General features: G+C 40.1%; 1 long non-coding RNA gene across 7 annotated transcripts; it reads right to left on the bottom strand.

Moving 5' to 3' along the window:
• Window positions 1-24,830: 24,830 nt before the first annotated feature.
• Window positions 24,831-65,382, bottom strand: LOC132395593 (uncharacterized). Of its 7 annotated transcripts, none has more exons than XR_009512686.1 (5): window positions 65,226-65,378; window positions 64,790-64,862; window positions 32,915-32,979; window positions 32,350-32,615; window positions 24,831-24,976 (listed from the first exon to the last, which is right to left on the bottom strand). It is a non-coding gene; the product is annotated as an uncharacterized LOC132395593 (long non-coding RNA). The 7 variants fall into 7 exon arrangements; XR_009512685.1 differs by lacking the exon at window positions 32,350-32,615 and adding an exon at window positions 34,642-34,808 and having other exon boundaries at window positions 24,831-29,290; window positions 65,226-65,355; XR_009512687.1 differs by lacking the exon at window positions 32,350-32,615 and adding an exon at window positions 27,864-29,290 and having other exon boundaries at window positions 65,226-65,355.
• Window positions 65,383-72,089: the final 6,707 nt, after the last annotated feature.

Here is a 72,089-nt window from a genome sequence, read left to right as displayed (position 1 = left end):
GGCCATGCAGGGTTCACGGGACACAGTAGATAATCCCAACACTCAGGTGAATTGTCGCCTCACCTGGAAGGAATGTTTGGGGTCCTGAATGGTAGTGAGGTGGGAGGTGTAGGGCCAGGTGCAGCACTTGTTCTGCTTGCAAGTTTCAGTATCAGGAGGGAGATCTGTGGGGGCGGGGGGGGGGGGCGAATGAATGACAAGGGAGTTGTGTAGGGAGCTATCCCTGTGGAAGTGGTAATGGGGGGGGGGGTGGGGAGAGAGGTGAAGGTGTCCTTGTGGGATCCCATTGGAAATGGTGGAGGTTAAGAACAACTATGTGCTAGACTCAGAGGCTGGCGGAGTGGTAGATGAGGGCAGGAGCACCCTATCCATGGTGGGGTGGCGAGTCGATGGGGTGAGATCAAACGTGTGTGAAATGGAAGTGATTTGTGTGAGGAAGTGATGTGGTGGAGGAAGAAAAGCCCCTTTCTTTGAAACAGGAGGGCATCCCATGAGTTCTGGAATGAAGTCCCAACCTGAGAGCAGATGTGGCAGAGGCGTAGGAATTGGGAGAAAGGTATAGACCAGGTAGATGTCAGACAGAATTAATGAGCTTATAAAGAATATAGTGGATGTGCTGGCTCCAGCGATAGAGACAGAGAGATTGAGAAAGAGAAGCAAGGTATCAGAAATGGACCAGTTAAATTTGAGGTCAGGGTGGAAGTTGGAGGCAAAGTTGATGATGTCAATGAGCTTGGCATGGGTGCAAGAAGCAGCACCAATCGATGATGTAGTGTAGGAAGAGTTGAGAGTGATACCGGTCCTTACTCTGACTTCTGACCCCTTTTTCCAGTCCTGATGAAGGGTCTCAGCCTGAAACATTGACTGTGTACTCTTTTCCATAGATGCTGCCTGGCCTGTTGAGCTCCTTCAGCTCAACAGCTGAATATCCAGTTAGGTAGTATAGTACTAATCATGATTTCTGAACTCTGCACTCTGAACGTCAATGCGCCTGCCACTTACAGTTGAAAATTGGCAAATGGGCAAACAGTCAAATCAGGAACTGCATTTCCTTGAGTTGCACATGGATATCAGTTCCTCGTTCACAATTGTTCTGGCTCAATTTGCCAGATAAAGATATGATTAAAGCTCTTTGTCTTGATTCATTGATCTCAGATCTGCTAGCTAATGAGCAGAAAGTCTCTGGCAATGTTTCTAAATTACTTGAATTATTAGGAACACTGGAATCACAGCTATTAACAAGATTAATGGGTATCCATTATATGAGACAATAACCTAGAAATTCTAGCAATTAGAGAGTGCCTGAGGAACTGAAGCTGATTTTATTCGATAATACAAGGTCACTTCATTTAAATAGAGACATGAAACATTCTGTAGATGCAGAAAATTTTGAGCAACACACAAAAATATACTGGTGGAATTCAGCAAATCAGGCAGCATCTATGAAGGGAATTGAATATTTGACATCTTAGGCCAAAACCCTTTGTAAGGACTAAGGGGTTTCAGACAGACAAGAGAACTAGCATTGTTCTTAGATTAGAGAAAGTTGAGAGGAGTACACAAAATTATGAGAGATTTTGATACATCAATAGGGCAAATGTTTGCCACTTGCTGAGGATTCATGGAGCAGAGGAAGCAGATTTACAGTGTTACAACAAATAACCAGGGTTTTGTCATGAAAACTTTTTTTTTGCAGTTAGAAGTTATATTTTGGAATGCACTGCTTTAAAATGTGATGTTTGTCAACTTTTATTGTGGTTTTCAAAATGTCATTGCATGCATTTGAAAGAAAAAAAATAGCAATGTCGGGAAACATTCAGGGACTGTGACTGTCAGGATAGCTCATGATAAATGAGCAATGACTCATTGGGCTAAATGGCCTTCTTCTGAGCTGTAATGTTGTTTTTTGAAATTAACTACATGATTATGATGTATGTTACTAGTTTGTAGTAGAAAAGAGACCATTACATTCTTTGTACTACTATATCCATGCTGCATGTGTTTTCAGTAGATGGAATCCACACTCTGATGAAGTGAGTTTGAAGAGATGACAGATGCTGCAACTCGGGAGCAACACAGACAGGAGCTGGAGAAAATGAGTGGATCAGGCACCTTCTACGGGGAAAATGAACAGTGAATGTTTAGGGTCGAGACCTACAATATACAAGTCACAGGTCAATTCTCTGGAAACACTAAGTACTAATTCCAAGCCATGATGAGAGTTTGTGCAGAAACTACTGTAGAATTAATTTAGTAAGACTGTACTGTATCTGTCACTTGAAAGAATACAGTACCCAGTTGCAATGTTTGTGATGCAAATCACAAACCACTGAACTGTCAGATTATAAAACTATTATTCTTCAACTGCTTTATACTTTCTTCATAAAAGAAACAAATTCTGTCTTAACCAGTACTAGCCAATGTCAACAAATGTAGTCTGGCTGAAGATTAAACTAAGCTCAATAAAGCAGGGAAGACAAGGTTTTACAGTGAAAGAGTTAAATGATATTACCATTAAATGTTTTTCTCTTGGAAAGTTTTTCACAGAAACATTTAATATATTCAAATGAAATTATATTTTGCTTTTTTCATTGTCATTAATCTGTTTTAAATTACTAACGTTTGATGTTTAAAAGCACTCCTCTAACAGCAGGACCCTCATGGATTAAAAAAAACTAAAATGTGCTTATGAAAATGCTGTTGTACAGGATATGGAAGTGCTGGTCTCCACCAGAAGGTTAATTCTGCAAAATCATCACTTGGAAGTTTTATATTAATCATAAAGCACTGCTTAATTTTAAGGCCTTTAACTGCTGCATCTTTGACTTCAGTTAGCTATCCAAGTAAGAGTTACGTTTGACTTGTCAAATACTAAATTAGCTTTTTATGTGTAAGACAATAATTCAATTAAAATATTCTGAGGAATCTTTATCATTTTTTCCATGTCTCTTCTATTTAAGCTTCACTGATTATTTTGGAAGTTTGCCATGCTGCTGGGAAGCATTGACCAAATGTGGCACAGATTTGAAATTCCTGTCCATGCTGCTTGCCATTCTGTAGACATTCTTGGTTAGAAATTTAACAATGGTTGGTAACCACATAGCCAAAATTGGGAGCACAGCACCTCACCGGCATTGTTCACTTCTAAACATGTCCTCAAAGTAATTTCAGCATATCTGCCATTGCACTTGCCTGATGCCAGTGTAGACTAGTTTATTAATTTAATTGCTTATTGACTCAAGCCACTTTAGAGAATATTTACTGACTTGCCATCGTATTTAGACTGGGGGAAATCTAAAAAGACATAGACCACCCAATTTTATTGATTTCTAGTCAGGGAATTATCTGCCAATGCTCTCTATAACTGTGTAGCACGTGGCCAGGTGGTTAAGGCATTGGACATTAAAGAGTACATTCAGCCAGAGACTCATTCCACCGAGATGCAACACTGAGCGTCAGAGGAAGTCATTCCTGCCTGAGGCCATCAAACTTTACAACTCCTCCCTCAGAGTGACAGACACCCTGAGCTAATATGCTGATCCTGGACTTATTTCCTCTTGGCATAATTTACTTATTATTATTATTATTATTATTATTTAATTATTTATGGTTTTATATTGCTATATTTCTACACTATTCTTGGTTGGTGCGACTGTAATGAAACCCAATTTCCCTCGGGATCAAGAAAGTATGTCTGTCTGTCTGTCTGGACTAGCAATCTGAAGGTTGTGAACCCAAGCTCCAGCTGAGGCACTGTGTTGTGTCCTCGAGCAGGGCACTTAACCATACATTGCTCCAGTCCACCCAGCTGAAAATGGGTATTGGCAAAATGCTGGGGGTTAACCTTGTGATAGACTGGCGTCCTATTGGGGGGGGGGGGGGTGCAGAGTCTTGTACTCTCAGTGGCTTCATACCATGGAAACCGGCATAAGCACCGGTCTGATGAGCCTATAAGGCTCAGGACAGACTTTAACTGTAACCAACTCTCTATGACCACATTGTCTTGATCTACTTATTCCTTCTATGATGATCCTCACGATAATAGAAATGTCTTTAATTAACAATATAAAACTGAAACGGATGTTGAAAGCAAATAATGCCTTTTGATCAATTTCAGTAGAGCCATCAATAAGCTGTGATAAGGTTTTTTCTAGAAACTACTGTGAAGTAAGATATGCATTGGCATATGTGGGATACTTAATTAAAACAAAACAAAACACTCAGGTCCTTTCCATCATTTTTATGCTGTTAGTAAGAGGTTCCACTGTTAAGCTTCCCATGACTGAATCATGTACCGGGAGCCTGGTCTTCAGAAATCATATTTTCTTGTGGCAAAGAAGGATGCCATTTGGCCCATCAAGTCTATGCAGACTCACAGAGCAATCTCACACTACTTAAATTTTCCCTGCAACCTATTCGCCTCACATTCCCATAAAGTACGTTCAGAGTCTAACACCTACCTCCATATGGATTACTTACAGTGGCGAGCACATCTTTGGAATGTGGAAGGACCAACTGATGAAAACCCACATGATCATAGGAAGAATGGATAAACTCCATATGGACAACGTGACCGACTAAGATTGAATCAGTCCTGATGAAGGGTCTCAGCCCAAAATGCTCCTTTCCATAGATGCTCCCTGACCTGCTGAGTTCCTCCAGCATTTTGTATGTGTTACTCTGAATTTCCAGTATTTACAGAATCTCATGGGTTTAAGAATGAATCTGATTAACTGGAACCGGGAGGTGGCAAGTTGATTAGATGTGCCTCTGCTAACCATTGATTCAAAGACAATCAAACACATATAACACAATCATACTCACGCACGTACACTCTGATCCATTGCAATTATTGAACTAAGTAGCATCGGAGGTCCACTGAATGCATTTCCAGTGAATAAAGCTTGACTATTGGAGTACTGTCTGGTTGTAAGCAGCAAATTCTTTCCCTTTTGAGTATTTGTGATAGAAATATTTTTTGTGTGTGGTACAATCTGTTGGCTAGTTTTTCTTTGCAGATTTATTTAAATAACTGAATGTGAAGTATGCCTCAAATATACCCACTAGATATTCAAAACTGATAATAATATGAAGAAATGATACAAGGAATATACACAAAATGCTGGAGGAAATCAGCAGGCCACACAGTAACTATGGAGGAAAACAAACAGCGTAATTTCATATACTGATATCCTTTCATAAGGATATGAAGATATTATACTGCAGACTTATTAGAAGGAGTGTTGTGATCCATGTGGACCATGGCCTCCTATACTGTCAAGATGAATCCACACTCAGGTTGGAGGAACAGCATCTTATATTCCATCTGGATACCCTCCAACCTGATGGTATGAATATTGATTTCTCTAACTTCCATTAATGCTCCTCCTCCCCTTCTTTCCCCACCCCTTATTTATTTATCTATCTATTTATTTATTTATTTATTTATTCACCCATCTATCTATTTATTTATTTATTTATTTATTTATCTATCTATCTATTTATTTATTTATCTATCCATCCATCTCTTTATCTCTCTATTTATCTATCTATCTATCTATCTATCTATCTATCTATCTATCTATCTATCTATTTATTTATTTATTTATTTACTCGTTCATTCATTCATTCATTCATTCCCCCCTCTTTTTCTCTCTCTCTGCCCCTCTCACAGTCACTCTTTGCCTGTTCTTCATCTCCCTCTTGTGCTCCCCTCCCCTTTCTTTCTCCCTAGACCTCCTGTCCCATGATCCTTTCCCTTCTCCAGCTCTGTATCACTTTCGCCAATCCCTTTCCAGCTCTCAGCTTCACCCCATCCTCTCCGGTCTTCTCCTATCATTTTCCATTTCCCCCTCCCCTTCCTACTTTCAAATCTCTTACTATCTTTTCTTTCAGTTAGTCCTGACGAAGGGTCTCGGCCCGAAACATCGACAGTGCTTCTTACTATAGATGCTGCCTGGCCTGCTGCGTTCCACCAGCATTTTGTGTGTTGTTTGAATTTCCAGCATCTGCAGATTTCCTCGTGTTTGCGTTCTTTTAGTGGATTTGTTTGCGTAGGCCAATTTGCAAAGTAAAGTCATGACTCACGGAAACACTGACCATTTTCCTCCGCTTGGGACTTTGCTTTACTTCTTGTTTCTTCAGAGATAAAGCATTAGAACATTAGGAAGTTTTTGACAAGAATGGGCCATTCAGTCCAACTAAGCTCGCCGAATTCCTATCTGCATAGTGTGTTGAAATATCAATCAAGTTTAGATATGAAAGTCTTTAAGGTACTACTCTGAACTACACAAATAGGTAGTTTGTTCCACATGTCCACAACTTGCTGTGTAAAGAAATGGTTACTGATTTTAGTCTGAAATCTCCCCTTAAACAGTCTCCACCTATGGCATGTCCTCGATGATGGATCAATTTTGAAGTAGTACTGGCATCCCCTTTACTAAACCCTTAATGATTTTGAACACTTCTCTCATTCTATGTCTACCTAAGCTAACAAAATTTAATTATTTCAATCTTTTTTCATAGCACATACCCTGCAGACCCGAATTGAGTCTTCTCACTTTTTTCCACTGTGCATATTATATAACCCAACATTCTATCCGCCTTCCTAATCAATTCTGTGCATTGATAGGTGTTGATAGTGATGAGTCTACCAGGATCACCAAATCTTTCTCATACAGTGCGCTTTCTAACACATACTCCCATTGTATATTTATATCTAATTCTACTTCCTAGATGTAATATTTTACATTTACTTACATTAAATTTCATCTGCCATTTATTTGCCCACATCTGGATTTTGCTTAGATTTAACTGTATTGATTCTGTTGCCTGAATGTTATTAGCCCATCCTCCTAATTTTGTGTCATCACCTAACTTTACTAACTTATTTCTTATGTGCTTATTCAATCATTAATGTAAATTTAAAACAGCAGCAGCCCCAAAACTGATATCTGCAGAACCCCACTTTTAACATTTTCTAGGTGTGAAATGATCCTCTCACCATGACTCGTCATTTTCTGGTTTTGAGCAAAGTTCTGCCGTCCTGCCGAATACTTTCAGTCCAAAATGTTGACTGTACTCTTCCTAGATGCTCCTTGGTCTGATATGGGTATTGCTTTTGTCCAGATGATCCAAGGCCAAGTGGAAAGCCAGTGTGATTGCATCCATTGTAAACCTATTGTGGCACTAGCCAAATTGGAGCACATCTTCAAGATGGACTGTTTGAAATCTCCAGCAATAAAATAAAATTTTAAAAAAATTGCTGAGCAAGCTGATCAGGATACAGAGCATCATGAACAGGGATGATCATTTAAGCATCATGAACAAATATTCTTCAATTTTGTTCAAGTTACATTGGATTGATTACGAGATTCTAGCAGTATATTTGGCAAACAATGAAGACTACTAAAAAGAATCAGGAGATACTTGCTAGTTCATGAAATGGGCAGATATAGTTTCATGTACAGTCACTAACTTTAATGCAATTTGTTTATGTGGCAAAAGCATGGACCTGAAATGTTAACCGTTTTTTTTTCCATAGATGTTTTTATTTCATTTTTGGTCCTGCTTAATGATTTCTGAAGACATAAACTTGGTGACGAGGAACACCAGCTCCCAGCCAAAAACATTTGGCAGCAGTCAGGGAAGGATGTAAAATATTCTGTCAAAACATGCCAGTTCACTGGAACAACTAAAAGTGAGGAATCTGATGGACATCTAGAGGCTGATGACAATGACAGGAGTTTAAGAATGTTTAGTGTACCATCATCAAACAGCAATTCTATCTCAGAAACCAGTGGCCAATTCTGACATTGGAGGTGTGGAGAGGAGAGGATTTTAATCAGGTCCACTGTTCAAGGATAAAAGGCAGGAGCAGGTCATGGTAGTGTAATAGAGCTTTCAGCAGTGACCACTTGGCGTTTGGGAATGATTAGTAAGAGCGAACTAAAGGAAGGCAGTGAATGTTTTGGGCCGAGACCCTTCGTCAGGACTGAAGAAGGAGGGGGCAGCAGCCCTATAAAGAAGGTGGGGGGCAGGGGGGAAAACCAATCAGAGGAAAGATCAAGGGGTGAGGGAGGGGAAGCAGGGTGGGGATAGGCAGGAGAGGTGAAGAAGGAATCTAAGGGGAAAGCACTATGGGTAATAGAAGAAGGCAGAATCACGAGAGAGGTGATAGGCAGCTAGAAGAGGAGGTAGAGTGAAAGTGTGTTAGGGGAAGGGAGAGGGAGGGAATTACCGGAAGTTGGAGAATTTGATGTTCATACCAAGGGGCTGGAGACTACCCAGATGGTATATGAGGTGTTGCTCCTCCAACCTGCTCCTTTCAACGGATGCTACACGACCTGCTGAGTTCATCCAGCTTGCTTGTATGTGTTGACTTGACTACAGCATCTGCAGTTTACTTTGTGTTTAGGAGGGCAGGGGCAAGCGCAGTGGCCAGCGTCGCTGTGTCCACCTGAGTGGACATAATATAAACATGGAAAAACATAGAAAACCTACAGCACAATACAGGCCCTTTGGCCCACAAAATTCTACCGAAGATGTCCTTAGCTTTAGGATTCAGCTCTTCGAGGCTTCCGCAAGGAGAGGCTTCACACAGAGAAAGCAAAGGAAAGAATAGCTCAAGTTTTTTGTTCTCTTCTTTATATCTGCTCAGCTAGGATGGCAGGGATGACAAGTAAGATAGTAGAATGCTTCTCTTGCGAGACGTGGGAAGGTGGGGAGACTTCCAGTGTCCCTGACGACTAAAACCGTGAGAAATGCATCCAGCTGCAGCTTCTAATAAACTGTATTAAGCATTTGGAGCTTGAATTGGATGAACTTCGGATCATTCGGGTGGCTGATTGGACCTATAAAGAGGTAGTTACACCCAAGGTGTAGGAAACAGGAAACTGTGACTGTCAGGAAGGGGAAAGGGGTTAAAGAGCCAGTGCCTTTGTGGTCATCCCCCTCAACAACAGGTATATCGCTTTGAATACTGTTGGGGGAGATGACCCAAAAGAGGAAATTTGCAGAGGGCATGTCTTTGACACTGAATCTACCTCTGTGACTCAGAAGGGAAGGGGGTAGAAGAGCCATGTCATGGTGATAGGAGATTCATTGATTAGGGGAATAGACAGGAGGTTCTATGAGCAGGAAAGAGATTTCCAAATTGTATGTTGCTTTCCAGGTGCCAGAACCAGATGGTCTACACCTTAGGGTTCTGAAAGAGGTGGCTGAAGAAATCATGGAGGCATTAGTAATGATCTTTCTGGAATCTTTAGGTTCTGGAATGGTTCTGGAAGACTGGAAAATTGCAAATTTAATTTCACCTTTCAAGCAGGGAGAGAGGGAGAAGAAAGGAAACTAGGCTGGATAGTTTGACCTCAGTGGTTGGGAAGATGTTGAAGTTGATTATTAAGGATGAGGTCTGAGGGTACTCAGAGCAAAATGATAAAGTAAGCTGTAGTCAGCATGGTCTCCTCAAGGGAAAATCTTGCCTGACAGATGTTTTGAAATTCTTTGAAGAAATAACAAGCAGAATATACAATGGAGAATCGGTTAATGTTGTGTACTTGGAATTTCAGAAGGCTTTTGACAAGGTGCCACACATGAGACTGCTTAATAAGAAACAGAAAATGGGATTACTGGAAAGATTCCAATGATATACCTGGATAAAGCAGTGGCTGATTGGTAGGAGACAAAGAGTGGGAATAAAGGAAACCTTTTCTGGTTGGCTGCCAGTGACTAGTGGTGTTCCATAGAGATCTGTGTTAGGACCAAATTTTTAATGTTATATGTCAATGATTTGGATGATGGAATTGATGGCTTAGTTGCAAAGTTTGCAGACGGTATGAAGATAGGTGGAGGGCCAGGTAGATTTGAGGAAGTAGAGAGGCTACTGAAGGACTTAGACAGATTAGGAGAAAGGGAAAAGAAATTGCTGATGGAATACCGTGTCAGAAAGTGTATGGTCATGCACTTCGGCAGAGGAAATGAAAGGGTTGACTATTTTCTAAATGGAGAGAAAATACAAAAATAAACTGAGGTAAAAAGGGACTTGGGAGTTATTGTGTAGGTTTCTCTAAAGGTTAATCTGTAGGTCGAGTCTGTAGTGAGGAAGGCAAATGCAATGTTAGCATCCATTTCAAGAGGACTGGAATATACAAGGATATAATGTTGAGACTTTATAAAGTACTAGTGAGGCCTCACTTGGAATATTGTGAGCAGGTTTGGACCCCTTATCTTAGAAAGATGTGCTGAAACAGGAGAGGGTTCGAAGGTGGCTCACAAAACATGATTCCAGAATTAAATGGGTTGTCATATGAAAAACATTTAATGGCTCTGTGTCTGTATTCACTGGAATTCAGAAGAATGAGGGGTGACCTCATTGAAATCAATCAAATGGTGAAAGGTCTTGATTGACTGGATGTGGAGAGGATGTCTTCTGTGGTGGGAGAGTTCAATGTCAAAAAACACAGCATCAGAATGCAAGGGAGTCCCTTAAGAATGAAGATGAAGATGAAGTTCTTTAGACAGAGAGAGGTGAATCTGTGGAATTCTTTGCCAGAGGCGAAGACTTCATATATATTTAAGGCAGAGGTTGATAGATTCTTGATTAGTTGAAAGCATGAAGGGATATGGAGAGAAGGCAGGAGTTGGGGCTGAGAGGAAAATTGGATTAGCCATATTAAAATGATGGGGCAGCCTAATACCACTCCTGTATCTTATGGTCTTATCTTATGTTAAGGTGAAGTTGAAAGTTAAGAGCAATGTGTTTACAATACATGTAGGCACTTTAGCTAACCACTTGGTCACACTTCAGGTTCCTAGAGCAAAACATTGGACAAGCAACCTTGCAGTCACATAATTCACATTTACAAATGTATTCAGGGACCATCTGGATCTACAAGAGAAAACAGGGAACACATTGAAGTATCAAGAAAAAGAGATTCCATCACCTACTTATTGTAACAAACAATCTGTCAGAAGATCTCTGTGGGTTTAGCAGCACCTGTGGGAGGGGTGGTCAGGGGGAATGAATTGTCGATGTTCATGATGAAATCCTGCATCAGGGTTCACTCATAAGGACTCTATTGCCAATCTGCTTGGATTGGCTGAAAACTTAAAAGGCTCAATGTGGGGGACACTCCAGTGTCTAAACTTTGACAGAAGTTGGATGCCATTTTTCATGATTCCTATTTAAGGATAAAAGGGTTTGAGGCCCATATCAGAAACAAACCAACAGATGGACATTGTATATTACAGAATCCACAAAGGACAAATTTTGTAAAACCATGGGTCGAATAATTGGCTAATCTTACAAAAAATGGATTGCCTACATTGAATAGGCTACCCTGCTGTGGTATTCCCAAAAGCGGACTTTATAGTCGATTTGAATGACAATTCTGAATTATGATCAGAATCCATTCACAGCATTGCAGGATGTGTTTGATGAGCTAGCTGTGACTGAATTTACTAAATTAGACCTCTTGTGTGCCCATACTAGTTGAATGTCAACATATAAAACCAGCACCCAAGAAATAGAGACAAAGTTATATTACAAAGTTGCACTAACAGATTAAACATACTTATTATGACATGCAATGTGGCTCTGGATAATTAAAACTTCGCTGGGTCCTTTTCTCTGTAGCACTTTTTGTCTCTCTCAAACACCAACCAATTTTCTCTTTTCATTCTATTCCCATTTAACTACACTAAAGGGTAATTTATTGTAGCTTGTCAATGCCTTTTTGGGATTTGAGTGGAATCTGGTACACGGTAGTACGTGGGGAGCCAGGGTAGTGTAGTGGTTAGTGCAATGCTTTGCCGTACCAGTGACCCAGGCTCAGTTCCTGCCGCTACATGTAAGGAGTTTGTATGTTCTCCCTGTGACTGCCTGTGTTTATTCCAGGCTTCCTCACTCGGTCCAAAGGTGCACCAGCTGGTAGGTTAATTGGTTATTGTATATTGTCTCGAGATTAGACGAGAGGTAAGACGGGGGTTTGCTAGATTGTGCAGCTTGAGGGGCTAGAAGGGCCTATCCCACACTGTATCTCAACAATAAATAAACCCAGAGGTAGCATAAGTTGCCATGAGGAAAAAATGTGAACTCTATATAGAGAGCACCAAAGGTCAGAACAGAACCTCAGTTATTGTGTGTGTGAGGCAGTTGAAGTAACAAATCTGCTGCCAAGATTTTTCAATCCATAATGGATCAGGTGTTGCAAGGGACAGAAAAATGTTATTGCAATCAGGTATATGTCTTAATTGCAGCTGTCAAAGAGCCGGTAAACCAAGATTCTAAACAAAATCCCACAGAATCTGAACAAGAGTAATGAGTGATTTATTTAGAAATGGGGGCGGGGGAGGGGGGCTGGCTTCAAGGTAGTTGAATATACAAGAAAAGATGAAGGCTGAGTTTGTTCTTTAAGAATTTATTCATTTTCTTCTATCCTGCTAAGTGTACATGTTTACAAACACAGATTTTATAGTGATCACTTAAAATGGCATCTGCTCGAGTACAAAGCAGTGACACAAGATAATAAAAATAATATTTTTATTACCATGTTTCACTAACTTTATTTCCCAAAAAATATGAACATCTGTAGGCTTAGAGAAGAACAACTATCAACCATTCAAGTCTCATGCAAATGTTTTTGAGTAGTTTAGTGCCATGCCATGTTCCTGCCTAATTTGGTGACAACACTAAAACCCCTTAATCATCTCTTGAAGGAAAATGTTAAACGGATGTGGACGAAAGACCTTTGAGGTCTGAAGAGAAAAATCCCAGTAATGACTCACTGTTTATACACTTCAACATCAATAGAACACTCAAATCGGCACATGATGCCTCAGATTAAGCAATTAGCCAAAAACAACCAAGCGGAAAATCTGTTGTCACTTATTACCGACACCAGCTATGGCCAGGGTAAGACGAGGAAAATCACACCAGTCCTCATAGAGGGGATCAGAAGTAGAAAGAGTGGGCAATTTCAGGTTCCTGGTTGTCAACATCTCTGAGGACCTATCCCGGACCCAACATATCAATGCAGCTAACAAAGAAGGCATGAGAGCAACTATATTTCATTAGGAGTTTGAGGAGATTTGATAAGTCACCAAGACACAATTTTCCACAAATGTATTGTGGAGAGTATTCTACATGGCTGCATCATCGTCTGGTATGGGCAGCGGGGGGGGGGGGGGGGGTGTGCTACTGCACAGGATTGAAATAAGCTGCATAAAGTTATAAATGTAGTCAGCTCCATAATGGGCACTACCCTCTATAGTACCCAGGACATTTTTAAGGCGGCATCTATTATTAAGGACCCCCATCACCCAGGTCATGCCCTGTTATCAATGCTACCATCGGAAAGAAGGTAGAGAAGCCTGAAGGCACCCATGCAATGATTCAGGAACAACTGCTTCCCCTCTGCCATCTGATTACTGAAGGGACATTGAACCCATGAACACTACCTCACTTTATCTCAATTGTTATACTACTTATTTATTTTAACTATATAACCTCTATACTTACTGTAAGTCATATTTTTTCTATTATTATGTATTGCATTGTATTGCTGCTGCAAAGACAACAAAGTTCATGACATATGCCAATCGAATTAAACCTAATTCTGATTAAAATATATGTTCTGATCATAATCATCAGAATTAAAATACGTAACAGTTTCACAAATTGCAAAGTATTTGTGAGCATTTTAGGATTGAACTTAGCCATGCCTGAATAGCTGGCTTCATACGCAATGTTGGGCAAATTTATTTACCTGATATAGTTCTATAATTGAGAATAGATTTTCAAAACAGAATAGCTGGGTAGATGTATAATTGTGATTGTTGTATGAGGAATTAGACAGAGGCTTGGAACACTCTGTATTCAACATTCACTCCATTGTTGAAGATTTTCCAGTAATTAATTAGTGACATTGCCTTTATTGCACAGAAAGACAACAATACTGAAGCAAGTGAAAAAACTCTCATTACAGAAATGAGTAGCAAGCGACTTGCAGCTATTTTTGACAAGTAATTTCTGTTTCCAACGAATTAAAATCACATGTCTTGGGGGTCATCATTCCATTGTCCACGCTACCAGATGACAAAGAAATATAATGAATTTCCACTCTGTCTATGGGGGGACAGCAGGAGAATGGAGTCGAGGGGGGAAAATCAGCTATGATTAATTGACAGGGCTGACTCAGTGGGTCAAATGGCCTAATTCAGCTCCTATGTCTTTTGGTACTATGGCCTTAAGGTCTATATTGAAATCATGGCCAAAGGCTTTCTGTACAGGCCTCTCATAAACAGTGATTTGGAAGTACATACAGCTGGCTGCACTGACAGTCAACAGTGTTCACACCAGACTGTATCAATCCAGTCCTGGAAATGTCCCACCAGGGCATTTCAATGGGTTGATTATTGCCAAAAGACTGGAATGAAATTTCTCAAGATTAAAAAATGTCCCGTAGTCCTTTTGGGTGTGGCTAACACTCAGTAGAGCCAGCTGCATATTCTTCCAAATCTCTCTTTATGGAAGGCCGATACAGAAATCCTCTGGCCTTGACTTCAGTGCAGTCCAGCTGTATTTCTTTGCAAGAAGCAGTGTGATACTTCAGAAAATCATAGATTAAGTGAAAGTCACGTTGACTATATAAGACATGCAGGAACACTTGGTGTCTAATTACACATCCCAGTTTAATCACATGAGTTTAGATACTTTCTTAAGTGTATTGGCATTCAGCATACACTCTTCCCTCTATAGCATCCAGCATTTAACGAAGCAACTGTAAGAAAAGTGACAATAATTTTACATATTTTATAACCCATGCAATCAGTTACGTTTCAGGAATGCAAATTCCTTGCTCACAAGTACAGAACAATTCCACATTTGATGGCTGACCTCACACTAATTGAGGAGTGAACACTCAGAACACTTTGAATTGGATCCCATTTAATTTGCCAAGCTTTAGAAGAAATGGTCGAAAGAAAACAATCTAGTCAAATACAGATTCAAACATTGCCTTAAATTTAACAAAGACAGTTACACTTTGAGGGAGTATCTCTGGAAATAGCCCAAAATGGGAAGAACAGAAACAATAAGGATAGATTAGTGAGAGTGAAGTTGAGAGAGAGATTGCCTATTTTAATTCACAGGCAGTGCAACCAATGCTGGAAATTCTTAGGCTTGATAGAATTTGTAGTGCCAGTAGTTACATTGTGGAATTCAAAGATGGTGAAATTGCAGATACTGGAATCTGGAGCAATACACAAAAAGCTGGAGGAACTCAACATTTGAGAGGGAAATGGACAGGTCACATTGCAAGTTGAAACCCTTCAGGGAATGAATTTAACATTAGCTCTGTGGAACCTGATGCAGCTATTGTGCAGGAAGTTAAGCTGTAATGGGAATGAGCACAATCAATAAGATACATCAGGTAAACAATCGATGTCTTCAATCATCGGTGCTTTAAAGAATGTCCCATTGGCTTCGGACTATTCCAAAGGTATAACCTCGAAGTGCAAGTACAACATTTAAATCGCACCTGAGAACAGATTGTTGCTTAAAGTTCAGTCTTTTTCGTTCAACAGAGAGCAGTGTTATATTGGCAAGGACACTTCTTCAAGAATGCCACAAAGTATAGCTTCACAGCTAGTACACAGTGTACCACCTTTATTTAGCAAACAGACCAGGTAAAGCTCAGAAAACGGTAAAAAAGATTGAATTATTTGTTAACAGTCTTTACTATAGTCAACATTCCATGACAACAATGTCTTTCCACTACAAGGGAGAAATTTATGTCAGTCAGCAGGGTGAATATTTGAAAGCAGGATGCTCGTGAATATCAGTATACAGCTGCAACTTGCTCCTTTCAGGTAACAGAGGACAACAGCCTTTATGTTGATTGTGGCGTGGATCTAACCATTCCAGCATCTGTGTCTGCCTGCTGGCACAAGCTATTTCTAACTATTATTTTTAATTTACTGTCAGTTAAAAATGGTTGATAACATTTATTAAAATGGGAAATTCCTGAGCATGAACCAAGCTCCCTCTGTCTCTCCACCAACATTACAGCGCAGCTTATTATTTTCCCTGGCTCACTGACTTTATTGCTAGGGGCTTTGTGGCTATGCATGTCCCTTTATAATGTATTTTTACTGTGAGCTATATTATTTTTGGGAACATTTAAAACATAATTATTTTATTTCTGCAGTATTTCCCAATGCCAGAGGAATTTTAATATGGGCAATAGTGCTTCTTTTGCCAGAGAGTTTATGTGCCCATATTAAAGTTCTAAATGAAAAGATAGTTACGTTTACAAAAGTCTGGTCTTCTTATGACTACCCTTATTGCCAAGTTGAGTTTTCTGCCACTGAGATTACAAATTTAATTCACCATTGCCCAATCTATCTGAATAGGAATGAGTGATAAATGGAACATTGCAAAGTAGAAAAATCTTGCACTTAAACAACACCTAACACGAGCTCAAGATGTCCTTATTCTTTACAATAAATTAACTACTTTCAAAGAATGACATGGGAAATTTAGCAACCTCCCAGGTAAGAGGTGGTATAAGACCATTTCACATAGGAATAGAATTAGGCCATTCAGCTGACTGAGTCTGTTCTGCCATTCCATCATGGCTGATCCTTAATCCCACTGAACCCCATACACCCGTCTTCTCACCATATCCTTTGATGCCCTGACCAATCAGGAAACCCATCAATTTTCACCTTCAAGATATCCCTGACTGTCTGTGGAAGTCATCTTTTCACAAATGGGTATCTCTTTGTCTCCTGCCCTGATATTCCTGACTTACCCTGTGTTTCCAGTCCTTGATATACTGAACAGACAATCCTGTAGAATTTGGAAGGTGTTTGTGTAGACAGCTGTCAGTTCAGAAGTTCAGCTTAACTTTTCATATGTGCATCAAAACGTATAGTTAAATGCATTCTTTGTGTTAAAAGCAAATGCATTCAAGGATGTGCTGGGAGCAACCCATAAGAGTTGCCACATTTTCCAATGCCAACAATGTTCAACACAACAACACAAACCTCAACAAAAACAACAAAATAAGCTCCTTTTCCACCTCCTCATGCACACAGACAGGCCTCCAACTCCAGGACAGGCCATCTCCAGGCATCCAGTCCTTGGATCCAGACTCTGAAACTCACAAACGTTAGGCCTCCAAACTCCAGTCTCTGGCTTGGACTCACAGACTTGACCTTCAGGTCTTTATTTCCAGGTTTGCCAACTTGGTCTTCAACTTTACAGGCTCTCTACCTCTGGACTCACTGATTTAGATCTCCAACCTTTCATGCTTTCTACCTCTGGACTCGCTGAGATCTGGAATTTTACCTTTGGTTTTGCTCTCTGGACTTTGCTGACTCCAAGACTTGCTGATCATAGTTTTAACCTTCAGGTCTCCACTGACCATACTTCCAGGAAGTTTGACCTTCATGCACAGAATACTTTGGGCCTCAATGTCTGGACTCTCATGTACCTCAAATCCCAGTGGCGTGGGAGGTTCACCAGCCCTCAGGACTTACACCCATACTGACCTCTGACTTGGGGCTCGCTGACTGGGGGATCGTTGGCATTCTCAGTGACTGTAGGCCCGAGCTGACCCAACCTCTGTACTGCTGACCTTTGACCACAGAGCATTCCAACCTGGACTCCAAACAGAGGTTCTTCTTATGCCCCGGAGCCTTCTTTCTACCTCCTCCGTGTCCCTAAACCCTAACCTGACTTCTAACTCCCCATGTTAAACCCCAGATGATCACTACACTAATAAAAAAAAACAAGATCGATGGAAATGCAGCTCAATGCTATCTTGACCAGAAGTCAAATCTCTCAGCGTTAGCAGATGATTAATTTTAAATACAAGAAGATTGTGTGATAGGCCCTGAACTGTGACTGCTCAGAGATATTACAGTTTGGCTATAAGTTGCTGGTGAAAGTGATGGAGTTTTTACACGGGTATTGTCACCAAAAAGAACCAGTAGAATCCCAGTACATGTGGTGAGCACTGAGAATTGTGGGTTGTAGAGTGGTGCAGCTGGTAGTGCTGTTGTCTCAGAATGCCAGAGACCTGAGCTAAATACTGACCTGCTGATGCTTGTATGGAGTTTGCACATTCTCATTGTATCTGTGTGCATTTACTTCTGCTAATGTGCAGGTTCCTCCTACTACATTTCAGTGGTTCTCCCAAACTATTTCTTATCTGAGTTTGGAAAAAACCAGAAGCACTATCTTTGATTCTTCAATTAAATTTGAAGAAACCTGGGGACCATTTATTCGACACTTTCATATGAATTAATTTGGCCTATTTCAGATCCTTTTCTCTACATACTTGTTCAGGTATGGAGTTCCGGAGTTCTTTTCTTGACACCTTTATATATTTATAAAGTGCTATTATTGCCCATGTTAGTTTTAGTTTAGTATTTTTTTTCAATATATATTTTTTCTCATATATAATTTCAATTTTTTTTTTCTTGTTTCGATGATTATTTTTGTTTTTTTTTCATATATATTTATATAGACTTGATTGATTTATGTACCTTTTGTTGATGGATGTTTTAATAGGATATTATTATCCTATTACTAATGTAATCTCAAGTTTATTGAATCTGTAATCTATTCATTATTATGTGTTGTTTTTTTTATATATGAAATTTAATAAAAAGATTGAAAAAGAAAAGAAAAGAAATGTGCAGGTGAGTGGTCAAATCTGAGAGGAGTTGAAGTATATTGTGACTTGGCATTCTCTTACATATCTTACAAATCTTTTAATGTGGGGAAAACAGAAGTTATGGGGCTTATATATTAGGGACTACGCAATGGCAGAAAAGCCTCTACAGAAGACATGGCTTACTGCTCTTAAATTTATCACATCAATACCTACCTACTATGGCAAGGGAACAGAAATCATTGAAATCTTTATCACACACTACAATCACCAGTTAAATTATGAAACAAAACATTTAAAATAATTCCTAGAACAATAAATAGGGTACTTTAATGGAACTTAATGGGTCAGGCAACATCTGTGAGAAATGGACAGTCACTGTTTGTGTAGAGAGCCTTCTATGGGAGTCTATTTAGAAAGTGAAGTTCTAATATATTTAAGAGAAAAAAACTTGTCAAATTTGATTTTAAATAGTTAAAATGAGTTTAGTGCACAGTGGACTATTTTCAGTCAGTCACAACCCAACATAAGTGTTTATTGGATTGGTTTTGAGGTTGATATAAAAAACAAGGAGATTTAAAGGGGATCCTGAGGGATTTTTTACACAGAATATGGTTGATATCAGGAATGCATGGCCAGAGGTGGAGATAGAATCAGATACAATAATTATATTTATGTGGCAAAATGACACTTGGGTTTGCGGAGGCGAAAAAGTCTACCTGGGCGTGGTGGGTCTATGGATCTATTTCCTGCTGTAGAACACAACTGCGCTAATATATTGATACAGACTAGAACTAGGGGACATAGCTTCAAGATTCAGGGGATGAGGAGGAACTGCTTTTCCCAGAGAGTGGTAAATCTGTGGAATTCTCTGCCCAATGAAACAGTGGAAACTACCTCAGGAAATATATTTAAGGGAAGGGTGGATAGATAGAAATATAGAAACATAGGAAACCTACAGCATAGTAAAGGCCCTTTGGCCCACAGAGTTGTGTCAAACATATCCCTACCTTAGAAATTACTAGGCTTACCTATAGCCCTCTATTTTACTAAGCTCCATGTATCTGTCTAAAAGCCTCTTAAAAGACCCTATCGTATCCGCCTCCACCACCATTGCCAGCAGCCCATTCCATGCACTCACCACTCTCGTACCTCTGACATCTCTTCTGTACCTACTCCCCAGCACCTTAAACCTGTGTCCTCTTGTGGCAACCATTTCAGCCCTGGGAAAAAGCCTCTGACTATCCACATGATCAATGTCTCTCATCATCTTGTTACCCTCTATCAGATCACCTCTGATCCTCCTTCACTTCAAGGAGAAAAGGCCGAGTTCACTCAACCTATTTTCATAAAGCATGCTCCCCAAACCAGGCAACATCCTTGTAAATCTCCTCTGCACCCTTTCTATGGCTTCCACATCCTTCCTGTAGTGAGGTGACCAAAACTGAGCACAGAATTCAAAGTGGGGTCTGACAAGGGTCCTATATAGCTGCAACATTACCTCTCTGCTCCTAAATTCAATTCCATGATTGATGAAGGACAATACACCATACACCTTCTTAACCACAGAGTCAACCTGTGCAGCTGCTTTGAGCATCCTATGGACTCGGACACCAAGATCCCTCTGACCCTTCACACTGCCAAGAGTCTTACCATTAATACTTTGACCTACAAAAATGAACCACCTCACACTTATCTGGGTTGAACTCCATCTGCCACTTCTCAGCCCAGTTTGCATCCCATCAATGTCCCACTGTAACCTCTGACAGCCCTCCACAATATCCACAACACCTCCATCCTTTGTGTCATCAGCAAACTTACTAACTCATCCCTCCACTTCCTCATCCAGGTCATGTATAAAAATCACAAAGAGGAAGGGAACAGATCCCTGGGGTATTCCACTGGTGACTGACCTCCATGCAGTATATGACCAGTCTACAACCGCTCTTTGCCTTCTGTGGGCAAGCCAGTTCTGGATCCACAAAGCAATGTTCCCTTGGATCCCATGTCTCCTTACTTTCTCAATAAGCCTTGCATGGGGTACCTTATCAAACACCTAGCTGAAATCCATATACGCTATATCTATGATGCTTCCTTTGTCAATGTGTTTAGTGATATCCTCAAAAAATTCAATCAAGCTCATAAGGCACGACTTGCCCTTGCCAAAGCCATGCTGGCTATTCCTAATCATATTACACCTCTCCAAATGTTCATAAATCCTACCTTTCAGGATCTTCTCCATCAACTTACCAACCACTGAAGTAAGACTCACTGGTCTATAATTTCCTGGGCTATATCTACTCCCTTTCTTGAATAAAGGAACAACATCTGCAACCCTCCAATACTTCGGAACCTCTCCCGTCCCCATTGATGATGCAAAGATAATTGCCAGAGACTCAGCAGAGTGGTGATCTTAAGGCTTTAGCTCTTCAAGGATTCCGCAAGGAGAGGCTTCACACAGAGAAAGTGAAGGAAAGAATAGCTCAAGTCTTTTGTTCTTTCTTTATATCTGCTCAGCTAGGATGGTAGGGATGATCCCTTAGTTTGGTGTTTAGGAAAATAAGAGAAGCATAACATTTTGTTAGCAACTGCCAGAATGGAAGTGAGAGGATACTTTCTATACTGGAGCTATCTAGAATTAGGTGGCATATTTTTCAGGAATGAAGAGTCACTCATTTACGATGAAGATGAGGAGAATGTCTTCTCTGAGAGGGTCTTTCCTCTTTGGAGTTCTCTCCACTGAGGGTTGTGGAGATGGAATCATTGTATCAATGTATGGAGGAGCTAGATAGATGAACTAGAAGGAAATCAAAGGGTATGGGGAGGAGTGCTTTTGAGGCCAAGAATGGATCAGCTGTGATCATATCAGATGGAACCGTTGGCTTCTCCTGCTTCTCATGTTCACTGAATTACATTATTTACTTCCACTTGAAGGTTAACTTGCAACTTCAGCTGGTAGTAAGGAAGGCAAATGTAATGTTAGCATTCATTTTGAGAAGACTAGAACATAAAAGCAAGGATATAGTACTGAGACTTTAAAAGGCATTAGTCAAATTGCACTTGGAGTATTTTGAGCAGTTTGGGTCTCTATCTAAGAAAGGATGTGCTGGCTTTGGAGAGGATCCAGAGGAGAATCACAAGAATGATTCCAGGAACGAAAGGGTTAATGTGTGAGGAGAGTTTGACAGCTCACGGTCTGTACTTGCAGGAGTTTAGAAGAATATGAGGTTATCTTATTGAAACCTGTTGGATGTGGAGAGGATATTTCATACAACAGGTGAGTCTAGGACCAGAGGGCAAATCCTCACAATAGAAGGACAGAGGTGAGGAGGAATTTTTTTAGCTAGAGGGTAGTGAATCTTTGGAAGTCATTGCTACAGATGAATGTGGAGGCCAAGTCATTGGGTGTATTTAAAGTGGAAGCTGATATGTTCTTGAGTAGTCAGGGCTTCAAAGATTGCAGCGAGAAGGCAGTAGAATGGGATTCCGGGGGAAAATAATTCAGCCATGATGGAATGGTGGAGCAGATTTCACAGGCCTAATGGCCTAATTCTGTTCCTTTGTCTTATGGTTTTAAAATATATGTAGCACCTCTCCATTTGTATTGAATAATATCTGTTAGTTTCTTGATAAAACAAAAGTTAATTTTATATCCTTTTAATATACACACTTTAAAACCATTGTGTGAAATGAATTCTATTAACTGTAATCTTGCGTATAGCAACAACACTGTAATTGGACAGAAAAGTAAAGATTAGCTAATCTTCACAATCTCAATGGCCATCTTGTTTTAATATGCCTGAAATGACTTCATGCTTATAATTTATACATAACCAGTCTTCACAATTTTTGTTTGGAAAATTAGCCTGACTTTATTGGGAGACAGTGTTACAGATAGATGTTGCTTTACTGCTTTTGAATACACTCTGTCATCAGAGTACAGACTTCATTGTTTGTTCTGAGTTACACATGCTGTACAGGTAACACTTCCAATCTGTTTGCTGATGTGTTTTGACAATGAGTGTAGTAATTTTTAATCATGAAGGGCGGCAAATAAGCACAATTAGCAGGAAATGATTTACTTTCAGGAGCAAGGCCAGTTTTATGGGTAAGTTGTCTCTGAAGTAGACCACGGAGAATCTTGTTAGCTAAAATTGAAATTGTGCCTTAAATTTTATAATCCTATTTATTGGTTACCAGGCAAATCAACTCAGGAATCTAAGTCTTAATTAGATAATCACAATCTTTGTTCAGATTCCTCAGAAGTTGGAGCCACAAGTGATGTCAGACGCTGAAATCAGGAGCTAAGAGAAAACTGCTGGTGAAACTCAATGGGTGAAATAGCATCTGCAGCGACAAGTGAAGGTGTACCTCAAATCACAGTGAAGGTGTTGCTCAATCACAATGGAAGTCTGGCTAGATCAGCTTAAATGAAATAATAACTTGGCTGTACAGACGGGATTGTTTACATGCCCTCAAACACAATTTACTCAATCATTCCATTATGTTAAACAATTTATTCTCTGCATTCCCTTTATGAGTATGAAGTTCCTGGGTAGTCAATCATTCTCTGGGGGTTTATGACTATGCTTGTGCTCAGTCTCTGTGTTTTGTCCAGTAATGATACTAAATTGGTGTAGCACCAGATGGAGTCGCACCAAGGCTGAAGCAGCTCCAAAAATTTTTTAGAGTTTTGTTTTAAGCTACTTGCTCTGCAATTCAGTATTCCATTTATTTTCATTATAGCCTTATAAACACACTGTTGATGTTTTTAGTGACCAGTCAACTGAAACTCTGCTTATTTTTTCTGTTATATTATTTTAAGTATTCCCATTTATCACATAATTAACAACGAATTTCTTCTAAACATAAGCTGAAATATATTCATGGCTTTGAATTCTGAGAAGTTACATAACTTGCCTTAATCTTGTGCTTCTAGTACTGATAATATCCAATAGGAGCAAAAAAACACTTTAGGATATGAGGACTTCCAGGCTGAAAACTACTGTCTATAGTAAAATACTGAATTAAGTGCTATCATTAGGATTTTATATCAGTGTAGTAATAATTAAGAAAATAATAAAAATAAATGGTGTACTTTGAAACTTTGATGAAAAGGAATTCCAAGAACTTGCATTTTTGCAGGATAACTGGTAATTACTGACCATTAGATTTTCCATGAAGTTGCCATTTAAGAGACTAAATTGTTCCAATTATCCATTTAAATACTAAACCATGCGAGTTGTCCATTGAAATAATTATGCTTCTTATAGTTTAGTTATCTTACTTAAGAAAAGCTGAGGAATATATGTACATCATCATCTAAAAGTCAGCTTGCATAATTTAAATAATATTTTACTTCAGGCAAAACCAAGTAAGCACTTTCAGTTCAGAACCTGCTTAAAGAGCATTTAATATCTTCGGAAGCTTATGAGATCCAAATGTGGTATTAATTATGTGCTATCCTCATAGATTATAGGGTCTCTGATGCACTTATGAAGAAAATGACTGAGCGCTTTCATTTTTTTCACTTCTGTTTTCTGTTTTCCATTTGTGAATAAATCAAAAATATTTGCAGTTCCTTTCAGAAGGTGTGCAAAGGGAAAATGTTTATCCTCTTGCACTTTTACTCCAAATTTTATTTAAAAAAACCTGAAATGCAACATAGTTCATGCATTTAAATTTTTAATTAAGTAAATACAATGTAATTAAAATAATATTAGAGGAGACTCTGTTCTGTAATCTATTTTCTTGGATAATAAGGGAATTCTGTCTCACAAATACGCTAAGTGCCAAATAATGCATAACAGAAATGAAAATCACATGAGGAACAGGGTTGTTTAACATTGGTTGTCTTATATTCTTGTGTTCCAATGAATGGTGATTTAGATGAGGTAGATTTTCCACAGGCAAATCAGACTCAAGACCACAGGCGCCATTTTTCCTCTCGGCATATAATTATCACTAGTTCCTTAACCCACTTAAAAATGATGGACCACACAATTCCAGAGAAGGCCACTTCCTGTAATATTGTAAAGAACCTTCAACTATTCTCAGGGAGACACTGGCGAGGTTATGGATATTTTATTTTACAGACAGGCTTTGGCATCAGATGTGGTTGTATCCATGTTTACCAACCCTCAGTCATTCAAAGTTCAAAGGAAATTTATTATCAAAATATAGATACAACTCTGAGACTTGTTTTCTAGCAGGCGTGCTCAGAAAGTCCAATAACCATAATAGACTCAATGGAAGACCACACCCAAAAGGGTGTTCAGCCAGTCAACAACAAACTGTGCAAAAACAAAAGAAAAAAAAAGAAATAATAATATTAAGAAATAAGTAAGCAACAAATATCAAGATTATGAGATGAAGAGTCATATTCATATTTTTATATGTGGTATGGATGGCCAGTGGTTGAAAATTGCTGATAATGTTCCAAGCTCATTTGGCAATTAAAAAAAGTAGTTTAAATTTGCATTTTGATTGTATGATAGTAAGCTTATCAAACAAATTCCCTGCCTATGATAGAAGTTGTATGATTTTCATTCCTTATTCCTTAGATGTTCGTTTATAGAGTCTTGGAGTTTTACCCTATAGAAACAGGCCCTTCTGCCCACTATTTTCATGCCAACCATCAAATATTCATCTATACAAATCATATTTATCAGCACTTAGCAATTATTCTATAACTACTAAAAGAGATGTTCTTATCATATCCCATCTCATAAGTATATCCTTAACCTTCTTGTGTGTCAAAAGAATAGGTATTAACAAATGTAGTATTTCAAATTCATGGATACAAACAGGAAGAAACTTAAGAGGTCAGTTTGAGCTGACAGACAGTTGATAGTTCATATCATAGAGTCATAGAGCACTACAACACAGAATCAGACCCTTTGGCTTGTCTAGTTCATGCTGAACTGTTCCTCTGCCTAGTCACATCGAACTGCACCTGGACCATAAACCTTCATATCCCTCCCACCCATGCACTTATCCAACAATGTCAGCTCATCTCTAACTTCTAGCATAAGGTATGGATGTTGCAAGTCAGGCTGGGCACACTGGCCCCATCAGGGAGAACTCTGACTCCATTCAATTCATTGATGTTGCTCCCACAATAGAAAGATAAAAGTGCAGGTAAGTATTTTAATTAATTTACTGCTATTAATATCTTCAGTTTTGAAAGTACATTGTTTTTGTTTTCTTTTGAAATTTAGTTGTTAAAAATTTCTATCTTCCGGAATATTTAAACAGGAGCTCAAAGAGTACAGTGATAACATTGTGTTGGAATACTAGATATACTCCAGCAGGCTGGATTAACAATGAGACCCAAGTTCAATCACAAATGGCAGCTACAGAATTTATCTTCAGTTAATTAGCTGGAATTTTTGTAAGGTTGAGAAGGAACCATCCTATCTAAAGTTATTATAGGTAGAAACCTATCTGACTCTTTAATGCTCTCCCAACTCATCAATGTAGTTGCTTTTTAAATGCCATCTGCCATTTAGTAAAGGACAGGACTTTACCAGAACTTGAGAAATGAATATAGGGTTAACAAAAAGGGCTTGGGGGACTGGCAAGGTTGCACCTGGAGTGCTGTGTAAAGTTACTTCTGTATTCTGTTTTTGTATGAATATTTAAGAAAGGTATTTTAGGGTATTCCAAGGGACTGGATTTATGAGTGTTTGGATAGACATGGACAGATCAGGGGTAGCCAGCATGGCTTTATGCATAGTAGGTCATGTCTAACCAATTTTTTAGATTTTTTCAAGGAAGTTAGAAGGAAAGTGGATGAAGGCATAGCAGTGAATGGTGTCTACATGGATTTTAGCAAAACACTTGACAAGGTCGGGCATGGTTGGTCAAGAAGGTTCATTTGCTCGGCATTCAAAATGAGGTAGTAAAATCTAACATTGGCTTTGTGGGAGAAGAGTGGTTGTCTCTCTGACTGTAGGCCTGTGTCTATTGAATTGCTGCAGGGATTGGTGCTGGGTCCTTTGTTGTTTATCATCTATAACAATGATCTAGACGATAATATGGTTAATTGGATCAACAAATTTGTGGAAGACACCAAGATTGGTGGTGTAGTGGCTAGTAATAAAGACTATCATGGCTTGCAGTAGGATCTGGAGCAACTGGAAAAAATAGGCTGAAAAATAGCAATGGAATTTAATGCAGACAACTGTGAGATGTTGCACTTTGGTAGAACCAACCAAGGTAGGTTTTACACATTGAATGGTAGGACACTGAGAAGTGTAGTAGAACAAAGATATCTGGGAATACAGGTCCATGATTCATTCAAAGGGATGTCACAGATAGATAGGATCGTAAAGTTTTCTTTATATTGGCCTTCATAAATCCAAGTATTGAGTGCAGGAGGTGGGATGTTATGTTGAAATTGTATAAGTCGTTGATGAGGCTTAATCTGGAATATTGTGTGCAGTTTTGGTCACCTATCTATAGAAAAGATGTAAATAAGGTTGAAAGTGTATAGAGAAAATTTACAAGGATGTTTCTGGCTCTGGAGGACCTGAGTTATAAGGAAAGATTGTATGGATTAGGACTTTATTCCTTCGAACGTAAAAGATTGAGAGGAGATTTGATAGAGGCATACAAAATTATGATGAGTATAGATAGGGTAAATGCAAGCAGGCTTTTTCCACTGAGGTTGGGTGGGACTACAACTAGAGGTCATGGGTTAAGGGTGAAAGATGAAAAGTTTAAGGGGAACATGAGGGGAAGCTTCTTCACTCAGAGGGTCTTGAGAGTGTGGAATGAACTGCCAGTGCAAGTGGTGCATAGAAGCTCGATTTCAACATTAATGAGAAGTTTGGATTGGTACATGAATGGATGTGGAGGGCTTTGGTCCTGGTGTAGGTCGATGGGAGTAGGCAGTTAAAATTGTTTGGCATGGACCAGACAGGCTGAAGAGCCTGTTTCTGTGCTGTACTTTTCTATGACTCCATATACTTACATTGGAAGCAGTCCAGAAAGGCTGTTATTTTAATAGGAGATGGTTGTCTTATCACAAGCATAAAAAGTTATATCTTTGTTCTTTGGATATTTAAGGAATGAGGAGTGATTTTCCTGAAGCTTATGAGATCCAAAGGGGACATGTCAGATCGGTATAGGGATATCTGCATTAGTTGGAAAGTCACTACAAAATGATATACTTACAAGATCAGGGTGGTTATTTAACACTAGGGTGTTAAGTAATACCTTCTTGCAGAGGATGTTGACTATTGGGAATTCCCCACCACAGAGGTCTAGAGAGGAAGATATCTGATGTTTTTTAAAGAAGAGGCAGATATATTTGTGGAATATGGAACTGGCACAGAGAAAAAAATTGAAGACAGGAGCAGATCAGCCATGATTACATTGAGGGGCCAGGAAGTCTACCCTTGCTCCTGTATCTTGGTTCTTATGTTTTGTTCTTTGATGGTGGTAGATTGTTAGGATGTTCATGATACAATGTCTGAGGCTATCTTTCAGTTCAGAGACTCACTTGATACCTTAAGTGCAGCAAGTCATCTCATTTAATTTCTTCGGAAAATTAAGTCTGCATGAGTGGGCACAGGGACAAGTGCGAATGGGCTTTAGTTTAGGTCCATTGTGATTTTCAGGTTTTTATCGTGTGAGGACATTTAGGATATATGGCTAATAAGTCTATGAATGACATGAAAATCAATGGTTTTCTAAATAAGGAGGAAAGTTACCTTCAGCAGAGTTTAGCTCAATTGGAAAATCAGGCTGTGCACTGATGTTTGAAACTTAATCTCAATAAAATAGGGCAGTAAACAGCAGTGTGCCCAGGAATGTTATACTCAGAGAGACCATGCAGTTCAAATCCTTATTTCCTGGAAAGCAGCAATGCAGGTAGATGGGCCAAATGTCATGGAGACATTGCAGATGTTAGAATCTGGAGCAGCATACAAAATGCTGGAGGATATATAATGGGAAACTTTGTTTAGCATGCCATCCACACAGATTACTTCATCACATCAGTGCATTGAGGCACAATAAAGAAAACAGAATGCTGGATCAATGGTTGAAGTATGTAAATTGCTACAGTGAAGTTAACTTCAAAGTATACAGATTATGGAATGGATAGTAAGAAACACTTTACTCACCGAAGTAGTGAATAATACGAAGTACATCACATATATTTATCATGACAGGAGGGACATTTTCAAGTGATTTGAGGAAGAATATTCTTACTAGCAGCTAGTTGGAATCTGCAACATACTGCCACTTGTGATGGTGGAGGCAGAATCCCTCACGATATTTTAAAGGTAAAGTCAAAGTTAAATTTATTATCGAAGTACATATATGTTACTATATTGTTGTTGTTGTTCGTTTTCATGCCTTGTGGTGTATCAGGCAGCATTTTTGCAGTTTCTGTATCATTTGACTGCTTTTTACAAGACCAAGCTGTCAGCTCGGCGCTCATCGCAGCACAATGGAAAGTGTGCAAAGTTCCAGACAGATTTGAGCTTGGGACCATTCGCTTCAAAGGCTGGTGCTGATGCCAGTCCACCAATGGCCAGCATATGTTACCATACACAGTCCTGAGATTCATTTTCTTGTGGGAATTCTCAGCAAATCTATAGAATAGCAATTATAATAGGATCAATGAAAGATTAGCCAGAGTGCAGAAGACTTCAAACCGTGCAAATGCAAATATAAATAAATAGCAATAAATGATGAGAGCATGAGATAATGAGATTCAGAGTCCTTAAAGTGAGAACATTGGTTGTAAGAACATTTCAATGATGGGGCAAGTGAGTGTCATCATTCCTTTCTATTCAAGAGTCTGATGGATGAGGGGTAGTAGTTGTTCTTGAAGCTGGTGTGTGAGTCATGAGGGTCTTGTACCTATCTAATGGTAGCAGTGAGAAGAGGGCATGACCTGGATGATGGGGATCTCTGATAATCGATGCTGCTTTCCATTGACAGTGCTTCATGTAGGTGTGCTCAGTGGTTGGGAGATCTTTACCTGTGATGTAATGGGCCAAATCTACTAACTTTTGTAGGATTTTCTGTTCAAAGACATTGGTGTTTCCATATCAGGCTATGATACAGCCAGTATATATACTCTCTACTACACATCTATGTAAGTTTGTCAAAGTTTAAGATGTCATGCCATATTTCTGTAGACTCCTAAGGACGTAGAGGCACAGCCATGCTTTCTTCGCATTTGCACTTACGTGCTGGGTCAGGGCAGGTCCTCTGAAGTAGAAACATCCTGAACTTTAAAATTGCTAACCCTCTCCACCTCTGATCCTACGATGAGGACTGGGTCATGAACCTCTAGTTTCCCTCTCCTGAAGTCCATAATCAGTTCCTTGGTTTTGCTGACATTGAGTTGTAGATGTGTCTCCACTCAGCCAAGTTTACAATCTCCCTTCTGTGTGCTGATTCGTCATCACCTTTGATACGGCCCACAACAGTGATGTCATCAGCAAACTCGAATATAGCATTGGAGCACTGTTTAGCCACACAGTCATAGGTATAAAGCAAATAGAGCAGAGGGCTAAATACACAGCTGTGTGGATGGAGCACGTGGAGGAGATGCTGTTGCCGATCAAAATTGACTGAAGTTTACAAGTAAGGAAATCCAGGATCCGATTGCACAAGAGGCATTGAGGCCATGCTCTTGAAGCTTATTGATTATTTTGAAGGGTTGATCATATTGAATGCTGAGCTGTAGGTGATAAAGAACCTCCTGATGTATGCATCTTTGCTGTCCAGACGTTCTGGCATTGAGTAAAGAGCCAATGAGGTGGCATCTGCAATGGACCTGTGGCTTTATTAGACAAGTGAATGGATCCAAATCATTTTTCAGACAGGAGCTGATACGTTTTATCACCAGCTTGAGGCAGGAACCCATGCTCTTTTTGGGCACTGGTATAATTGAAGCCTGCTGGAAGCTGGTGGGTACCACACACAGCCAAAGTGAGAGATCTCATTGAACACACTGGCCAGTTGGTCAGCATGGCACAGTACTTGGCCAGATACCCCATCCAGTCCAGATTCTTTCCAGGGATTCACCCTCGTGAAGGCAGCCTGCCCAACACCTTCAGAGACTAAGATAGTTGTATCATTGGGGGATGTTGGGGTTCGTGATTGTTTCTCCATGGTCTGATGGTCAAAGTGAGTGTAGAAGGCATTGAGTTCATCTGGAAGTGAAGCCCTGCTGTCTCCCATGTCCCTTGATTTAACTTTGTAGGAGACAATATCATTCATCCCTTGATGATTCAAATCTGGTCTGCAATTTCCACTTCACTCATGACATGGCTTTTCAGAGATCATATTGCACCTCTTGTAGCTTTCTTGATCTCCAGACTTGAATGCCTGTTTAAGGAAATGAATCGCGAAGACATGGTAGGTTATGGACCAAATGCTGGGGAAAGGGGAATGCCGAAATGAGTGCCTGATGGTCAGTGTGAACATGAATGCCAAAAGACCTATTTATGTGAGGCCTCACTCTAGTGCAATGGCTAGATGTTCTTTCTTGATCTTGTGTAAGCTTTGTTCAAACCGAACAAGAGACTAAAGAGACAGAGTTGTTGCAATGGATGTTTTTGTGAAATTACTGTGATATATTATTGACGCTCCTTTGGAGTCTGAGCAGAAGAGTGAAGGCTGATGGGGTAATCTGATAAAGTTACAAGAAGGATAGATAGTGTAGAGAGTTAGAATACTTTTCCCATTGTAGGGGTATCAAAAATAAGGGAGATTAAGGTGAGAGGAAAGAATTTTATAGGGGTTTTGAAGTGTAAGTTGGTATTTGTGGCTCACTGCAATAAAAGTCAGTGGAATCAGATACAATCCAGTGATATTGATCCAAAGGTTATTTGGAAATCAAGAATGAAGCATAAATCTTGGAGTTATAGCTGTTTTATTAGCTGTTCATAAGAATAAAACTAAATGGTAACCATCTCACTCTACTGTAAGGTAGAAAGAGGAAGCAAAGAATGAAAACAAGAAAAAGTGAAAGACACAATGCAGCTGTGATCATCTTAACCTAAAAACTAGTTCACTAGAGAGATAAAACACATTTCATTGATGAGGAAGCCTATGAAATACTCAAGTTCAAGTGGTTTGATATCTGCTGCAGAAAAACTTTGAAGCTTTTGGGAAAATAGAGAATCAGCTATACAGTTACTGGAAAACTCACTGGACAACATACCACAATACACGCATATAGGTAATATCATAAAAATATAAGCAAGCATAGGAAAGGTTAAACTGAGAAAAATTAAACATTCAGACTCTAATCCAACAATCATTATGATGAAGAGCTATTTAGACAAGCATGTAAATAGACAATTTATTCTCACAGTAAACATTCTAGACACCATCAATCTTCAGGCCATGCCTCGCAGGGACTTGTGTTAATACAGGTTCAGTACCCCTTATCCAAAATGCTTGTGACCGGAAGTGTTTTAGATTTTGGATTTTTTTTCAGATTTTCAAATATATAATGAGGTAGCTTTGGATTGCCACCATTTCTAACTCTGAATTTAGGTGCTACCAGTAAGTAGTCTTTGCTTCCATTTGTTCTGGTGTTAGATTTTCATGATCAGCAGACGCTTTAAAAATTTAATACTGTGTCACTTCTCAAATTTCTGCCACCCGCCTGCTGAGCATCCACAATTACCTTCAATTTTCAGTTCGTCATGAGCTTTGCTTGTTTCATGATCAGCATGCCAGTAAGCAGCGTGTGTTCACTCCGAGGCTGCCGATACACTATCGAAATCTTCATTTTTCGCTTTATTTTGTGTTTTTCTATTTTTCATTAACTTCTGTTCATTCCATATGTGAGGTCACTTCCAGGAGCTGTCTGCGGTGTGCAGAGACCTGCAGATCGCCTGAGAACCTCCCCAGCGTCTTGTGGAATTTTCCATTTGTGATTTCATGTCAGCACTCAAAGAAAAAATAAACCACAGTTTTTTGGATTTTGGAATTTCGGATGAGTACCCAACCTGTATTATTTTTGTGACTGTACATGCTATTGTCTCTATATGTACTGTTTATTGTGTGTGACTGCATGTACTGTGATTTGCACCTTGGCCCTGGAGGAGTACTGTTCTCTCTCTCACTCTCGCTCTCTCTCTCTTTTTTATATATATACATGTATATATATATATATATATATATATGTACAGGCATGATTAAAACAACAATTAAACTTGAACTCAAACAAGGTATAGAAAGATACACACCTATTACGGGCAGATGACATCAGTGTAGGTGGGACTTCTCACTGCACAATTCTATGACACAATGCCTAAAGGATACAAAATGTAACATTATGACATGTCCTTTCAAATGTGTTCTAGATATTGTATTGATTCAGTGACTATTAGTCACCCAGGACTCCTCCTTGAAATAAGGCTTTATACCACAGGTATGAAAATTGGTGCTGTATGTCGGCTGTGCCAGAATGATTGACACATTGTTATGTGGGCTGGTACTGTACATGCACTGAGTAGGTCCACCAAGAGCTGACCAGACTAATCAGTGATTTCCTGAGTATGAGGAGGCATTTAGATTTACACTTGCTGGCCCATTTCATACTCCTTGGCTGCAGGAATAATATTGAGCCACTGACCGTGTCTTCAGTTCTTTCTGTGCATGGCCTGGATGGCAAAAGACCTGCCCACATTCTTACCATCCTCATCCCACCCTGCCACAGCAGCTTCTGCCTCCAGCATCCCACTTTCATTTAGGTAATGTCTGAAATCAAATTCAGTCCTGGCATACCATGCTGTGTGAAACCACAGCTCCATTGGAATTGTGCCCATCTAGATCATAAGACATTATTTTTAAGCATAGATTTCCATCCCTAAAAGATATGCACTCCTGTGTGTGATTATGTAAAAAAAAGACATAGAAAATTTGAGTAACAAATTGCTGGAGGAACTCAGCAGACCAGGCAGCATCTATGGAAAAGAATAAAGAAACAATGTTTTGGGCTGAGATTCTTCATTAGGACTGGTGAAAAAGTTGAGAATTCAGATGAGAAGATGGAGGAGGCGAGGAGGAAGTGCAAGGTGGCAGGTGATAGATGAAACTGGGAAAGGGGGAGGGGTGAAGTAAAGAGCTGGGAGGTCGATTGGAGAAAGAGATACAGGCTGGAGAAGGGGGTATCTGATAGGAGAGGACAGAAGGCCATGGAAGAAAGGGAAGGCAGAGCAACATCAGAGGGTGGTGATGGGCAGATAAGGAGATGATGTGAGAGAGGGAAAAGAGAATGGGGAATAGTTTGGTTGGACATTACCGGAAGTTTGAGAGATCAATGTTCATGCCATCAGTTTGGAGGATACCCATGCAGAGTATAAGTTGTTGTTCCTCTACAAGAGTGCTCATTATCACTCAAGTGAGAAATGATTGAATCATGCTTTACAACAGTAAATGAATCCACAAGATGGATTCAGTCAATAGACCCCATGATAAAGCAGAGAGTATGATTATGTAATTTCACCTGATGGGAGCAGCAAGAATGATCAGTGGTAAAGGTCTATTGAAATTAAAATGCTTGACATGGTTATAATTGTCCAATGCGAATTTCACTGTCATGTCACAAAATCGTCATTGCACTAAACAGTTAATTCACTGCAAAATCCAAAAGCCTTAACATCTGCAGTTTCATCAGGAGCCCAGACAAGAAAGAGTAGAGTTTCAACCACAAGAAGAATAAAGATACAGGCAACCAACGTACGGTAGAAAGAAATGACCAGCTGTAAATATTAAGTATGACATTTGAGGAATAATGAGATTTCTTGCTTGAATTATATTCACACACTTTGACCATCAGACAACAATTCTTAATTCATGACATAATGATGATGAAGAGGAAGGATCACCAGCCACAATACTGATCGAAATATCTTCGTCATTGTTATTGAGCTGAGTAATAGTGATTTTCAACATTCAATCTCATTTATACCTTTGAGGAATGGAACCATGCTCCAAACCGTGTCACAACAAAAGATCACCTGGAGGGCTCGGAAACTGCCTTAATGACATCCATAGAGCCTTCATGAAAAATATTGTGGATTCTTCTGGCTTGAGAGAAGAGAGTGATTTTATGGGAACTCTGAGATTTTACTGCCTCTGCAGAGGAAGCACAAAGAAAGTGGATGAGGATCTTATCAGTTTCTATAATACCCACTAAAAGACATACCAAACAGCTGTGCTAGAGCTTGTGGGTCTTTCATTGTCCTCATGAACAGCTTGAGAACCTATAGAAATGGAATTTGAGCAAGTCTTCACCAATACCAAGAAACTTGCAAAGAAGAAAAAAAGAAGATACTTTCAAATGATGTGGATGTGGGGCACATACTCAAAGTACAGCACAAAGGATAGGCTATGTGGAGGGGACTATTTTAACCTTTTCTACCAAGTAAGACAATTTAAATAGACCCAGAGACCTTTCTGAATCAAGTTTCAAACTGCTACCTTTCATTAAAAGTAGAGTTACATTTTTGTGTGATTTGCTGAGGGAAATTTCATTTGCTGGGTTTTGAAACAGGTGGTGGTGTTTATACACTCTGTGATGCATCCAGCAGGCAAGGCATTTGCAATATACACATTAATGTGGAGACTATGCAGGCATCCTTTTGAGTTTAGAGTTTTGTGTTTGTTTCAAATGGGGTTAAACAAAATTAAATCATTTAATTGGGTAGAGAGAGGCTACCTCTTTTCAAAATTTAAAGTAAATTTATTATCAAAATGCAAATGTGTCACCATATACTACCCAGAGATTCATTTCCTTGTGGGCATTCATGGTAAGTGAAAAGAAATACAATAGATCCACTGAACAACTGCATACAGCAAAAATAGACAAACAACCAATTGCCAAAGACAAATTTTAGTGAGTGAAGTTATCCTCTCTGGTTGAAGGGCAATAACAGTTCTTGAACCTGGTGGTTTGGCACTTGAAGCTCCTGTACCTCCTTCCTGAATGTAGCAATGAGAAGAGAGCATGGCCTGGATGGTGGCATCCTTTTATCAAGAAAGGCACAGAACAATTATAAGGTAAAATCAGGAGACACTTCTTCACAGCTACGCTCCAGATCCAAAAGATTTTGAGATGATGTCAATGCGTAATTTCATTTGATAGATGATTATCCAGAAAAAGATATTGAAGACTATTGAACCAAAAAGTCAAGTCAAATCAAGTCAAGTTTATTATTGTTTCGACCATAAACTGCTGGTACAGTACACAGTAAAAGCGAAACAACGTTCCTCCCGGACCCTGGTGCTACATGAAACTACACTAGACTATGTGAGACAGCACAAGGCTACACTAGACTACATAAAACAACTAAAAACTGCACTAGACTACAGACCTGCACAGGACTACATGAAGTGCACAAAACAGTGCAGGACAGTACAATAATTAATAAACAAGACAATAGGCACAGTAGAGGACAAATCACAATATAATAATAAATTATGTAGATGTCAGTCTAGACTTTGTGTATTGAGGAGTCTGATGGCTTGGGGGAAGAAACTGTTGCACAGTCTGGCCGTGAAAGCCCAAATGCTTTAGTACTTTTTGCCAGATCGCAAGAGGGAGAAGAGTTTGTGTGAGGGGTGCGTGGGATCCTTTACAATACTGTTAACTTTGAGGGTGCAGTCTGTGGTGCAAATGTCTGTAATAGCTGGAAGAGAGACCCCAATGATCTTCTCAGCTGACCTCACTATCTACTGCAGGGTCTTGCGATCCAAGACGGTGCAATTCCCGAACCAGGCAGTGAAGCAGCTACTCTGGATGCTCTCGATACAGCCTCTGTAGAATGTGGTAAGGATGGGGGGTGGGAGATGGACTTTTCTCAGCCTTTGCAGAAAGCAGAGATGCTGCTTGGCTTTCTTGACTATGGAGCTGGTGTTGAGGGACCAGGTGAGATTCTCCACCAGAAGATTCTCCACCAGTGAACACCGAGAAATTTGTTGCTCTTAACAATCTCAACAGAGGAGCTGTCAATCTTCAGTGGAGAGTGGTCGCTCCATGCTCTCCTGAAGTCAACAACCATCTCTTTTGTTTTGCTCACATTCAGAGACAGGTTGTTGGCTCTGCACCAGTCTGTTAACCACTGCACCTCCTCTCTCTATACTGACTTGTCGTTCTTGCTGATGAGAACCACCATGTTCGTGTCATCGGTGAACTTGATGATGTGGTTCGAGCTGTATGTTGCAACACAGTCGTAGGTCAGCAGAGTGAACAGCAGTGGACTGAGCACACAGCACTGGGTGGCCCCTGTGCTCAGTGTGATGGTGTTGGAGATGCTGCTCCCAATCTAGACTGATTGAGGTCTCCCAGTCAGGAAGTCTAGGATCCAGGTGAAGAGGGAGGTGTTCAGGCCCAGCAGTTTCAGCTTTCCAATCAGGTGCTGAGGAATGATGAAACCAATACGATGTTGAGATAAAAGGCACTCACGTTAAAAAAAGAATAGTGGATCAGGTGTTAGAAGCATTCTCCTGCTCGTGTGCTCTTCCAGTTCTGGTAAATACTGATCTGCCAGTGGAGACCACATTCTGAAAATGAATTCAAAGTAACTCAGTATCATTTGCTGAACTTCCTGATGTGTGGATGAGATGCCTTTGCTACTGGTGCATATTTTTCACTGGATCCTTTTGTCAGAAGGAAAATGTATATGTTTTAACATTCCTAAGGTTGATCTTTGACATAGAAGTAACAAAACTGAAGTGGAACTGGGCTCCATGTCAAGGTGGATCAAATTGCTGGTATTTCATGACCACAGTTTTATATCCAATAATTTTAGACTGCTATGAAATGAGGTTAAATCCAATAAAAACACTTTGAGACCATGTACAGTTAAACTTACATAGAATTGAAAGGTTTAAAGTCTTAACCTTCGTATAGTTATTATAAAAAATGTGTCAGATTAATACATACACTAAACTCAAAGACAACTCATTGCAACTTTCTCCTCATCCTTATGTAACTTTAGAACACTGTCAGCTTTCTTAGATAAGGGGAATCTTAAAACTAGAGGACCTAGGTTTATGGTGAGATGAGAAGCCTTTAAAAGGGACTTGAGGGAAACCCTTTTCATATGGGGGGGGGGGCAGGTAAATGGAACAAGCTGCCAGGTGAAGTGGTATAGGCAGATAATATTAAATTTAAACCTTGCAGATCGTTTCTGGAAAGAAAAGTAATTGATATATGGAAAAGTATATCTGTCTTCATCTGAACATTCATTAAGTGTCATGCAACACACACGAAATGCTGGCAGAATGCAACGGGGCAGGCAGCATCTACAGGAAGGTGTACAGTCGACATTTCGGGCCGAGACCCTTCGTCAGGACTAACTGAAAGAAAAGATAGGAAGATAATTAAAAGTGGGAGGGGGAGGGGGATATCCGAAATGATAGGAGAAGACAGGAGGGGGTGGGGTGAAGCTATGAGCTGGAAAGGTGATTGGCAAGAGGGATATGGAGCTGGAGAAGGGAAAGGATCATGGGACGGGAGGCCTAGGGAGAAAGAATGGGGGAGGGGAGCACCAGAGGGAGATGGAGAGCAGGCAAGGAGTGATTGTGAGAGGGGCAGGGAGAGAAACATGAGAGGGGATAAAAGGGGGGGGGGGATGATAAACAAACAAACAAATAAATATAGATAAATAGATAAATAAATGAATAAGGGATGGGGTAAGAAGGGGAGGATTTTGAGAAATCAATGTTCACGTCATCAGGTTGGAGACTACCCAGCTGGTATATAAGGTGTTGTTCCTTCAACCTGAGTGTGGCTTCATTTTGACAGTAGAGGAGGCCATGGATAGACATATCAGAATGGGAATGGGACGTGGAATGAAAATGTGTGGCCACTGGGAGATCCTGCTTTCTCTGGCGGACAGAGCGTAGACTTTCAGCGAAACGGTCTCCCAGTCTGCGTCGGGTCTCATCAATATATAAAAGGCCGCACCGGGAGCACCGGACGCAGTATACCACACCAGCTGACTCACAGGTGAAGTGTCGCCTCACCTGGAAGGACTGTCTGGGGCCCTGAATGGTGGTGAGGGAGGAAGTGTAAGGGCAGGTGTAGCCCTTATTCCGCTTACAAGGATAAGTGCCAGGAGGGAGATCGGTGGGCTGGGATGGGGGAGACAAATGAGTCGCGTAGGGAACAATCCCTGCAGAAAGCAGAAAGCGGGGGAGGGAAAGATGTTTTTGGTGGTGGGATCCTGTTGGAGGTGGCTAATCCAGTATTAAATCCAGTTTGATGAAATATGCTATATGTTGATATGAGGAGCTTTGATAATCACATGCCTGCCACCTGAAAAGTCTCGAAGGTGTGTGCTTTCTCTGCTTGATTCCACTATGCTTCAAGGAACATAAAAGATGTTATGCCTAGCAGATGTACAAATTAGTATTTGCTTGATAGATGTGCAGACATTAAGCTGCATAATATGGCAGATGCCCCCCCCACCCCCACCTTCATGGGTCGCAAGGCTCCAGTAGCAAAAGTTCTCGTAACATGGTAAGTTCTCTTCCATCAGATGAACGTGCCTCATTTCAGATGTTAGCTACAGGTCATTCCAAAATGACATGATGCTCTAGTTTGTGGATCAGCGAAAATGACAATAGGTCTTTGACATTTCCAAATAGGATTTGGACACACATCAAAATCTGATTAATGAAACCCTAAATGAATTTAGGTAACCCCTAAACTCTGCTGTGCTCTGCTGTGCAGACACTGAAGGAAAAGGTTGGATCGTCTATACTTGGTAAACTGTATTTCCCAATATCATACTCATGCAACATTTTCAAATACATGCAGAATTACTTAATCTCCCCAGTTTGTCTGATCTATTAACCAGGATTAATACTGGGATGACAAATCACAGGAAAATTAATCAAGCATTTATTTATTGACATACTCCGAGCAATTGAATTAGTGACATCTTGATGAGTTCAGATTTTGCTGGCTTGACTCTCATTTCAAACTTGCAAACCATGGTCTCTCCAAGTCCACTCTTATTTAGTGTATGCATAGACAGCATTATGGAAGGCCCAAATGTATCCAGTACTCCCATGGAATGGTCTGAAAGGCATTTCATCTTCAATGGATCATCGAGGGTGCTTTGCTTCAAAAACACTCCTGAAGAATTTTATAAGCATTGTTCCATTTTCCAGTTTTGCTGACAGTACTTGTTGAAGTTAACAGTTTTAAGATGTCTTGGAGTATTTTATAAAAATACAAATTGAAGAATTAAATTAAATGCAAGTAATTTTTAAAAGGAAAAATGTAGCATTTCTGGTGCTTCACACCTGCAGCTTCCATCGGAGTTAATGAGAGGCTGGATCATGTATCAGTCCAATTTTGTAAGGTCTGAGAAGCATAAAAGTTGAGAAATTTCAGCCTGTCTGTGCCCCATCACTGGATTCCATTGTAAGTAATTCAGTAGAGTGAACTGACAGAGTTGAGGCTTTAAAACTTTAAGTCTGGGATTTGCATGTTTTAACAACACTTGTGTGCAAGTCCCTGGCTTGTTTCCATTTCAATGAGTAAATGCCAACACTTCATTCAAAATGATTTTTTTCTTGAGATACATACCTAAATATCTTATCGGATAAAACCAGTGGTGATAAACTCAGTACATTTTGCTAAAGATTGTTCTTAATATTGAAAACCAGCATAAATTAACCAAGGCAATTCTAGTTCAAGCTCAATGTTTAGCAATCCATCAGGAACATTAAAAATTTTGTTCAAGTTTCTGACAATAATATTGCCACTTTAATAAATATTTCCAAATCTTGTTGAGTTATCTTTCTAAATTGATGCAGTAGTTTGTGTCTTGTCACATCCCTCTGTCATCTCATTAAGTTTGATGAGTTCCCCAGCTGTAACCAATAGGAGACAGAAGAGATAAAATATACACAGCTTCCCTAAAAAGGAAATATACTGATAGCATAACAATAACTTGTTAATAACTACATTCTTTGCCATTAAGGAAACACTCTGATCCTTTTGGTCTGAATTAGTCTGAAACTGGGGCCTGACCAGGTGTATCACAGACCACTGAGGGAATGCAGGGAAGAAATTGATGGGGCCCTGACAGAGGTATTTGTATCATTGATACCTGCGGGTGAGAAATTGCAAGACTGAAAGGACTAACTTCAGTGGTGGAAAAGTAACTGGAAAGGATTCTAAGAGACAGGATTTACCTGAATTTGGAAAGGCAAGGACTGATTAGGGATAGTCAGCATGGGTTTAAGTGTGAGAAATTGAACCGGATGAGATACTATCAGTTTTTTGGAGAGGGAACAAAAGAACTGATGAGGGCAGGGTAGTGGATGTTGTCAAAGTGGATGTCAGCAAGACCTTTTGCAAGTTGCTGCAGCTAGATTGATTCAGAGGGTTAGGAAATATGGAAATCAGGGTGAGCTTTTGTGAAAATAACAGAGAGACATAAGAATACAAGTCCGTAGTTTCATGAGAGTGGCAACGTAGACAGAGTGGTGAAGAAGACATTTGGCATACTTGCTTTCATCGGGCAGGACAATGAGTACAAGAGTTGGGACATCATCTTACAACAATGCAAGACATTACTGAGACCACCTTTGAAGTGTGTACATTTCTGTTCGTCTAGATATAGGAAGAATGTCATTAAGCTGCAAAGGATTTACAAAGATGCTATTAGGACTGGAGGGTCCAAATTGTAATGAAGGACTGATAGTCTGGGGCATTTTTTCCTTGGAGTGAATGGTCAATAGTCTTTTTCCAAGGTTAAGAGAACCTAAAATTAGAAGGCTTAGATTTAAGGTGAGAGGGAAAAACTTTAAAAGGGATTTGAGGGCAACTTCTTTATACAGAGGGGTTGGGTATGTGAAGTGATATGCCCGAGGAAGTTGTAGAGGTGGGTACAATTACAATGTTTAAAAGAGTTTTGGGCAGGCATTTGGATAGGAAAGGGGTTGATGGATATGAGTCTAACACAAGTAAATTGTATTCTTTCAGGTGGGTAATTTGCTCAGTATGGACAAGGAGCGCAGAAGGGCTTGTTTGCATGCTATATAACTCCATAACTCTCGAAACATTAGCCCCTTATATATAAAAGAGGTTTCCATATACCCAAAGGTAAATTCCTCATATATCTGATTTAAAGGCACTGGCCATTGAATCAACTGAAGGTCAGCTCTGGGTTATCCAAGGTAGACGGAGCCTTGAAGAATGACACATTATTATAACTGGGAATAATCAACATGGAGTCCAGAACTGTAGATGTTAAAAGTCTTTGTTTAGCACTAGCAGACATTCATGAGGAAACCCTGTGGAAGACCCTCTTTTGGGAGAAACTTGCTGTAGAAATCTCCAAACTCAAAAGTACAGGGAGATTTTATGCTCTTGAAGCACAACAACAACAGCATAATTAAATATAGTTTTATTGGTCACATTTTTAGATTATTTCAAAAATCTGGATGTAAATGTAAAACTCCATAGAATAGAATATTTATGAAAGGAGTGCATCTGACTTGACAAGAACATTTCTGCATATTCAAATACCATTGATAGTAATCCAGGCACCTGAAATAGTTTCCTTTTACCATCACATTAAGAGAGGACCCTCTGCAGACAATGATGTGCATTCATGCATTACAGGTATTCTTGCTTTAGATTGCAGATTGGTTCATGTTGGGAGCAAATGGCTGCTATACCAATCACATAGTCCCTGAAAGGTGTCCCATGTTTAACAATCCCGAACATACATTTCTGCTTTGAAAAAATTCACTCCTCCTCTCCTCTTCCTGCGGTCCCCACACTCTGGCCTTTTACCTCTTCTCACCTGCCTATCATTTTCCCCTGGGTCCCCCTACTTCTTCCCTTTCTCCTATGGTCCACTTTCCTCTCCAATCAGATTCCTTCCTTTCCAGCCCTTTACCTTTCCCACCCACCTGGGTTCACTATCACCTTCCAGCTAGCCGCCTCCCCCTCCCCCCACCTTTTTATTCTGGCAGTTTACTTCTTCTGTTCCAGTCCTGAAGAAGGGTCTTGGCCCCAAACGTTGACTGTTTATTCATTTCCACAGATGCTGCCTGACCTGCTGAGTTTCTCCAGCATTTTGTGTGTGTTGCTCTAGATTTCCAGAATCTGCAGAATTTCTTGTGTGTATGACACATTTCCCTTGATGTTTTATCAACTGTGCATTGCTGATGTTATGTAAAGTTCTGTGCTGATAACACCAAGTACCTGCATGTCTTATGAAGTAATTTACTTTGTTTGAATCTGAAACATATTGCACAAGGTTGCAAAGGTGTAGATCTGAATTTCACGTGTTTGTGTTCATGTTCACTGTCATGATGTTCTTCTCAGCTTTGTCAGTTTTGTGTAGATGTTGATAATAGAGTACCTCAAGAAGAGGTGCCACACCAAGATTCCTGTTGACGATTCACTCTGTCATGCTTGGGTTCACAGAGTTTATCATCTCCTGTTACCTTCTTTGGCTCTGTCCTAGGGATGTCAGTACCTTGAATCTATAACTCCTTTTTCAACTATGAATAGGGAATATACAGTGATTCATGAGAAATATAATTCCAGGCTCTATCAGTGTACCCAGACTCAGGTAAGGCTGAGAAGCACCTCTCTAATACGTACTCTCTGGGATCTATTTGTTTTACCTGTCATTGCGATCAAAAAACTAACTTTATGCTTGGTAATTGATAACTGTAGGTCAGATTTCATTGCATTGCAAACACTCTGTTGACAAGAAAGTGTAGTCTTCCCGAGTGTTTGATCGTTGTCATCCCTGAGCTTCGAGATGTCAGGGCTATCAATAAACAATTCATTCATTGATAGCCTTGAGATCTAGTGGCAGAAACCTGACCCTTGAAAAGGTTAATTCTCTTAATCTTCCTTTCAGCATTTTGAAGTGTGTTCACAGGTCAATGGATAAATACTGAAACCATAGAGCAAGGCAAACATTGAGTTCAATTCCAAATGGCAGAATATCCTGATTACTAAATTACTCCACATAACTCAAATATACTCTATAAGTAATCACTGAAGAATACTTCCATTACTTTTCTTGGCATAGACAATATATGTCTCGCCAAAAGGACCTACCAGTGTTATTAAGAGATCCTAGAAAAAATTGGTATAAGACCAACCTGTTGGAATAAAAATCAGATATGTAAATCACTGTTGCTCTTTTCAAGGGTTTTTCTGTACTGGGAGACACAGTATATATCAATGCAGGCTCTGAAGAATCTGCCCACTGAAGCAAGGTGCAAAGCACAGAAGTATTTGCTGGATTAATAAGGCTTCAGTCTCCTTGATAGAAAGAAAAGAGATTTATTTATTTATTTATTTATTTATTTAGCAATACTTTGTGAATAGGTCCTTCCAGCCCTTTGAGCCACGCCACCCCAGCAACACCCGACAACCCTGATGTAACACTAACCCAATCATGGAGTGATTTACAGTGGCCAATTAACCTACCCGGGGTGTCTTTGGACTCTGGGAGGATATGGAGCAACTGGGGAAAATCCATGCATTCCACGGGAGGACATACCAAAACACCTTCCAGAGGGTTTTGGAGCTGAACTCTGAACTCCAATGCCCCGGGCTGTAATAGCGTCGCGTTTAACCGCGAGGCTGCCATAATGCCCATGTTTACACACGTGCATCATGTTGATTACATTCTTATTGGACGGACTCATAAAAAGCATATTTGTCATTTGATTGTTTGGTGCCATCCATTTTAATTCTGCTGGACAGTGAAGAAGACGTGTTTGTTGGAATTACATGCCTACATCCCTGTTTTTAGTCTTATGACTGTCAGACAGCGGACCTTGGTGGCAATGGTGGGCTCCACTCTGACCTCACAATTGCAGGCACAAGTGTATTTTATAGTCATCTGCTCCTTTTATCTTAAATAATTTAAAATATTCTCTTTGTATAATTAGCATTCTCTGAGAATAAAAAAATTCTCTGTTGAAATGGGTAGGCCCAGGTAATTAGCACACATAGAGACAAAGTGACTTCCCCACATTCTGCAAGGTTAATGAACAAATGGTAATCTAATTTATGCAATTCCAACTCCAGATACAAATAACACAGAATTAATATTGAGATAAAGATTCCAATGCATTATCAATGACTGCATTGTCAATGATATGGCTGGAAAGAATTTACATAAAAGCACAGCATCATGCACAAAATACTGGAGGAACTCAGCAGGCCAGGCAGTATCTATGGAAATGAATAAACAGTCGATGTTTTGGATCAAGACCCTTTTTCAGGACTGAGAAGGAAGGGAGAAGATGCCAGAATAAAAATGTGGGGGCAGAAGAAAGAAACTAGCTGGAAGGTAAGAAGTGAAGCGAGGTGTGTGGAAAAGGTCAGGGGCTGCAGAAAAAGAATCTGATAGGAGAGGAGAGTGGACCACAGGCGAAAGGAAGGAGGAATGGACCTGGGGAAGTAATAATCAGGTGAGAAGAGATAAAAGGTCAGAGTGGAGAATGGGGGGTGGGGGTTGAAATTTGTTTACTGGAAGGAGAAATCAATATTCATGCCTTTTATTCATACATAAAAGAAGGGCTGTGGGAAAATTAAGATGTAACAACTTCCTTCAACTGAAAACAGCTTACAAAGATGCAGCCAGAACCAGAAGGCCAGTTAAAGGAAGAGGTTGAGCAGATCAGGACTTTATTCCTTGGAATGTAGGAGATTGAGAGGTGCTCTTACACGTGTATAAAATCATGATGGGTGAATGCAGGAGAAGGGAACTAAAAACTAGAGGACATTGGTTTAAGGTGAGAGGTGACAGATTTAACATGGATCTGAGGGGAAACTTCCCATACAGAGGGTGGAGCATCTATGAAATGAAGTTGAGACAGGTACACTAACAATATTTAAAAGACATCTCGATAAGTACATGGGTAGGAGGGGTTTAATGGTATATGGGCCAAAATGGACAAATGGGACTAGCTTAGGTGAGAAATGTGGTTTGCATGGATGAATTGGGCCAAGGGGCTTGTTGCTATGCTCTATCAGTCTAAGACTCCAACAAGTTATCGTATGTATGCTAATGAAAATGGCTTGTACGTTCTTTTAGACTTAATGTCTTTTTGATAAAGCAGAGCAGCTTTGGGAGAAAAAGAATAACATAAGTAAGATGGCAATGAAATATATAAACTGTCAGCAATTTTGTCTCTGAGAGAAAATTTGTTGTGGCTACAACTTTAGATATGTTTTTATTATCTTACATGTCTCCCAGTGTAGCAAGCTGCTGTGGAGTACTATGCCTTGTAATCCAAACTCCATACTTTCAGAAAATCATTGACTTTCAAAGTAAGTTTATCATCAAAATACATATATGTCACCACACACTACCCTAAGACTGAAAGTATCCATGTTGGTTCAGGAGCCTGATAGTTGAAGGGTAACTAAACACAAGGAAAAGAAATTGATGTGAAGTCGATGGCTCTTGCATTAGGAAGTTGCTGAAAGCATTGGATATGAAGAATTCATCGCTTTGGAAAATTCTGGGCCAAATACTGTGGCTATAAATTATTAATTGGCATTATGAAATGTCTGAAATCTAACTAAGATAAGCTCACTGCTTTTACCTTTGTTTCTCTACACAGCCCAACTCTACGTTTTGAATTACGGTAATGAAACCCATATTTTCTGTGTTTTTATATAAATTTAAATTTGACCATTGCTCAGATGTTTCTTGAAACCATTAGCTATTTAAACATAAATTACTTCCAAAGAAATTAAAGAGGGAAAAAAAAACTGGCTTGTTCAGTTGCAAGCTGAAATTTCAGCCACTTTGGTAATCAACTGCATTTTTCAAATAAGGACATTAAATATCAATCTAAGCAATAAACAACTGCTCTGACCAAAAAGCACAATAAAATTCTCTGTATTTACAATGTTTATTTTGAAATAAACATTAGGAGTTGAGTTATGCTCTTGCTGAGGACTGTTGGAATTTGAGTCACTGGAGGTCATAGAGATGGGTTAAAGTTTTCTTTTCTGATAGATACCAGGGCACCAGTAGAAACTAAATATTTCATGTATAAAAAGTGAAGTGATGATGATAATAAACATAGTGAAACAGTGCTAAATGTACATAAAGCCTATATTAGACGTTGCTCATTGAACTGACTCTGGTCTTAGTACTGCTTTCCACAATGGTGAAAATGTAAACAAAGCTGACAAGAAGATGAACAACACTGAGAGCATGCAACTTTCAGGAAGAATCGAGTAGTCTGGAGTTTTATTTATCCTTTGGAAAGAAGACTAAAAGGGAGCAAAGTTGAGGACACTAAAATTATTACTATATGTGGTAGAATGGGTTTGGGTTGGAGTGGGTTTGCTTCCAATATTAGATGAGTCTGCATCAAGAGTTGATAAATATGAGAGTCATTTTAAATCAAATAAAGATGTCAGAGCAATTTCTCTAGGCAAGGAGTGGTGACAAATTGGGACTTAGTACCATATGGGGAAGATGAAGCAAACAGTTGCATTACTATAAAAGGAGGTTTGATGCATGCCTACGTGAAGGAGAGGAATTACTGAGAAACAGCAACATACGTAATTGAAAGACTCATGTCACATGTAAACCCTAGTTGTTCCATAAAACCTAGTATGGAATACTTTGGACAATTTGGTTGCTTTCCAAGCTACTAACTTTTCTAGGGAACTATGTAAACAATTCATAATTGCTGGATAATGATGCTAATACTCTCAAATGCAGAGAACATGACGTTAAGGGAAATATGTAGGTCACGAAGAGAAAGGCACAAGTGGCACAAGATGTCTCTACAAAACACTTCAATCTTGGAAATAAAGGCCAAGATATTTAGATGCACTCAGTCATTTCACTTCAGTGCTATACATCTTAAAACATTGTTTTTCACAAAAATTGAACTTGGTTACGACAATTTCCACAATGAATCGTGCCTTCCCAAAAAATTATCCAGGAATTTATCAGATGCGACCATTTTTGCAGAAAGCCTGAATAACCATGTTTTCACACAGCTATCCCACTCAGTTAAGTCCCATTACTTCTATCCTCTCATTTGGGGCAAACAAGATACAGCACTTTCATCCAGTGATCTCACTTCCATCAGACCTAGACCCTCCAACCCTTGCTGCCAACTTTTCAATGAGTTGAAGTAAAAGTGAAAATGCCTAGCCTTTCATTTTCAAAAGAGATGATTTCCTCATATAGATCATAGGACAATGTTACATGTCCAACATGAAACAGAACAAAATGCCATTAGCCTGTTTTGAAGCCATTTACTTCCCTTTGCTCCGCCCCCTCTATTGCTTACTAAGTTAGAAAACAATTATTAAGGAAAAACTGTAGATAAATTTCCTCAGGCCCCTTTCATCTGCTTTAAGATCTAACAACATCATTAGAGCTTTCCAAGGAGGTAGGAACAGAATTTCACCTATCTCCAGTGTGGGCATTGAGGTTAAATTAATCCACATGTGAGTAAAGGTGCAGGCTCTTCACCCAAACAGCCCATGCGCTTGGCATTCTGAATGGCTTTAGGGGTTTAAAACAAAGAGAATATTGTTAGAAGTGTGACTTCAGGATGACTCCTTAGGTTGCAGGGTCTGCAGAGACCCCCAGAAATATCGAAACAGGCTAAACTTCCTTGGCAATGGTAAATAGTTTAAGTTTTCTTCCTCAGGGTTTCTTTGAGTCAATCATGCCTTTCACCACCTGTTCCCTGTCAGAAAACTCTCGTCAAGCCTGGTGCATAGCCACGGGCTTCTTAGAATTACAGCTCAGCCTTTGCTTGCCATCTGATTTATTGACAGAAGAGTCCGTGTGGGAGCAGGTCTGTGTCTGAATCATCAGAGAACATAAGACAGCTCTGCTTTGTGCATTGCTAATGTTTATTATTGGGTCAATTTGTTAATATTTTCATTGTTTGCCCAACGTAAGGCTTTATTCCAAATTTTTCTTCTAATATGCTGAGTTAAAAAGAAACACAAAATAGGTTGGTTTAACAGATTTTTTAGAAATCTTGTTTATAGATTATTTACAAACTGTTGAGTCATGGAGTCATATAACACAGAAACAGGCCTTTCTGCCCAATGAATCCATTCCAAGCAAGAGCTATTCCAATTTGCTTGTATTTGACCCATAATCCTCTGAACATCTTCTATCCATTTTTTTGTTTTTCTTTCTTTTCCAGAGGTCTCAGTCATTAAGATCCAGGCATTGTAGCTGCTTTCATTTTGGTCTATATAACTAGCACCAAGTATGCTACAGTGGCCCAGCTGGAGCTTTATAAGCCTTCAGCATAAATGTTAAATTTGTGCCTCTTGCCATAGTTTCTGCTAGGCCTAATGTATTTTTTTTTCCTGCACCTTTCTGTTTTTATTTCAGATCTCAGCATCTGTAGAATTTTTTTCTTATTCAGAATAAGTTTCCTCTATTTGTAGACCCCAAGATTCCACACTTATAGCCAACCTCTCTTAACTCTGTTCATTGACATGTCCATGAACCTCTCCCAAGTTTCTCTGTACGTGAACACCCCACTTAGAACTGAGCTATTAAGTCTCTATGACCTCTCTCCATTCTTCTTCTAAAAATGCATTACCTCTCTATTAAATGTCTCACTGTCCTGTTGCAGTTGAATGGTATCATCTGCTCTTTTTAATAAAGTCAGAACCAAAGCTGCATACAGTGAGGAAACAGACTCTTCACCTCATCATCGCCATGCTGCCAATACTAATCATAATTACCCACATCATTTCTGCTTCACCCTGCTGGCTCTGCTCCCTCTTCACACCCAAGTTACCAGATGCACTTCAGGTCATTGGCCTATGTAGTTCACACTTGCCTCATTTTGCTTTCTCAACCTATTGATGCTTCACCTCACCGAGTGTGCTGGCACAACATGGCCACCTCTTTCCATTCCCTGGATCACTTTTAGTTGCCCCCTCTTCACTGTCCATGTCTGCTCCTCATTCACTCTATGCATTCCGCTAGGCCATTACACCCTTTCAGGTGGACATGGGCTCCAGTCACTACTTACTTTCAGGTTTGCTCAAACTCACTATGCCCAGCCTGGCAGATACACACTGAGTCATTCTGCCATCAGTGCCTTTCTCTCCACAGATAAACTGTCAACCCTTCCTAAATTCTGCAATGAGGTACCTAATATGAGGGTGGTAAGCTAAATTTTCATCACACCTGGCCTTCAGTGTGTGGAGCTCAGTCCCTTCTTTACAAGCCAAAGGGTGTGAACTTTTGGCAAAGGGATTCCCTATCTTCTGACTCCATCCCCTTAGTGGTAGATGCGTCTTGAGTGCAGTCATCGCGCAACAAATAGATTTTGGTCCTTTGTAAGTTTAACTCCACCTTCATAAGAAGGTGAGAAAGCTCAATAAAAATTTCTGGCCAATGACAGCCATGCTTGGCACCCATCTTCACTGACCGAGATTCTGTTTTAGAGTCGTAGGTTTATACAGCATAGAAACAAGCCCTTTGCCCTAACTTGCCCATACTGATTGGATTGTCTACTTGAACTAATCCCATTTCCATGTGTTTGACCCATATCCCTTTAATCATTTCATGTTCCTGTCTAAATGCCTTTAAAAATTGTATCTGCTTTTACCATTTCTCAAGTAACTAGTTCCACTTACTCAGCATCGTTTGTGTGAAGAAGTTGCTCCTCAGATCCCTTTTAAATCTCTTACTTCTCACCTCATATTTACACCTTCTAGTTTTAGACTTCCTACCCTGGGAAAGAGGCTAACCATTTTCATCTATGCCCCTCATGATTTTATATACTGTAAGGTTGCAGGCTGTGACCTATCCCTACGTACTTTAAATGCTCGTCTAGACACATCTTGAATGATGTCAGTGACTCTGCTTCCACCATTCCCTTAGGCAGTACATTCCAGATATTCATCACTCTTTGGGTGAAAATAGTCCCACCCTGCCACAATAGATCCCCACTAAATCTTATCTTCTACTCAATATCTGATCTCTTGTATTATCTACCTCTAGTATGGGAAAAGGTTTCTGAAGTCTATCTATCAAAGCTACTCACAATTTTATATACCTCAATTATGTTTCTTCTTAACCTCCACTTCTTCAGGGAATATGAACCCAGCCTCTCGTCGCTATCTGCAATGTTTTGTTCCAGGCAAAATCCTTGTGAAACTCCTTTTATTCCTCTCCAGTACTATCACATTTTTCACATAGTGTGGTGAACAGAGTGACATGCAGTACTCCAGCGAGTACTGACCAATGTGCTGACCAAGGAGAGGCTCTAAGGTTGGCATAGATAGTTCATGAAGCTAATTCTGTTGGATTTTAAGGTAGTAGTGTGATGACTTGGATCGAGTATGGATTCTCCTAATTGGCTGTCTATAGGTGGGTCTTCAGCTGGCTGTAGGGGTCGATCCAGGATCTACATTTCTGGTGATGGGCTTCCAGACTGCATATCCCTGCCCCTTTGCCAGCATGATCAGCATGGGACTTAATCCAGAATGTTAGAGTGGATTCCCTTAATAGAGAAGGCCTGTGACTGACTTTGTTTAACGAGGGGAGGCTGATGCACAAGTAGTCACTACTCGGTCCTTGACACATTGAGGTCAAGGTCAAGTGGCATGGAGTTCCAAAGTAGCCTACAGTGTGAACAACGTCTGGGGCCACTCTCCAAAACCCAGCTCATTCTAAGTCAGTCGTCAAGCTGCAGTAAGCAGATCTCAGTTGTGTTTACTTGTGAGGTTAACCTCCAAGCCATTGTTGATTCATTTGCAAAAACAAATGAGGACGGACCTTACAATATACACCCACAAGATTATCAATCTCTATCTATGCATAACCCTGCCCTCCAATTACGAAGGTTGATGGCTATACCTGGGAAAATGTGGATGAACTCCCTTTTCTCTTAATAATGGCAGGCTTTAATGATAAAATTCATCATTACTTTCAATGCCAAACAAGAGAAAATCTGCAGATGCTGGAAATCCAGGCAACTCACAGAAGTGCTGGAGGAACTCAGCAGGCCAGGCAGCATCTATGGAAAAGAATAAACAGTCGACTGAGACCCTTCATCAGGACTGGAGAAAAAAGATAAGAAGTCAGAGTAAGAGGGAAGGAAGAAATACAAGGTAGTCAGTGATCCGCGGAATGGCGGGACTGTCATATGTTGAAAGATTGGAGCAACTGGGCTTGTATACACTGGAATTTAGAAGGATGAGAGAGGATCTGATTGAAACATATAAGATTATTAAGGGATTGGACACGCTGGAGGCAGGAAGCATGTTCCCTCTGATGGGTGAGTCCAGAACTAGACGCCACAGTTCAGAATAAGGGGTAGGCCATTTAGAACAGAGATGCTGAAAAACTTGTTCACCCAGAGAGTGGTGGATATGTGGAATGCTCTGCCCCAGGAGGCAGTGGAGGCCGTCTCTGGATGCATTCAAGAGAGAGTTAGATAGAGCTCTTATAGATAGTGGGGTCAAGGGATATGGGGAGAGGGCAGGAACGGGGTACTGATTGTGTATGATCAGCCATGATCACAGTGAATGGCGGTGCTGGCTAGAAGGGCCGAATGGCCTACTCCTGCACCTATTGTCTATTGTGTATGTATAGGTGAAACTGGGGGGTGGGGTTTGGGGTGAAGTAAAGAGTTGAGAACTCAATTGGAGATATAAAGAACAGGAGAAGGGGGAATCTGATAGGAGAGGACAGAGGGCCATGGAACAAAGAGAAGGAGGAGGAGCAGCAGAGGGAGATAAGGAGATAAGGTGAAAGAGGGAAATGGGAATGGGGAATGGTGAAGGAGGCAAGGGGCCATTACTGGAAGTGTAAGAAATTGATTTTCAGGCCATCAGGTTGGAGGCTACCTAGACGGAATATAAGGTGTTGCTCCTCCAACCTGAGTGTGGCCTCAACACGACAGTAGAGGAGGCCGTGGACTGACATGTAGGAAAGGGAATGGGAAGTGGAATGAAAATTGGTGGCCACTGGGAGATCCGGCTTTTTCTGACGAATGGAGCGTAGGTGCTCGGCGAAGCAGACTCGCAATCTGCGTTGGGTCTCACCAATATACAGAAGGCTATACCAGGAGCACCGGATAAAGTAGGTCACCCCAACAGACTCACAGGTGAAGTGTCAGCTCACTTGGAAGGATTCCTTGAACCCTGAATGGTAGTGAGGGAGGAGATGCAGTGGCAGGTGTAACACTTGTTCCGCTTACAAGGGTAAGTGCCAGGTGGGAGATAACTGGAGAGGAACGAATGAACAAGGATGGCATGGAGGGAGTGATTCCTGCTGAAAGCAGGAAGCTGGGGGGAGAGAAAGATGTGTTCAGTTGTGGAATCCAGTTGGAGACGGCGGAAGCTACAGAGAATTATGCGTTGGGAACAGAGGCTAGTCAAGTGGTAGGTGAGGACAGGAGGAGCCCTATTACTGGTGAGACAGCGGGAGGATGAGCTGAGGGCAGACTTGCGCAAAATGGAAGAGACGAGGTTGAGGGCAACATTGATGATGGAGGAAGTTAAGCCCCTTTCTTTGAAGAAGGGGGACTTCTCCTTAGTTCTGGAATGAAAAGCCTCATCAAGAGCAGATGCAGTGGAGATGGAGGAACTGAGAGAAGGGGATGGTGTTTTTATGCGTAACAGGGTGGGAAGAGGTGTAGTCCAAGTAGTTGTGAGAGTCAGTGGGTTTATAAAAGACATCAGTAGATCAGCTGTCTCCATCGCTTTCAATGTTTTGTTACAACATACATTGATGGAGAAAAGGTCATTTGAGGCTCAGAGCTTCTGGTTCACTGGGCACCTGTGATCCTTATTCTTCTACATGCTTCTGTGATCTGGACAATTTACAGAAGGCATGTCATGGCACAGGAAAGATTCTGCTATGTCTGCATGATCAAAATTCATTCAATTTACTGAAAGGATAAATGAACTAAATAACTACATTACTAACTGGTTAAGGCCATCTGGCCCAGCAATTCTGCTCCGCCATTCAATCATGGCTGATCTTTTTTTTTAATTTCCTCCTCATTCCCAGTTCCCAGCCTTCTTCATGTAACCTTTGATGCCATGTCTAATCAAGAACCTATCAATCTCTGCCTTAAATACACCCAACGACCTGACCTCCACAGCTGCATGTGGCAAAAATATTCTACAAATTCACCACCCTTTGGCAAAAGAAATTTCTCCGCATCTCTGTTTTGAAAGGGTGCCCTTCTATCGTGAGGCTGTGCCCCCTTGTCCGAGACTCTCCCACCGTGGGAAGCATCCTTTCCACATCTACTCTGTCTAGACCTTTCAATATTTGAAATGTTTCAATGAGATCCCCCTTCATCCTTCTGAATTCCAGCGAATACAGACCCAGAGCCATCAAACATTTCTCGTATGATATTCCTTTCATTCCTGGAATCATCCTTGTGAACCTTCTCTGGACCCTCTCCAATGCCAGCACGTCTTTTCTAAAATGAGGATCCCAAAACTGTTCACAATACTCAATGTAAGGCCTCACCAGTTCCTTATAAAGCCTCAGCATCACATCCTTGCTCTTGTATTCTAGACCTCTTGAAATGAATGTTAACATTGCATTTGCCTTCCTCACCACCAATTCAACCCGCAAGTTAACCTTCAGGGTGTTCTGCACTGGGACTCCCAAATTCCTCTGCATTTTAGATTCCTAGATTTTCTCCCCGTTTAGAAAATAGTCCACACATTTATTTCTACTACCAAAGTGCATGACCATGCATTTTCCAACATTGTATTTCAATTGCCACTTTCTTGCCCATTCTCCTAATCTGTCTAAGTCCTTCTGCATCCTACTTGTTTCCTCAACACTACCTGCCCCTCCACCAATCTTTGTATCATCTGCAAACTTGGCAACAATGCCATCTATTCCATTATCTATATCATTTATATACCGCATAAAAAGAAGTGGTCCCAAGACCAATCCCTGGGGAAAACCACTAGTTACTGGCAGCCAACCAGAAAAGGATCCTTTTATTCCCATTCGCTGCCTCCTACTAATCAGCCAATGCTCTAACCATGTTAGTAACTCTCCTGTAGTACCATGGGCTCTTAACTTGGTAAGAGGCCTTATGTGTGGCACTTTGTCAAAGGCCTTCTGAAAGTCCAAATATACAACATCCAAGACATCCCCTTTATCTACCGTACTTGTAATCTCTTCCAAGAATTCCAACAGGTTTGTCAGACAGGATTTTCCTTGAAGGAAACCATACTGACTTTGTACTTTAACTAGCTGACTAACATCAGTGTTCTCTTCAGGCCCAACATTGCTAACACAGAGGCTCCAATTATATCAATGCAGGTTACCTCATTCCCATGCATGAACTCAAACTCTCAAAATAGACTTTGTTAAGTACACCTGACAGCTGCTCAACTGCGGAATAATGGTGCCAGACGGACGGTTTGAGTATCTCAGAAACTGCTGATCTCCTGGGAGTTTCACTCACAACAGTCTCTGGAATTTACAGAGAATAGTGTGAAAAACAAAAAAAAAAACATCCTGTGAGTGGCAATTCGTGGGCAAAAATGACTGATTAATGAGAGGTGTTAGAGGAGAATGGCCAGGCTGGTTCAAACTGGCAGGAAGGTAAGAACAATTCAAATAACCACACATTACAACAGTGGTATGCAGAAGAGCATCTCTGAATGCACAACATGTTGAACCTAGAAGTCAATGTGCTATAGCAGCAGAAGAACATGAACATACACTCAGAGGCCACTTTATTAGGTACAGGAGGTAATAATACTCTCTCATGGGAATTAATACCAGATTGTCAGAGGGAAACAGTCAAGAGGTGCTCAAATCCTCCTTGTATACAAATTGTCCCCCAAGATTGCAGGGAATCACCAGTCCATAAGAGCTCAGAGTGAATTAGGGCATTTGGAATGGTACTGAGAACCTCATGTCCAAGAATCAGGAGCACAGATGACCGATGAATAGAAGCCATAAATGATTGTCAATGGAATAGTTGGAAACCCACAGTCACACACTAATCTCAAACCTTACACTACTTTCAAGACTTCAGCCATTTTATTTGCATGCATTGCAACAGGTTTCTCTCTTTGTAATGTCAGTTTGGAAACAGTAAGCTCATATATAATCCACTTTCACTTGACCCATTCATTCTACAATCTTGTCCATATTATAATATCCAGATTACTCACACATGCTGCTCTTACCTGTTGTGTTCCCAATAATCCAATCACAGAAACATTCCAAATCCTCCAATGGAGGCCTTGATCCTCTACCGACCAAACTGACATCCCACCCCAAACAATTGCGGATCCAGGAATAACCAAACTAACCCACTTCACGCAATGTCTTGATCAGGCTACCAACCACAGCAATCCCTTTCAATGATCTCCATCTCAGACCTGGCCTTGGACCCAATGATGCTCTTTGCGCACTCCTCAAAATGTTGTGTGCCTATTGTGGTACACTCCATTTTGCAAATCATTGTTGTTTGGGAGGTAAGAATTACTTTAGATTTTCAAAATTTTCAAATCAATTACAGGATTTTCCTTTAAATATCTGTTTATGAACTTACAGAAAAGCTTATTATATCACAATTGCTCCCTAATGGTCACTCTGACTAAACAGGAAAACTGTGGTTTTAAACTAAACCACACATTCTTTGCAAAGAGCATGCCAGCAGAGAAAGTAGATAGGTCACTATCTCTTGACCAGATATACTTGGCCCATGAAATTCTTGATAGGGTTTCAAAAATTCTGTATTACTATACTAATATTTTGTTAATGCAGCTCAATTCCTGTGCTTGTTGATGGTAATCATATTCGAACAGTCAGTCAGATTCTATCTGGGATACATCCAAGTGAGTTAGAATAGAATTCAAACAGACTGGGATTTTCAATGCAGTCTTTCTGGCTCTAACTATTGAATGGATAGATATATGAGACTGTCTTCCATCGGTATTGCTGGAACTACAAATAAATATCTCAAAAAGCCTTTAATTTCCTGTCTGATATCTGCAGCAGTATCAGGATTAAAGGAAAATATATGGGATACCAACAACAACAAAAAAATTCTGGCTGGTTTTTTCAGGTTAGTATGTCCATCCACCCTATGGCAGACTGTTTTGTTGTGCTGAAAGAAATTGGGCAACTCCACTGAAACCATGCTGTACTAAATATGATGTTGGAAAGGCAATAAAGATCATCTTAACCTTTTTCCACAATGCAGTATAGTTTTCAGAAATTTCTTTCTGTAACCAAATGTCTTGATATAATTTTGTAGCACGATCAGTTCTTTCTCCATTCTTCCTTTTGGATTTATTACCCAATATGTAATTTGGATTCAGATATCTCTGAAATGTCTCTGACATGTCTTTATGCAACTTATCCACAGTATACTTGAAGATAATCAGCTGGTATTCTTTCTATCTCTTCCAACTCAGAGAGGCTGGGACATTGGAAAAGATCTCAATGGACAATGATGTACAAAAATAAGGCTAACTTATTGAGATATGTGGGGATTTGACTTTGATGAGATCCACATAATTTCCTTGCTATTGAAGATTGATTTAATTAAACTTTACAAATTATTCTGACAAATAAGTCCTGTCCTGTCTAATATTCTTGAGTTGATCATTAAATGAAGTATTCAAGTCTTCAAAGAATTTTATCACAGTATCAAAAAACACATAGAATTGCCTCAGGCAATTTTCTTTTGAGAGCCATCTGACTTCTGTGTGCAACAGCAAATGTTCAAACTGTTCGTCATTCTCAATACAAAGCTCTCAAAAAAGTTGAGAATTGAGAACGTGGGGCTTGATTTTACTTACCACTGTATTAATAATATTTAATGATTTGTTCAGCCAATCCTTTAGATTTTTTTTTTGCAACAGGATGCTGTCTGTGAATTACACAGTGAAGAGTAGATATGATAGTTACAGCTTTTTACAAGAAAGTAATAACCCCACGGTGGTGTTCTGTTATTGATGGTGCCCCATTTATTGCACAAACAGGAATGTTGCTGAGTGGAATGTCTTTTTCTTTGAAAAATTGTTCAACAACCTTACCCTTCGTATCTGTATTTAGTTCTCTTGCAAGTAACAACTCTTGAACCATGTTTCCAACTTGTATGAAGTGAGCATAACCATAAAGCCAAGATTTTTTGCCTGCAAAGTTGACTCATCCAACTGCAGAGGAAATGCTGTTGTTCATAAGAACATAAGATATAGGAGCAGAAGTAGGCTATTCAGCCCATCGAGTCTACTCCGCCATTCAATCATGGCTGATCCAATTCTTCTAGTTGTCCTTGCTCCCCATACCCTATGATGCTCAGTATAATCAACAGCCTTTCTACTTCTACCTTAAAAACACCCAATGACTTAGCCTCCACAGCTGCCGTGGCAACAAATTCTACAGATTTACCACACTCTGACAAAAGTAAGAGATCCCACTCTGCATCTCTGTTCTAAATGGACGTCCTTCAATCCTGAAGTCGCGCCCTCTTGTTCTGGACTCTCCTACCATGGGAAGTAATTAAGTACATCCTTTTGGCAATGTACTTGTCCTAAGTATGTTGCCAATGTGACTTTTACATTCTCAAATGTTTCATCTATTCCTCTTTGAACAGAGATGTTGGAGCAGAATCACTTCAGTTATTTGGTCTGGAGACTTATGCAAGACCATACTCACAACATCCCATACTGTTGGCAGAATCCATTCCTCTCCAATTGTATGGGGCTTTCCAGATTTAGCAATGAGGAATGAAATGTTGTATGAAGCACGCAAATGAACACTGTTTTGTTGTGAAGTGCTGGCAAACGTGTTTTGAAGTATTTTCGATTCTGGAATCGTACTAGCTACAGCCCATATTTCTCATGATATGCAAAATAAAGAAGTGTCACATTGCTTTTCAATGACTACAACACACTTTGAGCAAAGTCTAAGTCTCAGCTGCAAAGCATTGTAAGAGTACAGATTTGAATTTGTGAAGGACTTCCAAAACTCTGGTTATTCCAAAGCATATCCCTTGCAATACAAATTGCCTCTCCATGTAACACTGGAGTTCTCACCATATTCATTGCAAGCTATTATTTACAACAGATCCCAGATCAGATTAAAAACAAAGTCACAATCATACTTTCCAAGGGGCAACCTGATTATATTCTCAAAGAACTTATCAGTCTTTAAAGTAGCACTAAACCAAGAGAATGTCCTATAGCTCCTTGCCAGCTCATGTCAGCAGTGACGATTGGAGTGCTTCCTCCTCCTGTCCAACCTGAAAAGCCCCCAGATGAAATGCCAGTGTGCAGCCTGAAAGTACATCCAAGATCATGGTGAACACTCAGTGCTGTTCAAAGAGAACAGTGGATTAGCAAGAGATGAGGTGATTGCATGATCATTGTAATTAATTATGAGGCACTGAGGATCAAATGCTTATAGTAAGTAATGCATTTCTTAAACTAAGCCTGTAATCTGTCAGCTATGCTCTTTGCTACCAAGCACCCCTCCCCACCCCCTTTATCTTTATCCTTAGTATCTCCCACAATCCTGGAGAGGAAATATTTCCCACTTTCGGAACCACTGCTCTAGACTCTTCTAGCACACTTTCAATAAACCACACCATTTCTTTACCATTTGAGGCCGTGATTCTTCTCAATCACAGTTATATGTACTGCCTCTCCAAGCCTATTCTCTTTTTCCCTTTTACCCTTGTTTCAATCTCATTTGAGATCTTATCTAAGAACCTTTGTAGGTATAATAGTGTTTTGACCTTTAATCTTTTTTTCAGAAAGTTTCCTGGTGTCCTCCACTGCTTGCTCATGGCATGCAGGTTTGATGTGTCCGAAACCTATGACCCATTACTAGATGTACAGACTTAGGTATGTGTGCTCAAATATCTAGATCACTATACAATTTAAGTACTTATTTGTGCCACAGTTTTTTTTTATTATTCTCAATAGGTGGATAAAATCTCAGCCATTATGAAGTTGTTTTCATTAAAATGACACAAAATTGTGGATTCAGATATATATTTCCCTGCCAGACCTGACCTCACTGACACTTGTACATGGCAGATCTGGAAAGCCTAACATGAGAGCAAGCTGAGTATGGTTAATTTTTCTTTGATGCGGTTGGCAGCATAAGATTCTGCCTGTGGTCGACATGGTTTTGCAATGCATACCTGCCCACATTTCAACACAATTTCTCAGAAACATTTCTCCTTACTGACTTTTGTTAATAAGGAACTACTGACTGGAAAGTGTAATAACCAATTTTATGGACTTCCCGTCATGAAGAGCAAAGCACAAGCCTGAGGCACAGCAAATGTCAAGTTTGTTAGCAGCTTCCAGCTGTTAAAAGATGACTTGATAATCAAGGGGAATAAAAATAATTCAAAGGATTGGGGGAAGGGAAGGGAAAGTGCAATGAAAGGAGAAAGGAAAGAGTAAGATTGAGAATACTATGGAAGAGCTTTCATGGGTGATTCACTCATGCCAGAACTGTAATCTTTGAATGGAATGGGATGAAGGAGCTGGGGTTAAGGTTTAGTGGGTTGAGGGAGTGGTATGGAGATTAGAGTCATTCATTGAGATGGAGGGAAAAAGGGGATGAAATAATAAAGAAAGTGGGGAATGGGGAAATATGTGATGTGATAAAAGGGTGGGGATAAAGACAGGGTTAGGGTAACAAAAAGAAGGAAAGCAGCAAGAAGGAGAACAGGAGAGGAAGAGAGGATATGGGACTAGGTAAAAATGGGAGGAGAAGGTGTAATCCCTAAAACACTTATGTGATGTAATGTCTTTCTGAGGCCTTTCAACTTCACATGAACTCAAGTCAACGGCCACAATTTTCCTTCTTTTTTCTTTGGTCTTCCTTTGCATCTTCTGTGTATTTTTTTTCCCCTCTTGCTTGATATCCTATTGTATCAACTTGTATTTTTCATTTGAGTAATTTGTCCTCCTTACTAATATCCAATATTAATCCACATTTACTGATTGACATCTTTACATACCCTCTACCATGCCAAACTTAAATCCTATTTTGATAAGACTGTTCTAAGAATTTTTTAACAGACCACTAAGGCATTCAAAATTACTTTTTTATCTGTATGAACTGAATTAAATAGGAACAAATTAATGTTTGCAGCTTCATTTATTTTCTCTCCTTACACAATCTCCCAACAATCAGTTGGACTTTGCCAACAGAACAATGTATTTTGCTCTAGAAATAGAACAACATATTTTGGTCTGTGCTCAAAATACTAGTCATCTTTGTTTTACTATGGCTGATTTCATTGGTATTAATTTATTGACTGTTAGCTGCTTCTGAGGTGCAAAGCCATTGAATTGCAGCCTTTTGGCCTCGCTAAGTATTGCTCCACTTATCCTGCTCAAGCCAATATTTCTCCTTCCATGTTCAAGTTTATGTTTATTGTCATTTAACCATATGCAGGTATACTGTCAAACCAAACAACATTCCTTCAGATCAACATGTAAAACACAGAGCATATAACTCATACACAATACAAAAAGTAATGTGATTGCAAATAAATTGAAAAATAGTAAGGTGCATTAACGATACAAGTCAAGAGGGAAAAAAAAACACAGAAGATGCAAAGGAAGACCAAGAAAAAAGAAGGAAAATTGTGGCTGTTGACTTGAGTTCTTGTGAAGTTCAAAGGCCTCAGAAAGACATTACATCACATAAGTGTTTTAGGGATTATACCTTCTCCTCCCATTTTTACCTAGTCCCATATCCTCTCTTCCTCTCCTGTTCTCCTTCTTGCTGCTTTCTTTCTTTGTTACCCTAACCCTGTCTTTATCCCCACCCTTTTATCACATCACGTATTTCCCCATTCCCCACTTTCTTTATTAATTCATCCACGTCATATCTGGCACTTCATATCTGATGGGACCTGGGTTGTGGCAGGGAATTCAGTATTCTCACAGCATGAAGAAAGAAGCTGCCTTCCATCCCAGCAATCATTGTCCTAATGCTACAGTGCCTCCTGCCTGATGGTAAGATGTCAAAGAGATTGTTGGATGAACGGAAGGAATCACTGGCAATGCTAAGGCCCTGCATATGCAACGTTTTGGATAAATATCTCTCATGGGTGAAAACGGGACCTCGAGGTCCTCTCAGCAGTCTTCGGAATCCTTTGTAGGGACTTGCGGTCAGATGTCTTGCAATTCCCTTACCAGTCAGTGATACAGCTGGTCAGGCAGCTCTCAATGGTGCTCCCATATAAATTAGTTGGAATCGGGACTCGGGATGAGGAAGTCTTGCTTGCCTCAATCCCTTCAGGAAGTGAAGATGCTGCTGTGTTTTTTGACCATTGAGGTGGTGTTGAGGGACCAGGTGAGATTACCTGTTATGTACACTCTCAGAAACTTGGTTCTCCTAACTCTGTCTACAGAGAAGCCATTTATGTTCAGTGAGGAGTAGTCAGCCTGCTCCTTCCTAAAGTCCACAATCATTTCTTTGGTCTTGTCCATGTTGAGACTCAAGTTGTTGTGCTCACACCATTCTACCTCCTTTCTGTAGGCATCTCGTTGTCATTGTTGATGAGGCAAACCACTATTGTATCATCAGCAAACTTGTTGATTCAAATTTAATTGGGTCTAGCAGTGCAGTCATGCATCAGCAAGGTGAACAGCAGAGCACGCAGCCCTGATGTTGCTGCCAACACGGATTAACTATTTTTGTCAAGAAATCCAAGACCCAATTACAGACAGAAGTGTTCAGACCCAAAGAGGACACCAGTTTCCAAGGGATAATAATATTAAATGCTGATTTAAAATTGACATACAGCCTCCTGGCATATTAGGGACCATTTTCCAGGTGTGACAGGATGGAGCAGAATACAGAGGCTCCAGTTTCATCTTTGTTCAACTGACTTGAACAATAAGCAAGTTGGAAATGGTCCAATGCAGTGGGAATTTGGGATTTAATGCTGTTCAAAGCACTTCATTATTGTTGAGGTCCATGCCACTGGATGGTAGTTGTTAAGGCAGGTTATTTGGGCACTGGGACTGCCTTGAAACTTGTGGGGACTGTTTTCTAGGAAGATGTTAAAGATGTCCATTAGAACCTGTTAACTGGGCTGCACAGTCTTCAAGCACCCAACCAGTTAAGATATCTGGACCTGCAGCTGTACATGGGTTGATCCTGGCTAGGGTCTCCCTCACTTCAGCTGTGGCCAGACAGAGTGCCTACTCGTCAGGGGGAAGGGAGCCTTCCTCGTCAGCACGTTATTCTGTGCATCAAACTGTGCAGAAAAGGCAATCAGGAAGAGTGGTGCCACAATCGTTGTTGTGCAGGGTAGACCTGTAGTCTGTATGGCCTGAACGCCTTGCCACACGGGAATCATGTCACTGGTGTCACAGAAATAGCTGTGTATTCTCTGTGAATAATCCCATTTTGTCTTCCTGTTGGCATGGGAAAGTGCAACGCAACTCTTACTGACAATTACATTTCATTACCTATGACCAATTTCTGAAAATGTACTCTGGCCTTACCTTAAATGTCTCCCCTTTCTTTTAATGCTGGTGCTACTTCTTGATGCTTTTAATTTTTATTTCAAAACTCATTACAGTATATCTCTCTTCTAATTCACTATTCATATGCTCTCTTGAAAAGTTCAGTTCTGTGTAAACACCAGGCGGATCTCACAATCCCATCTTTCCTTGGCCTCAGTTACTGACGAAGTTCTGTCTACTACCCCTTAAACTGCTTTACTATGTTCTATTTACATGTCTTCTGTGTTAAGCCCTGGAATAAACACACACACACGCACACACACACACACACACACACACACACACCTCCCCCCATCTTGTTGGGTGGTATTAACCTCCAGTTGAGACCTGCACAAACTAGACAGTTCATAAATATGGTGTGTATGACAGCCTTCTGCTTGATATTGTTGGCTGCTTGATACTTGTGTCAAGCTGGTGGACTCCTCCTGGGGAAAGCAGTGAGGCAGCATTCACATCTAGAGTTTTTAGAACCCTTAGGCTGAACTCATGAATTATTAGTCTGATGTAGTTTGGCTTCCAGAATAAAGGTAAGGAAAACATTCAACTTGTTTTAGTTGTATTAAATTAAATGTTTTAATTGTCTATAATTAACTGTATTCATGGGTGCGTGCATGCATGCATGCACATGTGTGCGTGTGTGCATGAGATCCTGAAGGGCAGGATCTCACCAACTATTTTGTCAATGCAACTGATAGGCCCTGTGGTGATCTTGGCTCTATGGAGAACTGCACTGAAGACCATGGTAGAAGAAACAGTGTAGTCTCAGGGCAGCTGAAAGTCTGCATGTTGCTTCATTATCTCTGTACCGTTGACATTCAACAGCATTGCCATTGTGGAGTTCTTCACCCTCAACATCTGAAAGACTTGTGATTTGGCTGCATTTTTTGGTAAGATTTTTCTTTTAAAATGAATTCCAGTTCTTAAGCTGCCATGTCGAGATACGAACTGCCCTGCACAGGATTATTAGACCAGTCATCTGGAGTGTGTATCTAGTATCATAAGCATAGCTTGCCCTTATCCATTTCTGGAATTTTTACCATTTTTCCATTGAAATAATCTAAATATACACTTATCGTGCAGCTTTCTCTGAAGTGTTTACATTTGCAAGACAGTTGGGCTGGATGGAATGACTGAGCTTGACAAACTGGAAGAAATGAAAAGCATTGTGACATTCCAGTAACCACTTATGTTCATTGCCTCAGTGACAATTATGCATTACTTTATTTGTTAGAGTTTCAAGATCCCCGGCAGTGCTGGCAAAGTCAGCATTTATTTTTCCTTTCTTCCTCTCCTACTTCCGTTGAACTGAATGGTTGTACTGATGACCTCCACATGTGCATGAAAAATCGCCAGCTGCAATGGCTTAAACTCTAGGTCAAAGAGTTAGAGTGGCAAACTGGGATAAATGTGGTGCTTCATGGGGTTGTACGCAATGACTCCAGCACCAAGACAACCCTGAGCCCACCCTAACAGAGATCCCTCCACTTCCTCAGCAACTTAAAGCTATTTCTTGTTTTGATAAGAAACCCAGCAAAAATCCTAGTTGAGACACATCCCTTCCCAAACTACTCACTTGCCAGTTCCATCAAGCACCACCTGTCAACTTGTGGACGATTCTGCAGTCCCCACACTGGCTTCTTCAATCACTACAGCGTGAATAAAACAAATGGAAGTAAGTTATTCTCAATCCCAGGAACTTGCGGGAAGAAGAAAAACTCAAATTATTTATGAAGTCATAGTTACAATCAAAAAGGTAATCAAAAAAGTATCTGGACTAGAAGAGAAAATGCACATTATATATAATATTGTATGAACTTTTATGGATGTTATAATATAGATAGATAGATAGATAGATAGATAGATAGGAACTTCATTGATCCCAAAGGAAACAATTTTGCTTCGGAAAAAGGCTATCTCATTCTTAGAATGCTCTCTCTCTGTCTCTCCCTCCCTCCCTCTCTGTCTTTTAACACCATCTTTCTAGTTAATTGTGAACTTGCAGCATTTACCTTCTTGAAAATCATGAGTTTTGGAAGTAGCCGTGTTTCTTGACTGTTGGAGATGTACTTATTCAGGCAATTGAAAGCATTCCACCCCAGTCCTGACCTATGTACTGCAGGTTGGGAACAGCTAGTCAAGTAGTTACTCCCTGCAGGATAACCAGCCTTTGACCTGCTTCTGTAGCCACAGAAATTATAAGGCTGGTTTACTTGAATTATTAGCAGTGATGATTAACTGAATGTTTAAGATCTATGCCAGGTATTAAGACCTTCTCTTGTTAAAGATAAAAGGTTTCAGAATCAGACTGATAAAATATTTCTGAAAGAGGTTTTTAAAGGCTTCACAGGCCTGGAGATCCAGGTAACCCTTCCGTGACAAATCTATCTGCTTTCATTAGATATACCTGTTGCTCCTGATCTCAATGTAGGGTGAGGAAATATCTATTTTGTTGGTCCCTTTGCCCTAATGGCTCTTGTAAAGAGGAGATGCAAGCAACTGGAGATGCTGGAATCTGGAGCAACACACAGAATGCTGAAAGACCTCGATGTGTCCGGCACCATCTATGGAGGGAAATGGAAAGCTGATGGTTCAGGACAAATCCTTCATCTGGACTGGAAACTCTCTGTCGCTCTCTTCTGAGCATACTATTTGGAGCTTTGACCAGGTGAATTAAGTTTTGTTTGAACTACTGGTTGCTCTGTGTCAGCTGGATAAACGTCTGTTATCAGTGAGGCAGGATTATCATGAAGCTAAAGCTGTAGTGCTGATACATCACTTGATAAATCGTGTGTGGAGCAGATGCTAATTACCACGGGGATCTACATGACTCGCCATTCCCAACCGTTAATATCTGTTGTTCTAGATTTTCAGTATTCTCTGTAATTTATTAAAAATTTCTATAATCTCAACACTGAAAATTGCCTTGTCTACTTGGCTTTTGGATAGTATAGATATGAAGATTTTCTTAGGTAGAGATACAGAGATCAACAATTGATATACTAAACAAAAAGGATATGCATATAATATTTACAAAGAATGGTTTCAGCCTTGTTTTGGAATTAGTTAGTTTTGTTTTTGAGTGATATTTTGACAGAGGTAAAGTTTTCATAGCTTATCCTTTTAAAGTAGGAAGAAGCAGTAAAAGTTGTTGGGAGCTCACTGAATATATTTTGAACCAGCATTCTTTTTGCCCAGTGACATTAGACTCACTCAAGTTTACCTGTAGTTTTACACACTAATAATAATAATATAAAATCCCATCATAAAACTACAGGGGGCCCTGGAGCACCATAATAGAGCTCTTCACTGGAAGGTAGCCTCGCAAGTTTTGCTTCAGGTAATTCAGAGAGCTGTGAACTATCAAAGTTAGGCAGTACCATGTTTCAAAATCAAAAGCTCAGACTGCAGTTATGTTTGATTTCAGAATTTCTGTTGTTAGAGTGCCTCTCCAGATCGAGTAGAACTTCTTCAGTGCTTGGGCCAACTGAAATAGAATCAGTAAAGAAGAAACATAAAATCACAAAGTATTGTAATGCCACTTCTCAAAGTTGAAAGTCAATTTACTATCAAAGTATGTATATGTCACCATATACTACCCTGAGATTCATGTTCTTGCAGGCGTTCACAAAAGAATAAAGAAATGTAACAGAACCAATAAACACACCTCGACAAAGACTGACAGAGAAAGTGCAAAAGAAGACAGTCTGTGAACTTACAACTTACACTGCCATCAGACCATAAGACATAGGTAGAATAGAATAGAATAGCCTCTCGCTATTCTATCTTGGCTGATTTATTATCCCTCCCAATCTTAATCTCCTGCCTTCTCCCTGCAACCTTTGACAATCTGAATAATCAAGAACCTATCGAACTCCACTTTAAATATACTTTTGTCTTGGCCTCTATTATGTTTTGTATCTTCAAGACATTAAACTAATTGAGAGGAAGACACAAGAGTCCGATATGTGGGTCTAACTTTAAGTTCACTTTAGCGGTAGTGTGATGACATTTGCAATTCAAGTATTTATACATATAACCTGTAACGAAATACTGAAATGAACAAGAATGCTGTGGTGAACTATGTGCCTGTCTGGACACGCCCCCTGCTGACTGCTCCTGTGGCTCCTCCCACAGGCCCCTGTATAAAGGCGATCTGAGGCCTGACGCTCGGCCTCAGTCTCCAGGACATAGTATGATGGACACTCACTCCTGGTTCCTTCTTCCAGTCAATAAAAGCCGATATCTCGCCTTACGTCTCAGTGTGAGTTATTGATGGTGCGACAAATGCTTAATCAAACAATATATTTACAAGATTACTCACATATTGCTGAAATATTAAATGCGCAACTGCCTGTACAGCTGTCCATGGGAATGGTTTCACAGATTCGCCACCTTCTGGTTCAAGAAATTCCTTCTCATCTCTGTTCTAAATGGGCATCCCTCTACTCTGACACTATGCCCTCTCATCCTAGACTCACCCACTATAGGAAACATCCTCTCCACATAAATAAATAAGTAAATAAGTAATACTGAGATTCTAAGTTGCACACTCCTTGAAACTGAATTGATACATTGTGGAGCCAATTCAGACTTCAAGTGAGTGAAGTTGTCCACAATGGTTCAAAAGGCTGGTGGTTGAAAGGCAATAACTGTTTATAAACCTGGTGAAGTGGGACTTTTAGGTGTACTACTCTTGTTTTTGTGGCATTCAGATCCCTTGCTTAATGTTGATGCTACAGTTCTGTAAGAATACGTAATGAAGAATCAAGTGACCTGTTGCAATGAAGTTAAAGAAAACATGAAAGAAAGAACATGAGAAGAGATGTACAAAAGCAATAATGATGGATTTAAGTGGTTCAGATGCTGGAGAAGGGGATGTAAGGTGGGCCTGCAAGGGAAAGGACAAAATGGGAAGGAGAAATGAAGTGAAACATGGAGAGAAATATGGAAGAAGAGTGGAAACAAATGAGAGAGAGAGAGGAGCTGAGATAACCTTATTGGCTTTCTACTTTCTGTAGCCCTAAATTTTGAAGTATTTGCTATTCTACTTTATGAAATTATTTGGAGTATCTGTACTGTTGTATTATTGCTTACATGGGCAAATAACAGAGATAAGCCTACCAACAGAACATTCTTTATTGGAGTCAGTAACTTGCGGCTAACTAACTGCAGCGACAAGTACAACATATTAAGATAATACCACCTAATATATCCAGTTCTCAAAAGTACCTTCACACTGACAGACACTCAAAGTTTGCATCACTCTCTCAGCTTCTTAAGTCCATAGACATTAGATCAGAATTAGGCCATTTGGCCCATTGTGCCTTTATTTATTTATTATTATTCCACTCAACCCCATTTTTCTGCCTTCTCGTATCTTTTGAAGACCTAATTAATCAATATATCAACTCACCACCCTCTGGCTAAAGAAATTTCTCCTCATCTCTATTCTAAATGGATGTCCCTCTAATTTGAGGCTGTGCTCACGGGTCCTAGACACCTCCACCATAGGAAACATCCTCTTCTCATCCACTCGATCTAGGCCTTTCAATATTCAGAAGGTTTCAATGAGACCCCCTCATTCTTCTAAACTCCAGTGAGTACAGGCCCAGAGCCATCAAATGCTCCTCAGATGTTAACCCTTTCTTTTCTGAGAATATTCACATGAACCTCCACTGTATCCTCTCCAACACCAGCACATCCTTTCTTAAATAAGAAGCTCAAAACTGCTCACAATACTCCAAGTGCTCTCTGACCAATGCCTTTTAAGGCCTCAGCATCACATCCTTGCTTCTCCAATTTTGTCCTCAAAATGAATGCTAACATTACATTTGCCTTCCTTACCACCCACTCAGCCTGCAAGTTAACCTTTAGGGAATCCTGCATGAGGACTCCCAAGTCCTTCAAATCTGATTTTTGAATTTTCTCCCCATTTGGAAAATAGTCTATGCCTTTATTATTTCTACTGAAGTGCAGGACCACACACTTTCCTACAATAAACTCTATCTGCCACTTCCTGCCCATTCTCCCAATCTGTGTAAGTCCTTCAGCAGACAACCTGTTTCTTCAACACTACCTGCTCCTCCACCTGTCTTCATATCATCCACAAACTTTGCCACAAAGCTATCAATTCTTTCATCCAAATCATTGACATATAAAATGAAAAGAAAGATCCAATATCAAACCCTACGGCATACCACTGCCACTGGCAGCGTACCATAAACAGCTCCATTTAGTCTCACTATTTGGCTCCTGTCAGTCAGCCAGTCTTCTATTCATGCTAGTCTCTTCTCTGTAAGACCTTGGACTCTTATCTTGTTAAACAGCTTCATGTTTGGCATCTTATCAAAGGACTTCTGAAAATCCAAATAATCGACATCCATTGACTCTCCTTTGTCTATCCTGCCCACTATTTTCTGAAAGGATTCCAACAGATTTGTCAGGCAAGATTTCCCCTTAAGGACAACAAAGTTCATAGTTCAAAGTAAATTTATTATCAAAGTACATATATATTGCCATAAACAACCCTGAGATTCATTTTCTTGCAGGCATACTCAGTGAATCCAACAGCCATAATAAAATCAATAAAGACTGCTGCCAACAGAGTGCAAAGGAAACAACCAATGGGAAAAGGACAACAAATTGTGCAAATGCAAAAGAGAAAATTAATAATAATAACAACAATCAATAATTAAATAAATAAGCAAGTAATAAATATTGAGAACATGAGATGAAGCGTTCTTAAAAGTGAGTCAACAGGTTGTGGAAGAGATGGGGCAAGTGAAGTTGAATGAAGTTATCGCCACTGGTTCTAGAGCTTGATGGTTGAGGGGTATCAACTGTTCCTGAATCTGGTGTGTTATGAGGCTCCTGTACCTTCTTCCTGATAGTAGCATTGAGAAGAGAACATGACCTGGGTGGTGGCAGTCCATGATGATGGATGCTACTTTCCTGTGATGGGGCTCCATGTAGATTGTCTCAACAGTGGGGAGGGCTTTACCTGTGACGGACTAGGATGTATCCACTACATTTTGTAGGATTTTCCATCCAAGGGCATTTGTGTTTTCATACCAGGCTGTGACTCAGCCAGTCAATGTACTCCTCACCATACGTCTATAGAAGTTTGTCAACATATTAGATGTCATGCTGAATCTTTGCAAACTTCTAAAAAAGTAGAGGCACTACCGTGCTTTCTTCATAATTGCACTTCATCAGTGCTGAGCCCAGGACTGGTTTCTCTGAAGTGATAGCACAGAGGAATTTAAAGTTGCCGACCCTCTCCACCTGATCCTCCAATGAGGACTGGCTCATGCAGCTCTGGTTTCCTCCTCCTGAAGTCGTAGTCAGCTCCTTGGCCTTGCTGACATTGAGTAAGTGAATGCTGTTATGACACCACTCAGGCAGATTTTCAATCTCCTTCCTGTATGCTGATTTGACACCACCTTTGATTTGGCCATGACAGTAGTGTCATCAAGAAACCTGAAATGGCATTGGAGCTGTACTTAGCCACATGTTCGTAAGTGTAAAGCGAGTAGAACACACAGCCTTCTGATACACCTGGGCCGATGGAGATTGAGGAGAAAATGAGGTTGCCAATCTGAACCGACTGGGTTCTGAAAGTGAGGAAATCAAGGATCCAATTTCACAAGGAGGTATTGAAGTCAAGGATTTGCAGCTTGTTGATTAGTTCTGAGGGGAGGATAGTATTGAATGCTGAGCTGACGTATGCACCTTTGCTGTCCAGATGGTCCAGGGTTGAGTGAAAAGCCAATGAGATAGCATCTGTTGTGGATCTGTTGTGCTAATTGGTAAATTGGAGTGGATCCAAGTCACTTCTCAGGAAAGAAATGATGTGTTTCATCACCAGCCTCTGAAATCACTTCTTCACGGTGGATGTAAGTACAACTGGATTATAGTCATTGAGGCAGGTTACCAAGTTGTTACTGCTGATTTTGGCCTATTTTGTCATGTGCCTCCAAGTAGCACAAAACACCATCAGTAATAATGGACTCCAAGATCTTGGGTTCAGGTGTAACATATCCTTTTTGTACACTTCATCCCAATGATCCAGAAACCTAAAACCCTGTTCCCTTCACCAATTCTTCAGCCACACATTCACCTGCCAAATCATCCTATTGTGATCTACACAGCATCTGCAGTGTACTTTGTGCATCCTATTGTTATCCTCACTGGCATGTGGTGTGGTAGCAGTCCAGAGATTATTAGCCTGGAAGTGCTGCATTTCAGCTTTCTATCTAACTCCCTTTATTCTCTTTTCAGGACCTTTTCCTAACTATCTCATTGATATCAATACTCCACGTACCACAACTTCAGGCTGCTCACTCTCCTTTAGAATGTTGTGGACCAGATCTGAGACATCAGTGACCCTGGCAACTGTGAAGCAGCATACCATCCTAGTGTCTCTTTCACATCCACAGATTCTGCAGCTAGCTCCTCTAATTATGGAACCCCCTATCACCACTGAACTCTTTCTCTCCCCCCTCACTTCTGAGTCACAGAGACAAACTCAATGCCAGATTTCACATTGCTGCAGCTTCTCCCTGATAGGTAGTTCCCCCTTCCCCAACCGTATCCAGAGCGGCATACATATTATTGGAGACAAGGGTACAAATTCAGACTTTTTCTGTTTACACTAGAAATTACATTGGGAATTGAAGGATCTTGCAATTTAACCTTTGTACAGTTCCTTTCAGTCAGCAGTAAACAGCCTGGTCCCTGCAGCATGGAAATCATAGTCAAAATGCCTTATATAAATTCTTTTCATCCTTATCCTGTAGACATAACAAATAAGTGACATTATATTATTACCGCAAACATGAAGCCCTTAATATAAAATTGACAAATTAGTAGTC

The sequence above is a fragment of the Hypanus sabinus genome, chromosome 6, assembly GCF_030144855.1.
Source record: "Hypanus sabinus isolate sHypSab1 chromosome 6, sHypSab1.hap1, whole genome shotgun sequence".
In the NCBI taxonomy this organism is placed as follows: Eukaryota; Metazoa; Chordata; class Chondrichthyes; order Myliobatiformes; family Dasyatidae; genus Hypanus; species Hypanus sabinus.
The sequence above is the reverse complement of the archived record's forward strand: the minus strand, read 5'-3'. Positions and strand labels throughout refer to the sequence as shown.